At 45.8% G+C, this 72,089-nt stretch overlaps 1 long non-coding RNA gene across 1 annotated transcript; it reads right to left on the minus strand.

Moving 5' to 3' along the window:
* Nucleotides 1-7,129: 7,129 nt before the first annotated feature.
* On the minus strand, nucleotides 7,130-56,492 carry LOC143778534 (uncharacterized). Its single transcript, XR_013216489.1, has 3 exons — nucleotides 56,373-56,492; nucleotides 7,952-8,011; nucleotides 7,130-7,469 (listed from the first exon to the last, which is right to left on the minus strand). It is a non-coding gene; the product is annotated as an uncharacterized LOC143778534 (long non-coding RNA).
* Nucleotides 56,493-72,089: the final 15,597 nt, after the last annotated feature.

A 72,089-nucleotide genomic window follows, 5' to 3' on the forward strand; every position in this document is an offset into this window, starting at 1 on the left:
GAGGGGGGGTTAAAGGTTACCTTTAAAATTGGTTCAATTAGGCTTCGGCCTACACTCTGCTCCCCCTGCAGAGCCTGGGCTCTAACACCGCCAGTTGGGGCCCGGTACTGCTAGCTGCACAGAGAAAAACACCTCGCCAATGTGTCAGTGGGGTTCCGCACCGCCAGCTGTTCCCCTGCTGTGTAGCCGGCAACGTGTCCTGCAACAGCCACGCAGACACAAAGCTGCCGCCAGTGCAGGCTTCGGCCTACACTCTGCTCCCTCTCCTCCTGCTGACCCTGGGCTCTAACACCGCTAGTTGGGGCCCGGTACTGCTAGCTGCACAGAGAAAAACACCAGCCAATGTGTCAGTGGGGTTCAGCACCGCCAGCTGTTCCCCTGCTGTGTAGCCGGCAACTTGTCCTGCAACAGCCACGCAGACACAACAGACCCAAAGCTGCCGCCAGTGCAGGCTTCGGCCTACACTCTGCTCCCCCTGCTGACCCTTTGCTCCAACACCGCTAGTTGGGCTCTAGGAAGACAAGCCTTAATAGGTCCCCATCCTGGTTCCAGCACCGTCAGCTGGTTCCGGGCAGAGCCTTTGGCTTAGGTGCCTCCCTCTGGGTATCTGAGTTCCACCAACGTCAGGTGGTCCTTGGTAGTGCTTTCAGCACGGGTACCTCCTGCTTAGTAACCGGGTTCCAGTAACGTCAGCTGGTCCTCGGTAGTTCCATTGGCTCTTGGTCCTTCGGGTAGCCATCCGAGTTCCAGTTCCATCAGCTGTTTCTCGGCATTTTCTCAGCCTTCTTGTACCTTCTGCTACATTTCCAAGTTCAAGACCCTAAAGACGACGACCCGGAAGACCACCCCTAAGATGACGATGACACCAGAGACGACAACCACTGAGATGATGACGACCCTGGAGACGATGACCCTGAAGACCACCCCGATGACGACGACCCCGGAGACGACGACCCTGGAGACGACGACGACCTGGAAGACCGAGAAGCAGAAGAACAAGAGGCTGCAGAACAAAGAGCAGAAGAACATTAAGCATAAGACTACATATCAGAGCAAAAGATATTATCTAAATTATAAGCAGAAGAAGACTAAGCAGTGTATGGGGGTCAGTCCGTTCCTCCTCGTGGTGCCCCTGGATAAAGCCTGATGCTGCAGGCCAAACTGAACGCGGACAAATGTAACTGTTTTGTGACAGGCAGAACGGAAGGTGTAATCTTCAAACTTTTATAGATAACAACTACGGGAATGCCTGTCACAAATAAGAATATGATGAAGAAGTTGAATATGAAGAAGATAATAGTAAAATAAAAAGAATATGAACAATGTAACAAAAAAATAATAGGTAGAAGATGAAGAAGAAGATGAATAAGTGAAGAAGTTGATGTCAAAGAAGCTGATGATGAGGATAATGAAGAAGAAAGTGTGGGAAAAGTAAAAAAGAAGGTGAAGGGTGTGGAAGTAGTGAAACATCAATATCTGACAAAATAAAAAAAAAATTAACATAGTCAAAATCTTTCTAACGCCGAACGTCATAAAAAACAAAACAATATTCTGCTATTCTATTAGATTGGGCTAAACCTCTGTGCCTTTAATGTCTCCGCCACGTCCCCCATACATCCTACATTATTCATAGTTGTTTTCCTTCATGTAGAATGAACCAACAAGTTAAGAAAGGATTTATTTTAATTCCAATATTTTCGTCCCATTGACTTGCATTGGGATCGGGTATCGGTATCGGATTAGATCCGATACTTTGACGGTATCGGCCGATACTTTCCGATACCGATACTTTCCGATATCGGAAGGTATCGCTCAACACTAGCCAGGACCCTAACTATCCCTGTCCCAGAGGTACTCTTAAAGGTAGAGAGGTCCGACTTTTTGGCCTTACTATGCTCCTGTAAAAACCATGATCTGTCCCCTCCCCCACCACATGAGATATGGGACAGAAATGAAAGGTAAATGTAGCGCCCCCACTGCCGCAGGGCCGAGGGGTACCCGGTACCGGGCCTCTGAGTCTCTGCTCTCGGGTTGTCACGGTGGCTAGGCCTGGTCCGTGACCCTGCTGAGGGGCGTACAGTGATAGATGTAGATGGTGATGTTGCGGTGCAGTGTAGGTTGTAGTAAATAACGAGGACACCAGGTTGCAGTCTCTTTACCTCTTTACTGAAGATCTCTGGGTCCTCAGTCCGGAATCCGGATAACCAGGCTGCGCAAGTCCGGCCGGTCCAATGGCACCTCCAGAGTTCTCTTAGCAGGTGGAAATCTGTGCCTTCCTTCTAGCGCTAGGTGTTGCGGTCCTTCCCTCGGAAGCTCTTCCGGGACCCTAGAGTCGCCCCTCTCCACAAGTTGCCCCCCAAGACTGCATAGGTGATTTAGGTGAGACAGCCCGCCTTAGACTGACTGTCCTGCCGTTGGTTTAGAGTATTGCCTGAAGCTGAATATTGTAATACTCCCTCGGCGTTCCGACCGCCGGTTGTGCGCCTCAGTAGGATGTTGCCTCGGTCTCACAGCACGACTCCTACTGGTATTCTCCTTCTTGCTTTGATCTCGTTTCTCACTCAGCACAATCTATCTCGCTTCCAATCCCTCCTTGGGCACCGCCGCTATGCTGAGCAGGCACGGTCCCGTTACATTCACTCAAGTTGCCAGGCCTCTGTCAGGATCCCACCCCTGACAGGGACCCTACCGAATCTTCTCCCACAACACCCTCTGCCACAAGGTGTTGCCTGGTTCCAACCCAGTCAGCTTTCTGTTCTAACTTCCTGGCTGACCCCCAGTTTTACCAGTGTGTGAGGAGTGGCCTAATGAATAGAACCCTTAGCTCCCCCTGGAGGCCCGGCTGTGAAATGTATTGGTGTCTGTGATACCTGGTCAGATGAACTCCTTCAGTGCCATCAGACGTACCATAGCTCCCCTTAGTGGCGGAGCCACAGTACTGCAACGACCAGGACTCTGGGGCACTGCATAAACAAGGCATAAAGATAAAAAAGGTATAACAGAAAACCTCTATCATACAAAAGCACCAATCAACAGTAGGGAGTAGAATAGGGACAGGGAGGATTAATCTGAATGAGAAAAGGGACCAGGAGATAAATACACACGTACAACACCAAACTATACAACACCACAACTCCAACTCCAAACTTCAACTACTTAGCTTTAGCACAAAGCAGTGGAAGATGAATATCCAATAGCAACAGCAAGCTCCTATTCAGCACAAGAGCAAGGAAGCAGAGCTTTCACTGGAAGGGCAGAGAGGGTCTGGCCAGGTTTTATAGGAAGAGTTAACAACCAGATCAGAAGCAGTTGAAATGGAGCTGCATGTTTTTGACCAGCATAGAAAAGGTTATTAACCTCTTCAGCACCAAAAGAAACCAAATTAATTTAATATGGGATCCAAATATACTGGCTAAATCGAAGATCTGCTATTCACAATACTATCCATATATCCATCTATTTATCCATCTATCTACCCATCTATCTATCTTGTGTTCATTCATTCTTTCATTGATTTTTCTTGCACGTTTCCCTATACTCCGGAATTTTGCATGCAGTAAATCAGACAAACCTATTCATTTGTCTAAACACCATCTGCTGCTCTCACTCATAGTTTGGGTATATCTGGCTAACATTCTCCAAAAGCCTTTTAATGTAATATGTGGTAACTAGCTGCAAAGTAAAAGCTGGGAGAAAAATAAACAGACAACCATGACAAAATTTGGCCCTGCAGTAAGACTAAAAGTTCTTCCAGGGTGAAAAGAACTAACGCTAATTACTCACATAAGAGGGATAAACTGTTGAGCTGTAATTGAATTTTTATGGAAATAAACAGGCAGCTGATTTACTGTGGCAGAAGTGCTAGCAGGGGGTAAAGCTCCAGAGTCATATCAACTGTTTCATTTATACGATACAATTTCCTTCACAAAAAATTCAGGTACAGTACATTAATTCTACCAGTTGGATCCCAAATCAAAATAAAATTTGTGTACTAAAATGCAAAAAGTGAAAGGGCAGTGAGCCAGCCTCTTGTCGTCTGTCATGCTTATTAATTAACCTATATAGCATGAAAAAAATTAGGCCATGAAAAAAAATAAGACATGCAGGCAGAGAAAAGGAAAGGGGGAAGCAGCAGAGAGAGACATCATGCACCAGTGTTTTAATTAATAATCCTCTCCGCAGCACATGTTTTTCACACAGACATTACAGACAGTTCATGATAGCAAGAAAGATTAGAATGCATGAATGATTTTGCTTTGGACTGTGCTACCCCTAGTGGTCAAAGCTAAAACTGCAAATAATGACAGGATTTGACTGTTTACACAAGCTTAACAATGTTCATGAAGATAGCAGCAGCCTATCAATGCATGGTTTCATTGCATTCGTGAAAATACTGTGAATTAAAGCATAAAACCATACATTTGCAGCATCAGTAAGGGCGATTCCTTTAGACATTTCCAAACAGGAAATAAGTTCTCCATTAGGGACTATCACCTGTCCCTGTGGACTTCAATATGTTGGGGAGACGACTCAACTTGTTAAGAACAGAATAGGCCATCATAAATCTAACATTTGCACCAAGAACACCGACTTACTTATTCCACAACATTTTATTGTGAAAAGACAAAACATAAGTCAATTAAGATTATAGGTCATTAATCATGCACTCTGAGACGAGATTGGGATATGTGATGATTTTGAACAAAAAGGATATTATATGGATACATAGATCAAACAGAATGAGCCCTAATGACTATGATAATAACTTTAATGTTCTCCTTTTCATTTACTATTGTGCATGTTTATTTTTGATCTAGGACTAATTGACAATGAGGGCCTTTTATGGGAGCATACTACCTGGTGCTAGCTTTTCCTTAAGGCTATGTGCACATGTTGCAGAATTGCTGTGGAAATTTCCTCAGAAATTCTGCAACTCCCTGCCGATCTGTAGCATCGCTTGGAAAACTGATTGACAGGTTGGTCACCCTTGTCAAACATAGTGTTTGACAAGCGTGACCAACTTTTTTACTATTGATGCTGCCTATGATATTCTCACCTTCCGACAGCCCCCGCAGCCTTCCCGCTTCTCGCGATGCTCACGGCAGCTCCCGTTCCCAGTAATGCCTCATGGCAATGACCACAGATGATGCAGCATCACGCGAGACCGCTACGTATTTACAGGTCATTGTCGCAAGGCATTACTGGGAATGGGAGCATTGCGAGGAGCGGAAAGACTGCGGGGGTCGCCGGACGGTGAGAATATCACGATTTTTAATTTTAATTATTTTTTTTTACAGACATATGGTTCCGAGGGTGTGGAGGAGAGTCTCCTCTCCTCCACCCTGGGTACCAACCGCACATGAACCGCTTAATTCCCGCATGGTGGGCATAGCCCCGTGTGGGAAGGAAGCGGATCAATGCATTCCTATGTGTGTGGAATCTCCGTGATTCCATACAAAGAATGAACATGCTGCTTTTTTTTCTGGAATGCGATTCCGCCATGGAAAAAAGCACAGCATGTGCACAGAAAATGTGGAATGCGTCAAAATCATGGGATGCTTATGTAAGCTATTTTAGCGTTTTTTTCGGCAGTAAATGGCCAGAAAAATGCTAAAAGAACGCTAAAAATCCTGAATGTTTGCACATAGACTAAAGGTCCCCAAAAAATTATTTTCTTCTTTTTCTCTTCTCCTCTTCTTTTCTTTGCTTCTTCTCTATTCTTTTTTTATTCTTTTATTTTATTTTTCATTTCTCTTTTGTTATCTTTATTTGTTTTTCTCTTCCTCCCTCTTTTGAGGTCTGTTTTTTTACTTTTTCTTTTTCTTTATTTTTTTCTGCATTTTTTCACTTGCTATGAGCCCTAACTGCTGTACAGTGCTCACAGCAATCTGGCAATGACAACCACAGGGCTCTCCTGCAGACTCCGTGTCATGCCAACCCACTGGCGACTCGCAGTCATGTGACACGGGCGCCGATGGGTGGGATCAGTGACGCGCATACAGCCTGATCAAATTAAATACCGCTGTCAGAGATTTATAGTGACATTTAACAAGTTAACAGCTACAGGTGGATCGTGATTCCACCTGTCGCTGTTAGGGGCACATGTCAGCTGTTCAAAACAGCTGACATATGCCAGGAAAGATGTGGGCTCAGCGCCGAAGCCCCCATCAAAAGGAGGGACACAACATATCGTGAAGGGGTTAACATTGAAATCTTATGTAGATTATGTGGATGGTTTCTTTTCACACTAAACCTATTACTGCCTGCATTTTCTATCCTCTGGAAAATGGCAGTAGATGACGTCTAATTTTCCCTCACTGTGAATTGTCTAATTGGCAATGACCTAGTTGATAGGGCATTACCTTCATGTTCCGACTGCTTCATCAGTATTTGACTAGAGCACCGAGTTAATTCTATGGGAGGTACCTCCATGACATGTCGGTAATGGAACTGCTGAGTCTACACAATACATGTTAAACAAAAACTTGGCACTCAAATGGATGGAATTTCTTACATTTTAAAAGCAGTCTAAAATAAGTACAATATAGCAGATGTTTCAGTCTAATATGACCTTCATCAGTGTATTACAAAATAAAGAGAAAACAATCTTATCAACATCAGTGTGTACATTAAAAAATACATTTGTCAAAATATGGAAAAAACTAATTAAAAGTATGCAAAAACACACATTATATCTGATATTGAGAATATTAATCAAAAGACATAAAGCACATTCAAGGAAAAATTAATATTTTTGTATAAACCTACCCAACTGCTCAGCAAGAAAAGGAAGGGAGACAAAGTATTCAGTGGTGTGTACAATCTGTAAATACCAATGTGCAAGGAGTAAATAAGAAGTATTAAATGAAAAAATAAATTCTAGATGTATTGTCACTGGGACAAGATGTGAATGTCCATTAGAATGAACATACCCAAATTTAAAAATGGCACAACGTCGGGTGATGTCATGAACACGGTGTACACCGCTAGTTCCAATATGCGCTATGATCTAGTGTGTGGTCCGGATCTATATGTGTAGTGGGCAGGTTTACATCGAACAAATAGCCAATGAGAAAAAGAGTGTCAGTGGAATTCCAGGATGTCACGCCATCTGTTGCTATGAAGAAGCCAATAAATGGAAGAAGATAGAACATAGGCTCATCTAATATATAATCATATGCACGGCGTGCATGTCAAGAGGAGGAAGTATTTGTTCCACAAGTAGTTATGTAGAATGGTGCCCACTCAGTGTGGAGAGTTCCGAGGTGCCGATGAAGTGGGATGAGGATCCCCATAGATGTGTAGTGTATAAAATCACCACCCACTCTAGATGAATTCATAGCAGCAAATTCATTTCACATATAGTGAACGAGAAAGTAGCAATTTATGGTGAAGGTACAGGAAGTATTTACAGGTGGCAAGCGACAAGATAATGGTTCCACCCTGCCAGGGTCTTATTCATATAGTTGCTGCGAAGAGAGAAACAAAACATGAGATACAAATACCATAAAAAACACAGTACCTAATCAAAAAAGTGAAGGGAATATGGAAATAATATCTAGGGTAGATATAGATATAAACCAAAAAAATCAAAATAAAGGCTAATCAACAGTACAAAGCACAAGATGAACAATGAAATGACAATTAAGATCAAGGACATAATACATTTATTAAAAAAGACATAGCATCCGCATAATCAACAGTGCAGAGCACATGATAAACAATGGAACAATATTAAAGATCAAGGGCATAATATATTTGTTGAGAAGATCCACATATGGATATAGGCAATTGAATGTTAGCACGGTAAAACGGTAAAAGTGTCACAGTAAGCGGCCAAGGTTATGGAGAATGTAACATATAGAATAATGGCATCTCAATATGGAGCAAAACTGACCGCAGATGTGTACAGAGCACAGACCACATTATCCCTTGGAGGAATTGTTGTTACCTGTAGAGGGGTGATTAGGAGTTTGAATGGTGTACCATACGTATGAGGTACATGGGAAACCTGTACAATAAAAACATATAAAGAGCATAAGGGAAACGGTGATTTACAAGAAGTAAGAAAGGGGTTAGAGGTGATTGAGTATATGTCCTGTAATACAGACAGGCAGGCAGAGAAGAGGACCATGAAAAATGGAGGAGAAGGCAATGACAGCTGTAGAGTGCTCAAGCTTCTGGGGTGGCCATGGGGCTCCATTACCTTGTGGTGCATATGGAATTTAATGCTCCTGCGCCTGCACTCTGTGCTACAACATGCTGCTGGCCCGGAGAGCGAGGTTTAAGTAGTGAGAGTCGGGGACCGCCAGACAGGAAGTTCGTGTAAGCCACGCCCCCGATAGTGATGTCACATGGAGCTGACGCAGCCGGAGCTTGCACTAAGTGTAATGTGCACTCTCTGACTGCCTCTCTGTATTACATGACATCTTGTTTTGCTGGCGCCACAGTGCAGAGAAGCCGCTAGTGCGAGTGCTGCAAGTGAACTTGGCAGTTAGCTAGATAGGATCCTGTCCTGTGGGAAATCGATCATCCAGCATCTAACTAGATTGTGGAAAAACTGTGCTGCAGTCTCAGGAGGCCCCATTAGCTAATGCAAATCATTTGTGATAAAATTGTGTTTCAGTGAGAAATCAGAAGGCCAGATTTCTGCTTACAATTTCTAGGCCTAATATCGTGGTGCAGCCAGGAGGCCCAATTAGCTGATACAAATTGTTCGTGATAAAACTGTGTTTGAGTGAGAAATCAGAAGGACAGATTTCCACTTAAAAATCGTTAGGTGTATCAGTGTTGCTGATGCACACTATCTAAGAAAATAAGCAATGATTGTTCATTTAGTGACAGATGACCGACAGCTGTGGGTCTAAAGTTGGGAAACAGCAATTTACAAGAGGGGAAGGCTACAGAGAACTGAATTGTGAAGAGGGCAACACCAAAGTATAAGGAAAAGTTTAACATAAAGCACGCTTGTAAATAGCATAGGGCAAGAGAAAAAGGTGCATGCTATACAGAAAGAGATCACCAAAAATTAAACATGATTTTATAAGGAAACCAAAAACACATACAAAAAGAATCCCTCTGAAGAAGCCACACACACTTGTGGCGATACACGAGGGGTTTGTTTGTCCTCCTTCTTAACCTATTTGCTGACATGGCCCCATTCACATTGTCTTGACTTGATGTATGCAGGTTTGTTTCTGGTATCCTTTAATAGTCACTTATTTCTGCATCTCTTCTTCTGTATGCTGTCTGACCCTTCTTCTGTATACTGACCCATGCTCTGATTTTCCGGTTTAATGATGTGTATCTGATTTTGCACATCCTTGCATGCACTAGTGCACTTTACACTTATATACTCATAGGTCTCATGCAGTGATTGTTTGTTCTATCTTTATGTTCTCATATATATTTTTTGCGACCCTCTGCATGGTGCTGAAAATCCATTTTTCATAGGCAACATCAAGGAGACTAATCTAGTCTTTGATTATTAATATTTGTCCTAGTTGTTGGTTATATCTAGTGTGTCTAACGCATTTATTAGTTGTGTGCACCTACTTTTTTACCAGCTTTTTTCTACAACAGGGGCCATTAGACTATTATTAATAGAGTTTATAGGAGGTTAGATATTGTCATATTGCAGGCACTCGAGATAAGCGAACCTTTCAAGGACCACCGTTTGCCGAACATGTTTGCCAAGCGGTTCAACGAACGTACCTGAAGCCAATTAGATTCAATGGGAGGCAAAACCAAACACATAGACAACACCATAAGGGGTGACAAAAAGCTTCCCAAACAGCTGAAATTAGAGGCAGACACCAGGAAAAGTGGCATTAATTGACCCACTGTAAAAATAGAGTAGAAATTTGCAAATGCCAGAGCAGCAGTCAACCATGGTCACACAGCACTAAAGTGGTATGAATTTCCATTGAGTAGATACAGTATAATAGGCCTATGACACACCTTGTACTGCAGGCAACCCATCAGATGGAGACCCAACTTGGAATCTCCAAATTTCAAAAAATAATTGTCACACAGCAATAAAGTGGCATGAGTTTCCTGAGAATAGAAACAGTATAATTGGCCTATGACACATCTTCCAACACAGACAACCCACCCGATGGAGACCCGATTTGGAGTCTCCAAATTTCAAAAATTTTGTCTAACATCAACTTGCAGTAGCAAATGCAGGCACAGGAGACACCACAAAGAGAACACACCACAAAGATGGCACAGACTGCAGTAACGCAAGATCAATACATGAGACTAAAACGACACCATCGTCAAGTCTGTCCAATCTGCGACTGGAGTGTAAAAGTCATCTGAGATACATGACTTGTTTATTTTGATTAAAATTAAGTGATCTACACAAAGTGACAAAGTGTAATCATACATCAGGACACCACCAGCAGCACTGGTTTGGCCTTCCATTAAATTTAATGGGGTTCTGGCACGTTCATCGAACCATGCTGCTTACGTCTAAATGTTTGGCGAATCGAACAGAACCTTGAAAGGTTTGCTCATCTCTAGGAGACATCACCTATACATAACAATCAGCTATGTATACAAATCCTATGAATAACAGTGATGAACATCATCTATGCGCAATAATCAGCTATGTATAGAATGGCAGGCATTGTACAGTGTAAGAAGGGTGCCTGTTATGGTTCTCAATGGCAAGAGAACATAGCCCAGCATACATAGGAACTAGCTCTTGGAAGGATGGAAACTTAAACTGACCATGAACTAAACCTGCCGCACAACTAACAGTAGCCGGGTAGCGTAGCCTGCGTTTTATCCCTAGACGCCCAGCGCCGGCCGGAGGACTAACTAATCCTGGCAAAGGAAAATATAGTCCTGGCTCACCTCTAGAGAAATTTCCCCGAAAGGCAGACAGAGGCCCCCACATATATTGGCGGTGATTTAAGATGAAAATGACAAACGTAGTATGAAAATAGGTTTAGCAAAATCGAGGTCCGCTTACTAGATAGCAGGAAGACAGAAAGGGTACTTTCATGGTCAGCTGAAAACCCTATCAATACACCATCCTGAAATTACTTTAAGACTCTAGTATTAACTCATAACATCAGAGTGGCAATTTCAGATCACAAGAGCTTTCCAGACACAGAAACGAAACTGCAGCTGTGAACTGGAACAAAATGCAAAAAACAAACAAGGACAAAAGTCCGACTTAGCTGGAAGTTGTCTGGTAGCAGGAACTTGCACAGAAAGGCTTCTGATTACAATGTTGACCGGCATGGAAGTGACAGAGGAGCAAGGTTAAATAGCGACTCCCACATCCTGATGGGAACAGGTGAACAGAGGGGATGATGCACACAAGTTCAATTCCACCAGTGGCCACCGGGGGAGCCCAAAATCCAATTTCACAACAGTACCCCCCCCTCAAGGAGGGGGCACCGAACCCTCACCAGAACCACCAGGGCGATCAGGATGAGCCCTATGAAAGGCACGGACCAGATCGGAGGCATGAACATCAGAGGCAGTCACCCAAGAATTATCCTCCTGACCGTATCCCTTCCATTTGACCAGATACTGGAGTTTCCGTCTGGAAACACGGGAGTCCAAGATTTTTTCCACAACGTACTCCAACTCGCCCTCAACCAACACCGGAGCAGGAGGCTCAACGGAAGGCACAACCGGTACCTCATACCTGCGCAACAATGACCGATGAAAAACATTATGAATAGAAAAAGATGCAGGGAGGTCCAAACGGAAGGACACAGGGTTAAGAATCTCCAATATCTTGTACGGGCCGATGAACCGAGGCTTAAACTTAGGAGAAGAAACCCTCATAGGGACAAAACGAGAAGACAACCACACCAAGTCCCCGACACAAAGCCGAGGACCAACCCGACGCCGGCGGTTGGCAAAAAGCTGAGTCTTCTCCTGGGACAACTTCAAATTGTCCACCACCTGCCCCCAAATCTGATGCAACCTCTCCACCACAGCATCCACTCCAGGACAATCCGAAGATTCCACCTGACCGGAGGAAAATCGAGGATGAAACCCCGAATTACAGAAAAAAGGAGACACCAAGGTGGCAGAGCTGGCCCGATTATTGAGGGCAAACTCCGCTAAAGGCAAAAAAGCAACCCAATCATCCTGATCTGCAGACACAAAACACCTCAAATATGTCTCCAAAGTCTGATTCGTCCGCTCGGTCTGGCCATTAGTCTGAGGATGGAAAGCAGACGAGAAAGACAAATCTATGCCCATCCTAGCACAGAATGCCCGCCAAAATCTAGACACGAATTGGGTTCCTCTGTCAGAAACGATATTCTCCGGAATACCATGCAAACGAACCACATTTTGAAAAAACAGAGGAACCAACTCGGAAGAAGAAGGCAACTTAGGCAGGGGAACCAAATGGACCATCTTAGAGAAACGGTCACACACCACCCAGATGACAGACATCTTCTGAGAAACAGGAAGATCCGAAATAAAATCCATTGAGATGTGCGTCCAAGGCCTCTTCGGGATAGGCAAGGGCAACAACAATCCACTAGCCCGAGAACAACAAGGCTTGGCCCGAGCACAAACGTCACAAGACTGCACAAAGCCTCGTACATCTCGTGACAGGGAAGGCCACCAGAAGGACCTTGCCACCAAATCCCTGGTACCAAAGATTCCAGGATGACCTGCCAACGCAGAAGAATGAACCTCAGAAATGACTTTACTGGTCCAATCATCAGGAACAAACAGTCTACCAGGTGGGCAACGATCAGGTCTATCCGCCTGAAAATCCTGCAAGGCCCGCCGCAGGTCTGGAGAAACGGCAGACAATATCACTCCATCCTTAAGGATACCTATAGGTTCAGAATTACCAGGGGAGTCAGGCTCAAAACTCCTAGAAAGGGCATCCGCCTTAACATTCTTAGAACCCGGTAGGTATGACACCACAAAATTAAACCGAGAGAAAAACAACGACCAGCGCGCCTGTCTAGGATTCAGGCGTCTGGCGGACTCAAGATAAATCAAATTCTTGTGGTCGGTCAATACCACCACCTGATGTCTAGCCCCCTCAAGCCAATGACGCCACTCCTCAAAAGCCCACTTCATGGCCAAAAGCTCCCGATTCCCAATATCATAATTCCGCTCGGCGGGCGAAAATTTACGAGAAAAAAAAGCACAAGGTTTCATCACGGAGCAGTCGGAACTTCTTTGCGACAAAACCGCCCCAGCTCCGATTTCAGAAGCGTCGACCTCAACCTGAAAAGGAAGAGCAACATCAGGCTGACGCAACACAGGGGCGGAAGAAAAGCGGCGCTTAAGCTCCCGAAAGGCCTCCACAGCAGCAGGGGACCAATCAGCAACATCAGCACCCTTCTTAGTCAAATCAGTCAATGGTTTAACAACATCAGAAAAACCAGCAATAAATCGACGATAAAAGTTAGCAAAGCCCAAAAATTTCTGAAGACTCTTAAGAGAAGAGGGTTGCGTCCAATCACAAATAGCCCGAACCTTGACAGGATCCATCTCGATGGAAGAGGGGGAAAAAATGTATCCCAAGAAGGAAATCTTTTGAACCCCAAAAACGCACTTAGAACCCTTCACACACAAGGAATTAGACCGCAAAACCTGAAAAACCCTCCTGACCTGCTGGACATGAGAGTCCCAGTCATCCGAAAAAATCAGAATATCATCCAGATACACGATCATAAATTTATCCAAATAATCACGGAAAATGTCATGCATAAAGGACTGAAAGACTGAAGGGGCATTTGAAAGGCCAAAAGGCATCACCAAATACTCAAAGTGGCCCTCGGGCGTATTAAATGCGGTTTTCCACTCATCCCCCTGCTTAATTCGCACCAAATTATACGCCCCACGGAGATCTATCTTAGAGAACCACTTGGCCCCCTTTATGCGAGCAAACAAATCAGTCAGCAGTGGCAACGGATATTGATATTTAACCGTGATTTTATTCAAAAGCCGATAATCAATACACGGCCTCAAAGAGCCATCTTTCTTAGACACAAAGAAAAAACCGGCTCCTAAGGGAGATGACGAAGGACGAATATGTCCCTTTTCCAAGGACTCCTTTATATATTCTCGCATAGCAGCATGTTCAGGCACAGACAGATTAAATAAACGACCCTTAGGGTATTTACTACCCGGAATCAAATCTATGGCACAATCGCACTCCCGGTGCGGAGGTAATGAACCAAGCTTAGGTTCTTCAAAAACGTCACGATAGTCAGACAAGAATTCAGGAATCTCAGAGGGAATAGATGACGAAATGGAAACCAAAGGTACGTCCCCATGCATCCCCTTACATCCCCAGCTTAACACAGACATAGCGTTCCAGTCGAGGACTGGGTTATGAGATTGCAGCCATGGCAATCCAAGCACCAACACATCATGTAGATTATACAGCACAAGAAAGCGAATAATCTCCTGATGATCCGGATTAATTCGCATAGTTACTTGTGTCCAGTATTGTGGTTTATTACTAGCCAATGGGGTGGAGTCAATCCCCTTCAGAGGTATAGGAGTTTCAAGAGGCTCTAAATCATACCCACAGCGTTTGGCAAAGGACCAATCCATAAGACTCAAAGCGGCGCCAGAGTCGACATAGGCATCCGCGGTAATAGATGATAAAGAACAAATCAGGGTCACAGATAGAATAAACTTAGACTGAAAAGTGCCAATTGAAACTGACTTATCAAGCTTCTTAGTACGCTTAGAGCATGCTGATATAACATGAGTTGAATCACCACAATAAAAGCACAGCCCATTTTTTCGTCTAAAATTCTGCCGTTCGCTTCTGGACAGAATTCTATCACATTGCATATTCTCTGGCGTCTTCTCAGTAGACACCGCCAAATTGTGCACAGGTTTGCGCTCCCGCAGACGTCTATCGATCTGGATAGCCATTGTCATGGACTCATTCAGACCCGCAGGCACAGGGAACCCCACCATAACATCCTTAACGGCATCAGAGAGACCCTCTCTGAAATTCGCCGCCAGGGCGCACTCATTCCACTGAGTAAGCACAGACCATTTACAGAATTTTTGGCAGTATATTTCAACTTCATCTTGCCCCTGAGATAGGGACATCAAGGCTTTTTCCGCCTGAAGCTCTAAATGAGGTTCCTCATAAAGCAACCCCAAGGCCAGAAAAAACGCATCCACATTGAGCAACGCAGGATCCCCTGGAGCCAATGCAAAAGCCCAATCTTGAGGGTCGCCCCGGAGCAAGGAAATCACAATCCTGACCTGCTGAGCAGGATCTCCAGCAGAGCGAGATTTCAGGGACAAAAACAACTTGCAATTATTTTTGAAATTTTGAAAGCAAGATCTATTCCCCGAGAAAAATTCAGGCAAAGGAATTCTAGGTTCAGACATAGGAACATGAACAACAAAATCCTGCAAACCTTGAACCTTCGTGGCGAGATTATTCAAACCTGCAGCTAAACTCTGAATATCCATTTTAAACAGGTGAACACAGAGCCATTCCAGGATTAGAAGGAGAGAGAGAGAGGAAGGCTGCAATATAGGCAGACTTGCAAGTGATTCAATTGAAAGCACACTCAGAACTGAAGGAATAAAAAAAAAAAAAAATAAATTTTTTAGCAAACTTCTTTTTTCTCTCCTTTCTCTGCCAATTAATTTAACCCTTTGTGGGCCGGTCAAACTGTTATGGTTCTCAATGGCAAGAGAACATAGCCCAGCATACATAGGAACTAGCTCTTGGAAGGATGGAAACTTAAACTGACCATGAACTAAACCTGCCGCACAACTAACAGTAGCCGGGTAGCGTAGCCTGCGTTTTATCCCTAGACGCCCAGCGCCGGCCGGAGGACTAACTAATCCTGGCAAAGGAATATATAGTCCTGGCTCACCTCTAGAGAAATTTCCCCGAAAGGCAGACAGAGGCCCCCACATATATTGGCGGTGATTTAAGATGAAAATGACAAACGTAGTATGAAAATAGGTTTAGCAAAATCGAGGTCCGCTTACTAGATAGCAGGAAGACAGAAAGGGTACTTTCATGGTCAGCTGAAAACCCTATCAATACACCATCCTGAAATTACTTTAAGAGTCTAGTATTAACTCATAACATCAGAGTGGCAATTTCAGATCACAAGAGCTTTCCAGACACAGAAACGAAACTGCAGCTGTGAACTGGAACAAAATGCAAAAAACAAACAAGGACAAAAGTCCGACTTAGCTGGAAGTTGTCTGGTAGCAGGAACATGCACAGAAAGGCTTCTGATTACAATGTTGACCGGCATGGAAGTGACAGAGGAGCAAGGTTAAATAGCGACTCCCACATCCTGATGGGAACAGGTGAACAGAGGGGATGATGCAAACAAGTTCAATTCCACCAGTGGCCACCGGGGGAGCCCAAAATCCAATTTCACAACAGGTGCCTCTGACTGGGTGCCCCCTCCCCCTCATTCCCTTAAGGTTTCAGATCACGCTGTTTCGCTCCTGCCAACTAGCTAATGGGGTGAGGGGGTGGGGTTTAAATTTGTAGAGCCAATGAAAGGGGTGGAAAGTACATCACAGCCTCTTCAGGAGATATGTATAGTGGCTCACTGCTGCCCTGTAGAGTTGAGCGACTTTTACTTTTTGGGGATCGAGTCAGGTTTCGCGAAACCCGACTTTGTGAAAAGTCGGGTTGGGTGAAATCGGCCGATTATTGCGAAAAGTCAGGGGCCGACTGAAACAAGAAACCCAATGCAAGTCAATGGGGAATCAAAGTCGGCAGTGAGTGGAGGACAGGAAAACACCTACAGCGCCCATTTTAATGCCAAAAACATCAATTCTTATTACTGAAGCTTGTCAATCTTAATTTACTTTACAATAATACCTAGGCATTGAAAACTGGGGGTCATTTGGCTAAAGTTGTGTGGGGGGGTAGGGCTGGCTCAAGATTTTCATGTGCCCAGGAAACGTGGCGGTGGAGCAGGGAGAGGTAAGTATTTCAACGTTGAAAGTGCTGTGATCCTGAGCAAGCAGGGGGGCCACACGTTGGCATTGGCACTGGCACAGGGCCCCTCCTAGTACAGTGGTGTGTTTGATGGCGGGTGACACCTCCCACCGGCAGAGACACTTTTGCGTACTATGAGGGGCCCTGTGCCAGTGACTTTGCCAACAAGTATGCCCCCCACCTGATGAAGGAACCTGCACTTTCATCTGCACCTTCCTCTTTGTCCCCATGTAAGGTGGTATAGTATGCGGTGAGGGGAACCTGACTTTCAGCAGGGTCAGATTCTGGCTGTGTAGAGTGCAAGGGGAATGTAGTGGTCTGGGTGTTATGACCTGGTGGTTAGGAGCACCCGAAGTGACCTGATGGTTAAAACAGAAAACCTGGGACAAGCTCTGGGGAAGTGGTAACTCTACTGACCGCAATCCCTAATCCTATCACACACACTAGAAATAGCCGTGGAGCGTATCTAACTCTCCCTAGACCCCTCTTCACAGCCTAAGAGCTAACTACCCCTAAAGATACAAATAGTAGCCTACCTTGCCTCAGAGAAATTCCCCAAAGTAAAGGTAGCCCCCCACAAATATTAACTGTGAGTTAAGAGGGAAGTGACAAACACAGGAATGAAACAGATTTTAGCAAAGGAGGCCGAATCTTCTCTAGAAAGACAGAGGATAGGAAAGGGAACTATGCGGTCAGTACAAAAAACTACAAAAACCACGCAGAGTGTGCAAAAAGACCTCCACACCGACTCACGGTGTGGAGGTGCAGCTCTGCACCCCCAGAGCTTCCAGCTAGCAAGGAAATATCATAATAGCAAGCTGGACTGAAACATAGCATGTACTGAAAAATATATTAAAAAAACCAATGAACAGCAAATGACTAGCAAGGACTTAGCTTCTGCTGGAGTAGTCAGGTCATCTGAGAATTCCAAGAGAGATCTGAACCAGTACTGAGACATTGGCAGCTGGCATGGACTAACGACCTGGGCAGAGTTAAATATGGAAGCGAGCAGAAGCAATAAATGAGGGCAGCTGAGAAAGCCAACCTCAAAGATCAGCAGTTCCACTCGAAGCCACCAGAGGGTGTCCAAGGACAGAACTCACCAAGGTACCATTCACGACCACAGGAGGGAGCCCGAGAACGGAATTCACAACAGTACCCCCCCCTTGAGGAGGGGTCAGCGAACCCTCACCAGAGCCCCCAGGCCGATCAGGACGAGCCAAATGAAAGGCACGAACCAAATCGGCAGCAGGGACATCGGAGGCAACAACCCAGGAATTATCCTCCTGACCATAGCCCTTCCATTTAACCAGGTACTGCAGCTTCCGTCTCGAAATACGAGAATCCAAAATCTTCTCCACCACATACTCCAACTCCCCCTCAACCAACACCGGAGCAGGAGGATCAACCGAAGGAACCATAGGTGCCACATATCTCCGCAACAACGACCTATAGAACACATTATGGATGGCAAAAGAAGTTGGAAGGGCCAAACGAAACGACACAGGATTGATAATTTCAGAAATCTTATAAGGACCAATGAAACGAGGCTTGAACTTAGGAGAAGAAACCCTCATATGAACATAACGAGAAGACAACCAAACCAAATCCCCAACACGAAGTCGGGGACCAACACAGTGACGGCGGAAGGCAAAACGTTGCGCCTTCTCCTGAGACAACGTCAAATTGTCCACTACGTGAGTCCAAATTTGTTGCAACCTGTCCACCACAGAATCCACACCAGGACAGTCAGAAGACTCAACCTGCCCTGAAGAAAAACGAGGATGAAAATCAGAATTACAAAAAAAAGGCGAAACCAAAGTAGCAGAACTAGCCCGATTATTATGGGCGAACTCGGCCAATGGCAAGAGGGTCACCCAATCATACTGATCAGCAGAAACAAAGCATCTCAGATAGGTTTCCAAGGTCTGATTAGTTCGTTCGGTTTGGCCATTTGTCTGAGGATGGAACGTTGAAGAAAAAGACAAATCAATGCCCATCTTAGCACAAAAGGACCGCCAAAACCTAGAAACAAATTGGGAACCTCTGTCCAACACAATGTTCTCCGGAATGCCATGCAAACGAACCACATGCTGAAAAAACAATGGAACCAAATCAGAGGAGGAAGGCAATTTAGGCAAGGGTACCAAATGGACCATCTTAGAAAACCGATCACAAACCACCCAGATGACAGACATCCTTTGAGAGACAGGAAGATCAGAAATGAAATCCATGGAAATATGCGTCCAGGGCCTCTTCGTGACAGGCAAAGGCAAAAGCAACCAACTGGCACGAGAACAGCAAGGTTTGGCCCGAGCACAAGTCCCACAGGACTGCACAAAAGAACGCACATCCCGTGACAAGGAAGGCCACCAAAAGGACCTGGCAACCAAATCTCTGGTACCAAAAATCCCAGGATGACCAGCCAACACTGAACAATGAACCTCAGAAATAACCCTACTAGTCCATCTATCAGGGACAAACAGTTTCTCCACTGGGCAGCGGTCAGGTCTATCAGCCTGAAACTCCTGCAGCACCCGCCGCAAATCAGAGGAGTTGGCAGACAGAATCACCCCCTGTTTAAGAATACCAGCTGACTCAGGGACTCCCGGAGAATCAGGCAAAAAACTCCTAGAAAGGGCATCAGCCTTCACATTCTTAGATCCCGGAAGGTATGAGACCACAAAATCGAAACGGGAGAAAAACAGTGACCATCGAGCCTGTCTAGGGTTCAACCGCTTGGCGGACTCGAGGTAAGTCAGATTCTTGTGATCAGTCAGGACCACCATGCGATGTTTGGCTCCCTCAAGCCAATGTCGCCACTCCTCAAATGCCCACTTCATAGCCAACAACTCCCGATTGCCGACATCATAATTACGCTCGGCAGGCGAAAACTTTCTAGAAAAGAAAGCACACGGCTTCATCAAGGAGCCATCAGAACTTCAAAGAGACAAAACAGCCCCTGCCCCAATCTCAGAAGCATCAACCTCGACCTGAAAAGGGAGCAAAACATCTGGCTGACGCAACACAGGGGCCGAAGTGAAACGACGTTTAAGCTCCTGAAAGGCCTCAACGGCCGCAGGGGACCAATTCACCACATCAGCGCCTTTCTTCGTCAAATCAGTCAAAGGCTTAACCACACTAGAAAAATTAGCGATGAAGCGACGGTAAAAATTAGCAAAGCCCAGGAACTTCTGAAGACTCTTCACAGATGTAGGTTGAGTCCAATCATAAATGGCCTGAACTTTGACAGGATCCATCTCGATAGTAGAAGGGGAAAAAATGAAGCCCAAAAAGGAAACCTTCTGAACTCCAAAGAGGCATTTAGAGCCCTTCACAAACAACGCATTAGCACGAAGGACCTGGAACACCATCCTGACCTGTCTTACATGAGACTCCCAATCATCCGAAAAGACCAAAATATCATCCAAATATACGATCATGAACCTATCCAGATACTTCCGGAAGATGTCGTGCATAAAGGACTGAAACACAGATGGAGCATTAGAAAGCCCGAATGGCATCACCAGGTACTCAAAATGGCCCTCGGGCGTATTAAATGCTGTTTTCCATTCATCGCCCTGTTTAATACGCACAAGATTATACGCCCCTCGAAGGTCAATCTTGGTAAACCAACTAGCCCCCTTAATCCGAGCAAACAAATCAGACAACAGAGGCAAAGGGTACTGAAATTTGACCGAGATTTTATTGAGTAGGCGGTAATCTATACATGGTCTCAGAGAGCCATCCTTCTTGGCCACAAAAAAGAACCCTGCTCCCAACGGCGATGAAGACGGGCGAATATGCCCTTTCTCCAAGGACTCCTTTACATAACTCCGCATAGCGGCATGTTCTGGCACAGATAAATTGAACAGTCGGCCCTTAGGGAACTTACTACCAGGAATCATATTAATAGCGCAATCACAGTCCCTATGAGGAGGTAGGGCACTGGACTTGGGCTCATCAAATACATCCTGGTAATCCGACAAAAACTCAGGGACTTCAGAAGGAGGGGAAGAAGAAATTGACATCAAAGGAACATCACCATGTATCCCTTGACAACCCCAACTAGACACAGACATTGATTTCCAATCCAGTACTGGATTATGAACCTGTAACCATGGCAAACCCAACACGACAACATCATGCAAATTATGCAACACCAAAAAGCGGATATTTTCCTGATGTGCGGGAGCCATGTACATGGTCAGCTGAGTCCAGTACTGAGGTTTATTCTTGGCCAATGGCATAGCATCAATCCCCCTTAAGGGAATAGGACTCTGCAAAGGCTCCAAGGAAAAACCACAGCGCCTGGCAAACTCCAAGTCCATCAAGTTCAGGGCAGCGCCTGAATCCACAAATGCCATAACAGAGTAGGACGACAGTGAGCAAATCAGGGTAACAGATAAGAGAAATTTAGGCTGCAAAGTACTAATGGTGACAGACCTAGCGAACCTCTTAGTGCGCTTAGGACAATCAGAGATAGCATGAGAGGAGTCACCACAGTAAAAACACAGCCCATTCTGACGTCTGTGTTCTTGCCGTTCAGCTCTGGTCAAAGTCCTATCACATTGCATAGGCTCAGGCCAACGCTCAGAGGACACCGCCAAATGGTGCACAACTTTGCGCTCGCGCAAACGCCGATCAACCTGAATGGCCAAAGACATTGACTCATTCAGACCAGCAGGCGTGGGGAACCCCACCATAACATCCTTAAGGGCTTCCGAAAGACTCTTTCTGAAAATTGCTGCCAGGGCACACTCATTCCATTGAGTAAGCACAGACCACTTTCTAAACTTCTGGCAATATACTTCTGCCTCATCCTGACCCTGACATAGAGTCAGCAAGATCTTTTCTGCCTGATCCACAGAATTAGGTTCATCATAAAGCAATCCAAGCCCTAGAAAAAATGCATCCACATTAAGCAATGCAGGATTTCCTGGCTCAAGGGAGAATGCCCAGTCTTGCGGGTCACCACGCAACAAAGAAATAATAATCTTTACTTGCTGAATGGGATCACCAGAGGAGCGGGGTTTCAGAGCAAGAAACAGTCTGCAATTATTTTTGAAATTCAAAAATTTAGATCTATCCCCAGAAAACAAATCAGGAATTGGAATTCTAGGCTCTAACATCGGATTCTGAACTACATAATCTTGAATACTCTGTACCCTAGCAGTGAGTTGATCCACACAAGAGGACAAACCTTGAATATCCATATCTACACCTGAGTCCTGAACCACCCAGAGGTTAAGGGGAAAAGAAAGACAAAACAAGCTGCAAAGAAAAAAAAATTGACTCAGAACTAGGGTTGAGCGATATTGTCCGATACTTGAAAGTATCGGTATCGGAAAGTATCGGCCGATACCGGCAAAGTATCGGATCTAATCCGATACCGATACCCGATACCAATACAAGTCAATGGGACTCAAGTATCGGACGGTAAATCAGCCCTTTCTGTCCTTCTATATGGGGTTCTGGAGGGGGGGGAGAGTGTGGGCGGTGCGTGGGCGGAGACTGCGTGTCTCTGTGCGGGCGGGGTCTGTGCGGGCCTGCCAGGGATCTCATTCTATGCGGCCGGCGCTGTATGCCCAGGCTTGATGCGGCGTGCCGGGGCTTGATGCGGCGTGGGAGGGCTCTGCGGCGTGCTGGGGGGGTCTATGCAGCGTGAGGGGGTCTAAGCGGCGTGCTGGGGGGTCTATGCGGCGTGAGGGGCTCTCTGCGGCGTTCTGGGGTGTCTATGCGGCGTGCTGGGGGGTCTATGCGGCGTGCTGGGGGGTCTATGCGGCGTGCGGGGGTCTCAGCGGCGTGCGGGGGTCTCTGCGGTGTGCTGGGGGGTCTGTGCGGCGTGGGGGGGGGTCTCTGCGGCGTGGGGGGGTCTCTGCGGCGTGCGGGGGTCTCAGTGCGGGCATCGTCCGATGGGACTACAAGTCCCATCGGGCTATGCCTGCTACACTGACAGTGATTGACACATTAGCCAATGATGGGACAGTAGTAGTCCCATCATCCGGCTAATGTGTTGAATGAAAAAAAAAAAAATACTCCATACATACATTCTACATACATAAATACATATAGACATACAGTACATTCATACATTACATACATGACATACATTACATTAAACATAGATTACATACTCACCATTACTTGTCATTTTGATCCCCGAAGCCAGTGTCATCTATAAAAAATGTGAAAAAAACAAACAACCAATATACTCCCTGTCCGCAGAAATCCACGAGTGTCCCACGACGATCTCCCGTGGAGAGCAGCAGCATCAAATAATGCGACCGCTCTCTAGGGGCTCAGAAACACAATGACGGGAGGAAGGTATCCTTCCGCCACTGTATTCCTCCGCCGCTGTAAAAAAAAAAGTCCCTAGTCTCACTTTATGGCATTGCTGTATGAGACATTTTCCCATGCAGCAATTATATAAAGTGACACTTTGAACTCAGGTAACCTCAGTGATGCACTGCAGGAGCCATTGTCTCCTGTCAGTGTGTCACTGAGGGTCCTATAGAGCAGTGACATCACCCGATGTCACTGTTCTATAGGGGAGATCGTCGTGGGACACTCGTTATTAATTGGACTACGGCGGACAGGTAGTATGCGGTTTATTATTTTTCGTTTTTTGCAGGCGCTGAAGTATGGTAAGTATGGTGAAATGAAGAATATTAAAATACTTTTTCCTAATGTGTGCGTGTTTTATTAACCCTTTTCTTACTATTGGATTAATAACGGATAGGCGTCTTATTGACGCCTCTCCGTTATTAACCCGGCTTAATGTCACCTTACGATAGCAAGGTGACATTAACCCCTTATTACCCCATATCCCACCGCTACACGGGAGTGGGAAGAGAGGGGCTAAGTGCCGGAATTGGCGCATCTTACGGATGCGCCATTTTCGAGGCGGCTGCGGACTGGTATTTGTAGCCGGGGGGGGCCAATATCCATGGCCCCTCTCTAGGCTATGAATATCAGCCCGCAGCTGTCTGCGTAGCCTTTCTGGCTATAAAATATAGGGGGACCCCACGTCATTTTTTGGGGGGGTCCCCCTATTTTAATAGCCAGTAAAGGCTACGCAGACAGCTGCGGGCTGATATTCATAGCAGGCTACAAATATTGGCCCCCGGCCGTCGGCTTTCCCCCTCTGGCGCAGAAAATTGCGCGGGAGCCCACGCCGTTTTTTTCCATTTTTTATTTTTTTTTAAATTCAACGCTCATAAAGGCCTCTTTCACCCTTGCGTCAGTACGGGTCCGTCGCTATGCGTCGAGCCGACGTACCGACGCACGTTGTGAAATTTGTACACGACGTGGGCAGCGGATGCAGTTTTTCAACGCATCCACTGCCCATTCTGAAGTGCGGGGAGGAGGGGGCAGAGTTTCTGCTGCGCATGCGCAGTAGAAAATGGCAGACGCGACGGACAAAAAAACGTTCACTTGAACGTTTTTTCGTGCCGACGGTCCGCCAAAACTCGACGGATCCGTTGCAGAACGGACGCGACGTGTGGCCATTCGTCGCGATCCGTCGCTAATACAAGTCTATGGGGAAAAAAAATGCATCCTGCGAGCACATTTGCAGGATCCGTTTTTTTCCGCCAGATCCGTTTTTTCAGTCGGATCCGTTGTTTTCCGCCAGATCGGTTTTTTTCCACCGGATCCGTTTTTTTCCGCCAGATCCGGTTTTTTTACATTGGATCCGTTTTTTTCTGCCAGATCTGTTTTTTTCCACCGGATCCGTTTTTTTCCACCAGATCCGTTTTTTTTCCGCCAGATCCGTTTTTTCTCATAGAGTTGTAATAGCGCCGGATTGCGCCTGATGGCCACACATTTCATCCGTTTTTTGCAGGATTCGTTAAAAAAAACTGTTTCCGCCGGACGGAAAACTCATAGGAACGTTTTTTGTCCGTTATTTTTCATGCATAAAAACTGCATCAAAAACTGCATCAAAAACCGCACCAAAAAACTGCAGCAAAAAACTGTAGCAAAAAAGCACCAAAAACTGCATCAAAAACCGCATCAAAAAGCTACATCAATAACAGCACCAAAAACTGCACCAAAAACTGCATCAAAAACAGCACCAAAAAACTGCAGCAAAAAAAGCACCAAAAACTGCATCAAAAACCGCACCAAAAACTGCATCAAAAACTGAACCAAAAACTACATCAAAAACCGCACCAAAAACCTGCAGCAAAAAGCACCAAAAACTGCATCAAAAACCGCATCAAAAACCGCACCAAAAACTGCATCAAAAACCGCACCAAAAACCTGCATCAAAAAAAGCACCAAAAACTGTATCAAAAACCGAACCAAAAACTACATCAAAAACCGCACCAAAAACATGCAGCAAAAAAGCACCAAAAACTGCATCAAAAACCGCATGTTTTTGGTGCGGTTTTTGATGTAGTTTTTGGTTCAGTTTTTGATGCAGTTTTTGGTGCTTTTTTTGATGCAGGTTTTTGGTGCGGTTTTTGATGCAGTTTTTGGTGCAGTTTTTGATGCGGTTTTTGATGCAGTTTTTGGTGCTTTTTGCTGCAGGTTTTTGGTGCGGTTTTTGGTGCAGTTTTTGATGCAGTTTTTGGTGCTTTTTTTGCTGCATGTTTTTGGTGCGGTTTTTGATGTAGTTTTTGGTTCAGTTTTTGATGCAGTTTTTGGTGCTTTTTTTGCTGCAGGTTTTTGGTGCGGTTTTCGATGCTGTTTTTGATGCAGGTTTTTGGTGCGGTTTTTCATGCAGTTTAGTTTTGATGCAGGTTTTGATGAGGTTTTTGGAAAATAAATAAACGGAAAATGTGCATGATTTGAATGGAAACATGCATGAAAAATAACGGACAAAAAACGTTCGTATGAGTTTTCCGTCCGGCGGAAAGTTTTTTTTTACGAATCCTGCAAAAAACGGATGAAATGTGTGGCCATCAGGCGCAATCCGGCGCTATTACAACTCTATGAGAAAAAACGGATCTGGCGGAAAAAAATGGATCCAGCAGGAAAAAACGGATCCGGCGGAAAAAAAAACGGATCTAGCGGAAAAAAAACGGATCCGGTGGAAAAAAACTGATCTGGCGGAAAACAACGGATCCGACTGAAAAAACGGATCTGGCGGAAAAAAACGGATCCTGCAAATGTGCTCGCAGGATGCATTTTTTTCCCCATAGACTTGTATTAGCGACGGATCGCGACGAATGGCCACACGTCGCGTCCGTTCTGCAACGGATCCGTCGAGTTTTGGCGGACCGTCGGCACGAAAAAACGTTCAAGTGAACGTTTTTTTGTCCGTCGCGTCTGCCATTTTCTACTGCGCATGCGCAGCAGAAACTCTGCCCCCTCCTCCCCGCACTTCAGAATGGGCAGTGGATGCGTTGAAAAACTGCATCCGCTGCCCACGTCGTGTACAAATTTCACAACGTGCGTCGGTACGTCGGCTCGACGCATAGCGACGGACCCGTACTGACGCAAGGGTGAAAGAGGCCTTTATGAGCGTTGAATTTAAAAAAAAAAAAATGGAAAAAAACGGCGTGGGCTCCCGCGCAATTTTCTGCGCCAGAGGGGGAAAGCCGACGGCCGGGGGCCAATATTTGTAGCCTGCTATGAATATCAGCTCGCAGCTGTCTGCGTAGCCTTTACTGGCTATTAAAATAGGGGGACCCCCCCAAAAAATGACGTGGGGTCCCCCTATATTTTATAGCCAGAAAGGCTACGCAGACAGCTGCGGGCTGATATTCATAGCCTAGAGAGGGGCCATGGATATTGGCCCCCCCCCGGCTACAAATACCAGTCCGCAGCCGCCCCGAAAATGGCGCATCCGTAAGATGCGCCAATTCCGGCACTTAGCCCCTCTCTTCCCACTCCCGTGTAGCGGTGGGATATGGGGTAATAAGGGGTTAATGTCACCTTGCTATCGTAAGGTGACATTAAGCCGGGTTAATAATGGAGAGGCGTCAATAAGACGCCTATCCGTTATTAATCCAATAGTAAGAAAAGGGTTAATAAAACACGCACACATTAGGAAAAAGTATTTTAATATTCTTCATTTCACCATACTTACCATACTTCAGCGCCTGCAAAAAACGTAAAATAATAAACCGCATACTACCTGTCCGCCGTAGTCCAATTAATAACGAGTGTCCCACGACGATCTCCCCTATAGAACAGTGACATCGGGTGACGTCACTGCTCTATAGGACCCTCAGTGACACACTGACAGGAGACAATGGCTCCTGCAGTGCATCACTGAGGTTACCTGAGTTCAAAGTGTCACTTTATATAATTGCTGCATGGGAAAATGTCTCATACAGCAATGCCATAAAGTGAGACTAGGGACTTTTTTTTTTACAGCGGCGGAGGAATACAGTGGCGGAAGGATACCTTCCTCCCATCATTGTGTTTCTGAGCCCCTAGAGAGCGGTCGCATTATTTGATGCTGCTGCTCTCCACGGGAGATCGTCGTGGGACACTCGTGGATTTCTGCGGACAGGGAGTATATTGGTTGTTCGTTTTTTTCACATTTTTTATAGATGACACTGGCTTCGGGGATCAAAATGACAAGTAATGGTTGAGTATGTAATCTATGTTTAATGTAATGTATGTCATGTATGTAATGTATGAATGTACTGTATGTCTATATGTATGTATGTATGTATGTAGAATGTATGTATGGAGTATTTTTTTTTTTTTTTCATTCAACACATTAGCCGGATGATGGGACTACTACTGTCCCATCATTGGCTAATGTGTCAATCACTGTCAGTGTAGCAGGCATAGCCCGATGGGACTTGTAGTCCCATCGGACAATGCCCGCACTGAGACCCCCGCACGCCGCAGAGACCCCCCCCACGCCGCAGAGACCCCCCCCACGCCGCAGAGACCCCCCAGCACGCCGCAGAGACCCCCGCACGCCGCTGAGACCCCCGCACGCCGCATACACCCCCCAGCACGCCGCATAGACCCCCCAGCATGCCGCATAGACCCCCCAGCATGCCGCATAGACGCCCCAGAACGCCGCAGAGAGCCTCTCACGCCGCATAGATCCCCCAGCACGCCGCATAGACGCCCCAGAACGCCGCAGAGAGCCCCTCACGCCGCATAGACCCCCCCAGCATGCCGCATAGACCCCCCCAGCACGCCGCAGAGCCCTCCCACGCCGCATCAAGCCCCGGCACGCCGCATCAAGCCTGGGCATACAGCGCCGGCCGCATAGAATGAGATCCCTGGCAGGCCCGCACAGACCCCGCCCGCACAGAGACACGCAGTCTCCGCCCACGCACCGCCCACTTTACATTATAGTGATTTTAGCACTGTGGGGACTTCCGATTCCGATACCCGATACCACAAAAATATCGGATCTCAGTATCGGAATTCCGATACCGCAAGGATCGGCCGATACCCGATACTTGCGGTATCGGAATGCTCAACACTACTCAGAACTTCTCTTATCCCTCTTTTGAGATGCATTAACACTTTGTTGGCCAGCTGTACTGTTATGACCTGGTGGTTAGGAGCACCCGAAGTGACCTGATGGTTAAAACAGAAAACCTGGGACAAGCTCTGAGGAAGTGGTAACTCTACTGACCGCAATCCCTAATCCTATCACACACACTAGAAATAGCCGTGGAGCATACCTAACTCTCCCTAGAAGCCTCTTCACAGCCTAAGAGCTAACTACCCCTAAAGATAGAAATAGTAGCCTACCTTGCCTCAGAGAAATTCCCCAAAGTAAAGGTAGCTCCCCACAAATATTAACTGTGAGTTAAGAGGGAAGTGACAAACACAGGAATGAAACAGATTTTAGCAAAGGAGGCCGAATCTTCTCTAGAAAGACAGAGGATAGGAAAGGGAACTATGCGGTCAGTACAAAAAACTACAAAAACGACGTAGAGTGTGCAAAAAGACCTCCACACCGACTCACGGTGTGGAGGTGCAGCTCTGCACCCCCAGAGCTTCCAGCTAGCAAGGAAATATCATAATAGCAGGCTGGACTGAAACATAGCATGTACTGAAAAATATATTAAAAAAACCAATGAACAGCAAATGACTAGCAAGGACTTAGCTTCTGCTGGAGTAGTCAGGTCATCTGAGAATTCCAAGAGAGATCTGAACCAGTACTGAGACATTGGCAGCTGGCATGGACTAACGACCTGGGCAGAGTTAAATAGGGACGCGAGCAGAAGCAATAAACGAGGGCAGCTGAGAAAGCCAACCTCAAAGATCAGCAGTTCCACTCGAAGCCACCAGAGGGTGTCCAAGGACAGAACTCACCAAGGTACCATTCATGACCACAGGAGGGAGCCCGAGAACGGAATTCACAACACTTGGTCAATGTACCAGCAGACTCATCTAGCAGTGGCTGGGCAATGGGCAGGATGAGGAGGAAACACAGATATAGGCCCAAATAATAAAGTGGGCTAAATGCAGTTCAAAATTGGAACCAGGACTAAACAGGCGGCATTGCTTTGTTCAGTGGAGGACAACTGTAATGAGCGGCAGACAAAGTTAGTAGGCCCAAATAATAAAGTGGGCTAAATGCAGTTCAAAATTGGTAACAGGACTAAACAGGCGGCATTGCTTTGTTCAATGGAGGACAACTGTAATGAGCGGCAGACACAGTTAGTAGGCCCAAATAATAAAGTGGGCTAAATGCAGTTCAAAATTGGAACCAGGACTAAACAGGCAGCATTGCTTTGTTCAGTGAAGGACAACTGTAATGAGCGGCAGACACAGTTAGTAGGCCCACATAATAAAGTGGGCTAAATGCAGTTCAAAATTGGAACCAGGACTAAACAGGCGGCATTGCTTTGTTCAGTGGAGGACAACTGTAATGAGCGGCAGACACAGTTAGTAGGCCCAAATAATAAAGTGGGCAAAATGTCTGCCCAAAAATGTATCATAAATAAACAGGTGGCGTAGCTAGAAACAGGGGTGGGCTCCTCTGCTGAGTAGAAAACAGTGGTAGTAGGCGCAAAGTATTAACTGGTCTAAATGGAGGCCAGGGCCACTGTATATTTTAACTATCATCTATCATTTCAACAAATTTGTATTGGCAGTGCCATTGAAGGATTTAACAGCACAGACTACACAGTGGTGGAGCAGGGAGAGGTAAGTATTGCAAGTGGTAGAGCAATGTTCGAGCTGGGGGGGAAAACTCTCATGGGCGGCGGTACTGGCACAGGGCCTCTCATATTACTAGGGTGTTTCATGATGTTGGTTGTGCACCACCACCGTCAGAGACACTTCATTGTACTATGAGGGACCCTGTGCCAGTGCCATCACCCAAGAGTGGGCACACCCACCTGTCCAGGCAAATGGCACTCACACGGGTGCTTGCGCAAGGTGGTGATCACGGCCCTGTGGGGGGAGTCAGCCCATTTAGGGAGGTATATAAATGGCCTATGGTGGAAATTCAGCAGCTGCAAATGGAGGAATTGGAGAATTCAGTAAGAGGAGGCCAAAAGCAAGATATTTTTCAGGCAAGCTACGTGTCAGCAGGGGAAGGTGGGGCAAAATTTTTTGAAAACCATGATTGGTTCATTTTAATGAAGGTTAGATTCTCAACATTTTGGGTAGCCAGACGTGTCCTTTTTTTGGTCAGTATTGAACCAGCAGCACTGAAGACTCTTTCTGATAGAACACTAGCAGCAGAGCAAGCGAGCTCCTGTAATGCATATTCTGCCAATTCAGGCCAGGTGTCTATTTTAGATGCCCAGTAATCAAAGGGGAATGACCTGTGAGGGAGAACATCGATAAGGGAGGAAAAGTAGTTCTTAACCATACTGGACAAATGCTGTCTCCTGTCACTTTGAATCGATGCAGCAGTACCTGTTGTGTCAGTGGTCATTGCGAAATCACTCCACAACCTGGTCATAAAACCCCTCTGTCCAACACCACTTCGGATTTGTGCACCTCTAACACCTCTGCCATGTTGCCCCCTATGGCTCGTGTGAGAACCATCACCGCCGCTGTGTGCTGGGAATGCCTGAACCAAAAGGTCTACAAGAGTTGCTTGTTTGGTAGCCAATATTTGCTCAAGGTTCTCATGTGGCATGATATTATGTAATTTTCCTTTATATCGTGGATCCAGGAGGCAGGCCAACCAGTAATCGTCATCGGTCATCATTCTGATAATGCGGGGGTCCCTTTTTAGGATACGCAAGGCATACTCAGCCATGTGGGCCAATGTTCCAGGTGTCAATTCACTGCTTGTGCAGGGTAGAGGAGCACTTTCTTGCAAATCAACAACTCTTGTGTCCCGCAAAAACCCTGTACCTGACCTTGCAACATCACCAGTTTCTATTGCCCCCTGAGAAGCATCCTCCTCCCATAAATATTCATCCCCATCATCCTCCTCCTCCTCTTCATCCACCACCTAGTCCAGGAGATTTCCCTGAGCAGACAATGGCTGACTGTCATCAAGGCTTCCCTCCTCCTCGGCTGCAGATGCCTGCTCCTTAATGTGCATCAAACTTTGCATCAGCAGACGCATTAATGGGATGCTCATGCTTATGATGGCGTCGTCTGCACTTACCAGCCGTGTGCATTCCTCAATGCACTAAAGGACTTGACAGAGGTGTTGTAGCTTCAACCACTGCACACCAGACAACTCCATGCCTGCCATCCAAGTGCCTGCCCATGTATGTATATCCTCCCCCAAATTAATTACAGCATGCCTCTGTTCGCACAGCCTCTGAACCATGTGCAGTGTGGTGTTCCACCTTGTTGCAACGTCGATTATTAGGCGGTGCGGGGGAAGATTCAGCGATCGCTGATGGTTCAGCATACGGCGGAAGTGTACGGGAGACCGGCGGTTGTGCAAGCAAAGTCTTCACACCTTCAGGAGCAGGGCTCGTAACTCCAGATAAGTTTTGAGGAAGCACTGCACCACCAGGTTCAAGGTGTGAGCCAGGCAAGGTATGTGTTTCAGTTCTGAAAGGGCTATGGCAGCCGTAAAATTCCTTCCGTTATCACTGACTACCTTGCCTGCCTCAAGATGTACACTGCCCAGCCATGACTGCATTTGTTGCTGCAAGTACTCGGCCAGTACTTCCGCGGTGTGTCTGTTGTCACCCAAACACTTCATTTGTAACACAGCCTGCTGACGCTTACCACTAGCTGTTCGATAATGGGACACCTCGTGTGCAACACTGTCAGCTGTGGATGGAGTGGTCGTGCGACTGCACTCTGTGGAGGAGCTTTTGCTTCTGGAGGAAAAGGAGGAGGGGGGTGGCAAACGCCTACAGCCAACTGTTTCCTAGACAGTGGACTAGGCAGAACTGTCCCACTATGGCTGTCCCCTGTATACCCTGCATCCACCACATTAACTCAGTGCGCCGTGATGGACACGTAACGTCCCTGGCCATGCCTACTGGTCCATGCATCTGTTGTGAGGTGCAACTTTGCACTGACTGATTGCCTCAGTACATGGACAATGCGGTCTTTGACATGCTGGTGGTGGGCTGGGATGGCTTTTCTCGCAAAGAAGTGCCGACTGGGTAGGTCATAGCGTGGTACTGCGTAGGCCATTAGGTCTTTGAAAGCTTCGCTTTCAACCAACTGGTAGGGCATCATATCTAACGAGATTAGTCTAGCAATGTGGGTGTTCAAACCCTGTGTACGCGGATGAGAGGATGAGTACTTTCTTTTCCTAACGAGAGTCTCTTGTAGGGTGAGCTGGACTGGAAAGCTGCATATGGTGGAACTAGTGGTGGGGGTGGTGGACATGGCAGATTGATAGAGGGTTGGTGATGGTATTCTTGATGTTGGCCTACATACAGTGTTTCTTACCAAGAACCTTGGGATTCCCTGACTGCTTTGGCCTTGCGACGATACCTCAACATTTGTTGCTGGTGGTGTCCTAACCGGTGGGCTTACAGTGAGGGAAGCAATGTAGCGTTACATTCTGAGCAGGTGGACCAACGGTATGGGACGTTTGGTAGTTAGTCCAGGCTTGCAAGTGCATGCTGGTTAAATGTCTAAGCATGCACATTGTATTTAAATTTTGAAGATTCTTCCCTCTGCTAAAGGTCTTTGAGCATTTCTTACAGATAACTTTGCACTGATCATTCGGATCTTGGTTAAAATATAACACTCTTCCTATTATGGAATACCTTTTCAGGCATTGCACGCTGTGCTACTTTCACCGGATGGCCACGCTGTCCTAAAACTGTTTTTGTTTTTGACAAACGTTTTTGGCCTGATACAGGCCTGCCAGATGAAGCTGTTGAGATGTAGATGGCTGCTGCGGATCATCCTTCTTTGCTTCTGAGCTACTGTCAGCGGCACCCTCTTCCCCCAATGGCTGCCAATCTGGGTCAACAACTGGGTCATCTTTCACCTCCTCTTCAATGTCATATGCACCTTCCTCTGTGTCACCGTGTAAGGTGCTATAGCGTTCGGGACGGGGCACCATAGTCTCATAAGGGTCAGATTCCGGCTCAGTACACTGCGAGGGCAATGTAGTGATCTGAGTCAATGGAACAGCATAATAATCTAGCGGTGGCTGTGCATCAGTGCACTCCATGTCCGATTCATCTTGTAATGGGCAGTTAACAATTTCCCTTTCTATATCAGGCACTGTATGTGTAAAGAGCTCCATGGAGAAACCTGTAGTGTCACCTGACGCATCCTTCACATTTGGTTTGGGTGAAGGACACAAGGAAGCGTCTTGTTCCTGACCGGGAGCATCCACTGACGACTTGCTGCTTTTATATTTGGAACTTTCTGAAGAGGAGGCGAAAGAGCTAGAGGCTGAGTCAGCAAGGAAAGCCAAAACTTTTTCCTGCTGCTCCGGCTTTAAAAGCTGTCTTCCTACTCCCAGATAAGGGAGCCTTCGAGGCCTTGTGTAGCCAGACTATGACGCTGGCTCAACACCTCCAGCCTTAGGTGCTATTGTGCTTTTCCCACTACCACCAGATGCACCACCACCAACACCACCATCAGTGCCAGCTGGCAACCTACGCCCACGGCCTCTTCCACCAGACTTGCTCATTTTTTGGAAAATCTAACCAAAATAACAACCGTTATATGGTACTGTAAAACAAGGTAGAAGGTGTATATAAACTTGTTGAGAATTTGAATCTCCCTTTTTTTTAAAGACTGAACCACAGTTTATAAAACAATGCAATGTAAGTGGCAGAAAATGGCTGGCTGATATACAACAAACTAACAGGACTGAAATATATCCACTTTGTGAGAATTTCAATCTCCCTTTTTTGGGGGGGACTGAACCACAGTTTATAAAACAACGCAATGTAAGTGGCAGAAAGTGGCTGGCTGATATACGACAAACTAACAGGACAGAAATATATCCACTTTGTGAGAATTTCAATCTCCCTTTTTTTGGGGGGGGACTGAACCACAGTTTATAAAACAATGCAAAGTAAGTGGCAGAAAGCGGCTGGCTGATATACAACAAACTAACAGGACAGAAATATATCTACTTTGTGAGAATTTCAATCTCCCTTTTTTTGGGTGGGTACTGAACCACAATTTATAAAACAATGCAATGTAAGTGGCAGAAAGTGGCTGGCTGATATACGACAAACTAACAGGACTGAAATATATCCACTTTGTGAGAATTTCAATCTCCCTATTTTGGGGGGGGTACTGAACCACAGTTAATAAAACAACGCAATGTAAGTGACAGAAAGTGGCTGGCTGATATACGACAAACTAGCAGGACTGAAATATATCCACTTTGTGAGAATTTCAGTCTCCCTTTTTTGGGGGGGTTCTGAACCACAGTTAATAAAACAACGCAATGTAAGTGGCAGAAAGTGGCTGGCTGATATACGACAAACTAGCAGGACTGAAATATATCCACTTTGTGAGAATTTCAATCTCCCTTTTTTTGGGAGGGGGACTGAACCACAGTTTATAAAACAACGCAATGTAAGTGGCAGAAAGTGGCTGGCTGATATACGACAAACTAACATGACTGAAATATAATCACTTTGTGAGAATTTCAATCTCCCTTTTTTTGGGGGGGGGACTGAACCACAGTTTATAAAACAACGCAATGTAAGTGACAGAAAGTGGCTGGCTGATATACGACAAACTAACAGGACTGAAATATATCCACTTTGTGAGAATTTCAATCTCCCTTTTTTTGGGGGGGGGACTGAACCACAACTGAGGCCCAGTTTATAAAACAGCGCAATGTAAGTGGCAGAAAGTGGCTGGCTGATACACGACAAACTAACAGGACTGAAATATATCCACTTTGTGAGAATTTCAATTTCCCTATTTTTTTGGGGGGGACTGAACCACAGTTCATAAAACAACGCAATGTAAGTGGCAGAAAGTGGCTGGCTGATATACGACAAACTAGCAGGACTGAAATATATCCACTTTGTGAGAATTTCAATCTCCCTTTTTTTGGGAGGGGGACTGAACCACAGTTTATAAAACAACGCAATGTAAGTGTCAGAAAGTGGCTGGCTGATATACGACAAACTAGCAGGACTGAAATATATCCACTTTGTGAGAATTTCAATCTCCCTTTTTTTTTTGGGGGGGGACTGAACCACAACTGAGGCCCATTTTATAAAACAGCGCAATGTAAGTGGCAGAAAGTGGCTGGCTGATACACGACAAACTAACAGGACTGAAATATATCCACTTTGTGAGAATTTCAATCTCTCTTTTTTTTGGGGGGGGGACTGAACCACAACTGAGGCCCAGTTTATAAAACAGCGCAATGTAAGTGGCAGAAAGTGGCTGGCTGATACACGACAAACTAACAGGACTGAAATATATCCACTTTGTGAGAATTTCAATTTCCCTATTTTTTGGGGGGGGACTGAACCACAGTTTATAAAACAACGCAATGTAAGTGGCAGAAAGTGGCTGGCTGATATACGACAAACTAGCAGGACTGAAATATATCCATTTTGGGAGAATTTCAATCTCCCTTTTTGGGGGGGAGGACTGAACCACAGTTTATAAAACAATGCAATGTAAGTGGCAGAAAGTGGCTGGCTGATATACGACAAACTAACAGGACTGAAATATATCCACTTTGTGAGAATTTCAATCTCCCTTTTTTTGGGAGGGGGACTGAACCACAGTTTATAAAACAACACAATGTAAGTGGCAGAAAGTGGCTGGCTGATATACAACAAATTAACAGGACTGAAATATATCCACTTTGTGAGAATTTCAATCTCCCTTTTTTGGGGGGAGACAACCATAGTTTATAAAACAACGCAATGTAAGTGGCAGAAAGTGGCTAGCTGATATACGACAAACTAACAGGACTGAAATATATCCACTTTGTGAGAATTTCAATCTCCCTTTTTTGGGGGAGGACTGAACCACAGTTTATAAAACAACGCAATGTAATTGGCAGAAAGTGGCTGGCTGATATACGACAAACTAACAGGACTGAAATATATCCACTTTGTGAGAATTTCAATCTCCCTTTTTTGGGGGGAGACTGAACCAAAACTGAGGCCCAGTGTATAAAACAACACAATGTACGTGGCAGAAAGTGGCTCGAAGATATATGAAAAAATACAAGGACTGTAGTACAATTTAAATCTCCCTACAATGATCTCAGGACAAATATGGCAGCAATAAAAAGGACTGCTGCACACAAAAGTGTGGACAAATAAACAAGATAACTGTGCAGAAAGGAGCAACAGGATTTTTGCTTTTAAAAAAGCAGTTGGTTTGCACAGCAGCGGTGCAAACAGCAATGCAGCTATCAGGGAGCCTTATAAGGCAGCCTAATAAGCTACAGAGCTGATGCACAAAAATATAGCCTCCACTGTCCCTGCAAAAAAAGGTGGTGTTGGACAGTAGAAATCGCTACAGCACAAGCAGTTTCGGGGTTAATCTTCCATCCCTAACTATATCCCTTCTTCTGATGAAGCTGCAGCAACCTCTCCCTATGTTAACATCGGCAGAAGTAAGATGGTGGTCGGCGTGCACGCCCCTTTATAGCCCCTGTGACGCCGCAGAAAGAAAGCCAATCACTGTCATGCCATTCTCTAAGATGATGGGGACCGAGACCTATGTCATCACTCTGCCCACACTCTGCGTCCTCCTTCATTGGCTGAAAAATGGTGCTGAACGTGTCATATGAAACGCGACTTTGCCTCGCTAATCGCCGACCGCATGGCCGATCCCACACCAGGATCGGGTCGGGTTTCATGAAACCCGACTTTGCAGAAAGTCGGCGATTTTTGAATTTGTCCGATCCGTTTCGCTCAACCCTACTGCCCTGTCCTCATCTTCCTCCTCTGTTTTGGGTCCCGGAGATGCTTGTGGCACTGTCTGATGGAAGTATTATGGCAGACCCTCTGATGGAGGCCCTGCATGCCAGGACAGATCAGGAAGATGAGCAATGGCTGCAAGCCCTGTTAGCAGGGCTCAGAGCTCACCCCCCCAGCGCACCTCAGCAGTCCCGGCCTGATGACATTCACAGTGACCCACCGCTCAGGGATACCCATGTTTCCCAGGCACATACTAACCATCGCCAAGCGGCGGGGGTTTCACATGGAGGCAGGCGGTCCACGAGGTGCTCCGACCCTCCAGCGCACCGATAGAAAAAATTCCAAATGAGGTGAAATTGAAAAAAAAAATGCAATGCCACAGTTGTTTTTTTATTTTGATTTTTTACTATGTTCACTAAATGCTAAAACTGACCTTCAGTTATGATTCTCCAGGTCATTACAAGTTCACAGACACCAAACATGTCTAGGTTCTTTTTTGTCTATGTGGTGAAAAAAAAATCCAAACTTTGTTAAAAAAAAAATATTGTGCCGTTTTCCGATACCTGTAGTGTCTCTATTTTTTGTGATATTAAGTTGGGTAAGGGCATATTTTTTGCGAGCCAAACTGACATTTTTAATGATACCATTTTGGTGTTGATACGATCTTTTGATTGTCCAATATTGCATTATAATGCAATGTCGCAGTGACCATAAAAACATAATTCTGGCATTTTTACTTTTTTTTCTCGCTACGCTGTTTAGCGATCAGGTTAATCCCTTTTTTTATTGATAGATCGGGTGATTCTGAAAGCGGCGATACCAAATATGTGTATGTTTGATTTTTTCATTGTTTTATTTTGAATGGGGCGAAAGGGGGGTGATTTGAACTTTTATATTTTTTTATTTGTTTTAATATTTTTAAAACTTTTTTTACTTTTTGCATGGTTCAGTAGTCTCCATGGAAGACTAGAAGCTGCCATAACCTGATCAGCTCTGCTACATACAGGCAATGATCCCATTTTAACATTCTATGATTCTATCTATTGCAATGGATGGAAGGGGGCGGAATGCGTTAAGCAGCATGTGCAGTGCAACATCCTGTAGGTAGTGTTGAGCATTCCGATATTGCAAATATTGGGTATCAGCCGATATTCGCTGTATCGGAATTCCGATACCGAGTTCCGATATTTTTGTGATATCGGAAATCGGAATCGGAAGTTCCTATAAGTTCCCAGGCTTGTGCGGTGCGTATGGTTCCCAGGGTCTGGAGGAGAGGAGACTCTCCTTCAGGCCCTGGGATCCATATTCATGTAAAAAATAAAGAATAAAAATAAAAAATATGGATATACTCACCCCTCCAACAGACCCTGGACCTCAGCGGTGCAACCGGCAGCCTCCGTTCCTAAGAATGCAGTGAGTGTAGGACCTGCGATGACGTCGTGGCTTGTGATTGGTCGCTTGAGCGGTCACATGAGTGGTCAAGTGACCAATCACAAGCTGCAACTTCATCGAAGGTCCTTCACTCTGCATTCTTAGGAACGGAGGCTGCTGGTTGCAGCGGTGACAGCCAGGGCTCATCCGAGGGTAAGTATATCCATATTTTTTATTTTTATTCTTTATTTTTTACATGAATATGGATCCCAGGGCCTGAAGGAGAGTTTCCCCTCCTTTAGACCCTGGGGACCATCCAGGATCACTTCCGATATTTGTGTCCCATTGACTTGTATTGGTATTGGGTATCGGTATCGGCGATATCCGATATTTTTTGGATATCAGCCGATCCAATCCGATACCAATACTTTCAAATATCGGAAGGTATCGCTCAACACTATACCTGTAGGTATCGCTCAACACTAGACCTGTAGGTCTTTTTGCCTCACTGCCGTAAATAGGATATTATCTCCCCTGGTGTTCCTACATTGCTGTGGTTGAACCAGTGATTTTCGACAGTGCTCCCCGGCAAATTGATCAGCGTGAATAGAATGCTTTAGGTTGGGTTGCCCTTGGTGTATACCTATATTAACCCCTTAACGACCGCCGATACGCCTTTTAACGGCGGCAGTTAAGGGTACTTAAACCACAGCGCCGTTAATTAACGGCGCTGTGGAAAAAGTGAATAGCACCTTCCAGAGTCAGATTTTCTCTGGGGTCTTGGTTGCCGGGGGCAGCCGAGACCCCAGAGAACATGATTTGGGGGCTTTTTACCGACCCCTGAGTTGCGATCGCCGGTAATTAACCGTTTAACGGCGATCGCAAAAAAAACCAAAAACGTGATTTCCCTTTTAATTTCTCTGTCCTACGATGTGATCGCACATCAGAGGACAGAAAAATAGGGTCCCCGATAGCCCCCTGATACTCACCTGTCTCCCCAGTGCTCCTCCTGGCTCCCGATGGGCGCCGCCATCTGTTTCCAGCAAAAAAATGGCGGGCGCATGCGCAGTGCGCCCGCCGGCCGGCACCCGAAAGGATCTTTGGGGTCTCGGCTGCCGGGGGTAGCTGAGACCCCAAAGAACATGATCGGGGTTGGTTTTTACCGACCCCTGTTTTGCGATCGCCGGTAATTAACTGTTTACCGGCGGTCGCAAAAAAAAAAAGTGATCTCTCATTCTCTGTCCTCTGATGTGATTGCACATCAGAGGACAGAGAAATAGGGGGATTCAGGGACCCTATCATACTTACCGGTGTCCCTGGGTCCTCCTGCGTCCCCTCCTGTCTTCCGGCTTCTTCATCGGGGAAGAAAATGGCGGGCGCATGCGCAGTGCGCCCGCCATCTGCCGGCCGGCAGGAGTGAGGAGTTGGGGCTAAAATTAGGGTTAGCGTTAGGGTTGGGGCTAAATTTAGGGTTAGGGTTAGGGCTAGGGTTAGGGCTAGGGTTAGCCTTCTTTCACACTTGCATCGGTACGGGGCTGTCGCAATGCGTCGGCCCGACGTACCGACGCACGTTGTGAAAATTGTGCACAATGTGAGCAGTGGATGCAGTTTTTCAATGCATCCGCTGCCCAGTCTATGTCCTGGGGCGAAGGGGGAAGAGTTACAGCCACGCATGCATGGAAATGGCGGACGCGACATACCAAAAAAAAAGTTACATTGAACTTTTTTTGTGACGACTGTCCGCCAAAACACAATGGATCCAATGCACGATGGTTCGCGATGTGTGGCCATCTGTCGGCAATACAAGTCTATGGGCAAAAAAGGCATCCTGCGGGCACATTTGCAGGATCCGTTTTTTGTCCAAATCGATGGATTGCTACAGATGCCACACGACACAAGTGTGAAAGTAGCCTTAGGGCTAGGGTTAGGGTTGGGGCTAAAGTTAGGGCTAGGGTTAGGGTTAAATTTAGGGTTAGGGCTAGGGTTGGGGCTAAAATTAGGGTTAGGGCTAGGGTTAGGGTTGGGGCTAAAGTTAGGGTTAGGGCTAGGGTTAGGGTTAGGGCTAAAGTTAGGGCAAGGGTTAGGGCTAAAGTTAGGGCTAGGATTGCAGCTAAAGTTAGGGTTAGAATTGGGATTAGGGTTAGGGTTTGGATTAGGGTTGTTATTAGGGTTAGGGTTGGCATTAGGGTTACGTTTGGGATTAGGGTTAGGTTTGGGATTAGGGTTAAGGTTAGGGTTGGGATTAGGGTTAGGGGTGTATTGGGATTAGGGTTAGGTTTGAGGTTAGGGTTGAGATTAGGATTAGGGGTGTGTTGGATTTAGGGTTTTGATTAGGGTTATGGTTTGGGTTGAGATTAGGGTTATTTTGGGGTTAGGGTTGTGATTATCATTAGGGTTGTGATTAGGATTATGGATCGGGTTGGGATTAGGGTTAGGGGTGTGTTGGGGTTAGGGTTGGATTTAGAATTGGGGGTTTCCACTGTTTAGGTACATCGGGGGTCTCCAAACACGACAGCCAATTTTGCGCTCAAAAAGTCAAATGGTGCTCCCTCCCTTCTGAGCTCTGTCGTGCGCCCAAACAGTGGTTTACCCCCACATATGGGGCATCAGCGTACTTGGGATAAATTGGACAACAACTTCTGTGATCCAATTTCTCCTGTTATCCTTGTGAAAATAAAAAACTTGGGGGCTAAAAAATCATTTTTGTGGAAAAAAAATATTTTTTATTTTCACGACTCTGCATTATAAACTTCTGTGAAGCACTTGGGCATTCAAAGTTCTCACCACACATATAGATAAGTTCCATTGGGGGTCCAGTTTCCAAAATGGGGTTACTTGTGGGGGGTTTCTACTGTTTAGGGACATCAGGGGCTCTACGAAAGCAACATAATGCCCGCTGACCATTCTATCAAAGTCTGCATTCCAAAATGGCACTCCTTCCCTTCCGAGCTCTGCCGTGCGCCCAAACAGCAGTTTACCCCCACATATGGGGTACCAGCATACTCAGAACAAATTGGACAACAACTTTTGGGGTCCAATTTCTCTTGTTCCCCTTGTGAAAATAAAAACTTGGGGGCTAAAAATATTTTTTGTGGAAAAAAAATATATTTTTTATTTTCACGACTCTGCATTATAAACTTCTGTGAAGCACTTGGGCATTCAAAGTTCTCACCACACATCTAGATAAGTTCCATGGGGGGTCTAGTTTCCAAAATGGGGTCACTTGTGGGGGGTTTCTACTGCTTAGGCACATCAGGGGCTCTCCAAATGCGACATGGCATCTGATGTCAATTCCAGCCAATTCTACATTGAAAAAGTAAAGCGGCACTCCTTCTCTTCCAAGCTCTGCGGTGCACCCAAACAGTGGTTTACCCCCACATATGGGGTATCGGCGTATTCACGAGAAATTTCACAATAAAATTCATGGTTAAATTTCTGTTTTTACACTTGAGAAAATAAAAAAATATGGTTCTGAAGTAAAATGTTTGCAAAAATAAGTTAAATGTTCATTTTTTCCTTCCACATTGTTTCAGTTCCTGTGAAGCATGTAAAGGGTTAATAAACTTATTGAAGATGGTTTTGAGCACCTTGAGGGGTGCAGTTTTTAGAATGGTGTCACACTTGGTTATTTTATATCATATAGACCCCTCAAAATGACTTCAAATGTGATGTGGTCCCTAAAAAAAAATGGTGTTGTAAAAATGAGAAATTTTTGGTCAACTTTTAACCCTTATAATTCCCTAAAAAAAAAAAAATTGTTTCCAAAATTGTGCTGATGTAAAGTAGACATGTGGGAAATGTTATTTATTAACTACTTTTTGTGACATATCTCTCTGATTTAAGGGCATAAAAATACAAAATTTGAAAATTGCAAAATTTTAAATTTTTTTGCCATATTTCGATTTTTTTCATAAATAATCGCAAGTAATATCGAAGAAATGTTATGACTATCATGAAGTACAATATGTCATGAAATAACAGTCTCAGAATCAGTGGGATCCGTTAAAGTATTCCAGAGTTATAACCTCATAAAGTGACAGTGGTCAGAATTGTAAAAATTGGCTGGGTCATTAAGTACCAAATTGGCTCTGTCACTAAGGGGTTAGTGAATATGTGCTGGAACAAAAAATGTACTTATGCTTAATTATACATGTGGTGATGTAACATTGTCCCTATATCTCTTTCTATCTAGTAATGCATATTTATCAATAACTATTCCATTAGCGACACTTGATGTTACTTTTTATATCTGTTTTTTAATTCTAGTTTTATTTATGTAGTGTCTCTATGATAAGGAATGTTGGACTAGTAGGAGAAATTAAGGGGAGTGGTCTATGATTGACTTACTATAAATAGTTCCTGCAATGTGATATTTGATTATGTGCTTTTTTCTTTGCTTGATAAATGTCCTGCATGGCCAAAGTGTTGCTATTTTTCCTGTGTGTAAATTGGTTTCAATAAAACTTTTTTGGAAGGAGATTACCTGGAGCATGCAGTCTTCACAACCCTGTGTAGGAGCTGTACCAAGTTAAAACAGGTTTTGAAGTGGTGCATGGGATATATCTTTCACTCATGAAAATTGCATATGCGATGACTGCTGGGACTGGCAAGCAAAGCAGAATCCTGGCAGCAAGTATATTATTGCTGAAATTCATAACATATAGGGGATTATTCAAGTTTGTAATTAAAGTCTTCACTCTTCTGAGTCCTCACATCATAGGCAATGCATGCTGTCATATTCTCTGGTGCCACCAGCGAGAATGATTGGTCATGTGACCGCAAGTATGTGATTTGCATATTTCTGTCCACATTCTGACTAGACATGCTGAACCTCACTCAATACATGTGAATTGAACTGAGCAAGACAGTACATGTGGGTCTAGTCAGCACATGACCACATGTACGCAAATCACATACATGTGGTAACATGGCCTCCTGCTCTCACCACTAGCTCCAGAGTATCCAGAGAGCATGCAGTGCATGTGCTTTGAGGATTCAGAAGTGACTGCAGACTTTCATCTCAAACCTAGGCAACCCCTTCAATGCTCATAAAAGAAATACAGATGTAGTAACTCTTAACTTCTTAACTTATCAGATAACATAATACTTTGTTACCAAAGCCATGCATCATGTAATCTTAAAAGTTATGGATTGTTATGTGTGTACAGGATGGCAACCAATAACATCACAGGAATATATCACCAGAACCCTCATCAGTACAGAACATATCACCAGAACTACCAGCAGTACATGAATATATGACCAGAAACACAATCAGTACAGAAATACATGATCAGAATTAACATCAGCAAAACCACAATCAGTACATGAATTCATCACCAGACCCCCATCAGTACAGGAATATAATACAATACAATATCAAAACCATGAACAGTACAGAAATACAACACCAGAGCCATAACGAATACAGGAATACAGCATCATGCTTAGTACAGCAATCAGCATTAAGCATTTGTTACAGACTTGTTCAGTTCTTTAGAAATGCAGAAGGATAGTATGTATTCTTTAATATATGCATATTTCACGTCAACACCTTCAAGAAACTTCAGTGACAGTTACCCAATTCACAGAAAATCAAACAGGAAAAATGAAATAAAACGTGAATGTTGTTGCTTCTTAGGTTAAGTAATGTTTAGCTTAATGTTATCTATTTATTTCTTCATTATTAGCACAATCATAATAATCTACTGAAGCAAAATGGGGTCAACTCCACATGGATGATGCATATGTGCGAGTGAATCAATTCTAAATTAATTTTGGTCGAATTTCCCTAAAGTCATACATTTTAGCAAATGGTAATTCAATTAGCACAAATCCCTAAAAATTGTGTAGCGCCCCCACTGCCGCAGGGCCGAGGGGTACCCGGTAACGGGCCTGTGAGTCTCTGCTCTGGGGTTGTCACGGTGGCTAGGCCCAGTCCGTGACCCTGCCGGGGGGCGTACAGTGACTGATATGATGAATGATGGTAGTGGTGAGGCTGTAGTGGTGCGGTGCAGTAAATAACGAGGACACCAGGTTGCAGTCTCTTTACCTCTTTACTGAAGATCTCTGGGTCCTCAGTCCAGAATCTGGATAACCAGGCTGCGCAAGTCCGGCCGGTCCAATGGCACCTCCAGAGTTCTCTCAGCAGGTGGAAATCTGTGCCTTCCTTCTAGCGCTATGTGTTGCTGTCCTTCCCTGCTGTGCTTACAGAAAGTCCCCACAACTGTTGTGTCTGTTTCTTAAGTTCCCTCACAACTCGATTAGATGATGTTCTGCTAATCCTCCGTCCCTCCCTGATGTTCTGGTTGGGACGGCACCCGTTTGACGGGTAGGCCCGGAGCTCTTCCGGGACCCTAGAGTCGCCCCTCTCCACAAGTTGCCCCCCAAGACTGCATAGGTGATTTAAGTTAGACAGCCCGCCTTAGACTGACTGTCCTGCCGCTGTTTAGAGTATTGCTTGAAGCTGGATGTTGAAATACCCTCTCGGCGTTCCGGCCACCGGTAGTGCGCCTCAGTAGTGTGTTGCTTCGGTCTTACAGCACGACCCCTACTGGTATTCTCCTAATGCTTGATCTCGTTTCTCACTCAGCACAATCTATCTCGCTTCTCGTCCTTCCTTGGGCACCGCCGCTATCCTGAGCAGGCATGGTCCCGATACGTTCGTTCAAGTTGCCAAGCCTCTGTCAGGATCCCACCCCTGACAGAGACCCTACTGTATCTTCCCCCACAACACCCTCTGCCACAAGGTGTTGCCTGGTTCCAACCCAGTCAGCTTTCTGATCTCACTTCCTGCCTGACCCCCAGTTTACCCACTATGGTGGGGAGTGGCCTAGTGAATAGAACCCTTAGCTCCCCCCGGAGGCCCGGCTGTGAAATGTATTGGTGTCTGTGATACCTGATCCGATGAACTCCTTCAGTGCCATCAGACGCACCATAGCTCCCCTTAGTGGCGGAGCCACAGTACTGCAACGACCAGGACTCTGGGGCGCTGCACTCCCCCCTGGTTAAACACAGTACTCTGGGACTGGGAAGAAAACAACAATACAAGTTAGCAAAAAGACATACAGTTTTGTTGAGTGCAATAACAATAAGCATATTTAAACAGAGCTTCCCTTTATGGGAGGTGAGGACACTTGAACGTTACAAACATGGTTAAATGTCATAGCAACATGCTATAAATAACTTGCTTCTACCCAACCGGGTATTCTACTAAGTGCAAAATTGTTGAACAATAATTTAACATTGCCTTTAAGGACATACACTCTGAATCCACTAAAGACCTTCTTATAATCACATTATAAGGCAATTTAACTTTTTCATTCTCCTACTTTAAATCTGCAGGACCGCCTGTCCTAACGGCACCAGACCTTCTGCCTCTCCTTTCTGTTACAGGACCGCCCCGTTCAGCCCGGGCCTACTGCCTTTTCGACTACTATACACAGTATAGAGCATAACATTACTTTCAGTTTAAGAGTACTGAGCCATTTCTATATGGCTCCTAGGAGGACTCAGGGTTCACCTTCTATCCTCGTTGTCTATCAACATTATCAGCATTTCTTTACAATTAACTAGTTGGATACATATAACTTTCTCATGTAAACATTATCATCACTTTCTTTCGTCAAAACATTATTGCTACCTGTCTTAAAGCAATATCACCATTTAAGTGCAACAAATGAACATCCCCTTTAAGAGGGGACCAAGTCTCTATGAGGTAGCATATCTTCTCAAGCTACCAGTCCATACTCAGCAAAGGTTCCAGTGTGGTATCTTCACAAAGAGTCCTTTTTGAAGTAAAACCAGTAGGGAGCACCTTTAATAAGGTGCAAACTATTTACAAAAAGTTTGTATCATGCACTGTTCATGATTGCGGCAGTTCTGGAAACTTGTGCAAAACTTAGAAAAACAAACAAAAAAATAGGGATCCCGGGTCAACAAAAAAAATCCCTTTAAAAGTTAACCCTGGACGGGTTTTAGCAGCAACATAATAGAACAGTAACTATTTACATTTATAAAGCATTCATGCTTACTCATTTTTCGGTAGAGAAGGTGGTTTCCTTCCGGGCCTCACCAGACCAACGGGTCGTGCTGCCGATCCAGGAAGCGGTTCTGGTCCCAGCAATGACAGGATCCCTCGCCGCGATGCTCTTTTCACTGAGGATCTGGCACGCCCCCAAGGTACATGGTGGGTCTGGGTTCCCCGCTGCTCCGCAGGGTCAGGTTCCATTGCCTTTTCGGCGGGAGGTTCATCTTCGGATGTTGCAGCGGCGGCCTGGAGCGCGACGCACCGCTGGACGCCCCGCGCCATCCAGCCAGCTTCGCCTGTTTCCCTCCTCCACCTGGTGTAGGTTACAGCGTCACCTGGCTCCAGGTCGCGAGCGAACCTTCCTCCGCAGGGCTCTACCTCCTCCCGGTCTACGCGGACTTGTAGTGGCTCCCCGATCTCCTGTATAACCCCTCTTCCATGTCGGGGGCTAAAGGACACCACTACACCCCAGTGTGACGTCGGGATTTCTCCCACGCTGGTCAGGTCAATCTGGGCTGCAGGCTGGGGCCGGTTCCGCCACGCTGTCGTCAAGCGCCGCAGGTGTTCGGCCTCTGGCAGAAGTTTCATGCCCTGCGCCCGCAGCGTACCTCCAGCCACGGCCGGGTTGGGAGGAGCAGGGGACACCGGAGACAAACGGACCTCCGTGGGCTGGCCCAGCCGAGCGAGCACGCGGGCATCGGCCTCCAAGCGGCGTGCTTTCTGGCGGGCCTCGGCTGCAGCTACACACTCCTCAGATGGTGGCAAGGGGGGTCGGCCCATCGGTAGCTCCGTGAGGGTCAGTCCCCGCAACATTGGCGCGTCTGGGGCTGTGTCAGGTGGCGCAGCCTCAGGCTGGATCAGGTCGGTCCCACGCGGCGTTCCCGGCGTCGCCATCTTTTCTCCTTCTCCAGTGTCCTCTTCCTGCGGTCTCTTTCGTGGGCGGCCCCGTCTCCATGGTCTCCACCCTCCAAACAGGATCAGGAGGCGGACCTCAGCTGTTGACGGACACGTCCTCAGGACACAAAAATATTTAGACTGGGCGGCCATTGTTGTTCGCGCTCTCCAGCTTGCCTACGCCCACTCCACGCCCCTCTTCTTCTCCTGCGCTCTCCTCAGCGCTATAATGGTGGCGGATTTTGGCGGTAAATGGCTCAGCACAGTCTTTGTAATAAAGTACAGTCCAAGCACAGTAAATCACAGTTCCAAGGCACACATGACCTGATTCCTCAGGCTTAAGTAGATCCTGTTCGTGATGCCAAGTTGTAGCGCCCCCACTGCCGCAGGGCCGAGGGGTACCCGGTAACGGGCCTGTGAGTCTCTGCTCTGGGGTTGTCACGGTGGCTAGGCCCAGTCCGTGACCCTGCCGGGGGGCGTACAGTGACTGATATGATGAATGATGGTAGTGGTGAGGCTGTAGTGGTGCGGTGCAGTAAATAACGAGGACACCAGGTTGCAGTCTCTTTACCTCTTTACTGAAGATCTCTGGGTCCTCAGTCCAGAATCTGGATAACCAGGCTGCGCAAGTCCGGCCAGTCCAATGGCACCTCCAGAGTTCTCTCAGCAGGTGGAAATCTGTGCCTTCCTTCTAGCGCTATGTGTTGCGGTCCTTCCCTGCTGTGCTTACAGAAAGTCCCCACAACTGTTGTGTCTGTTTCTTAAGTTCCCTCACAACTCGATTAGATGATGTTCTGCTAATCCTCCGTCCCTCCCTGATGTTCTGGTTGGGACGGCACCCGTTTGACGGGTAGGCTCGGAGCTCTTCCGGGACCCTAGAGTCGCCCCTCTCCACAAGTTGCCCCCCAAGACTGCATAGGTGATTTAAGTTAGACAGCCCGCCTTAGACTGACTGTCCTGCCGCTGTTTAGAGTATTGCTTGAAGCTGGATGTTGAAATACCCTCTCGGCGTTCCGGCCACCGGTAGTGCGCCTCAGTAGGGTGTTGCTTCGGTCTTACAGCACGACCCCTACTGGTATTCTCCTAATGCTTGATCTCGTTTCTCACTCAGCACAATCTATCTCGCTTCTCGTCCTTCCTTGGGCACCGCCGCTATCCTATGCAGGCACGGTCCTGATACGTTCGTTCAAGTTGCCAAGCCTCTGTCAGGATCCCACCCCTGACAGAGACCCTACCGTATCTTCCCCCACAACACCCTCTGCCACAAGGTGTTGCCTGGTTCCAACCCAGTCAGCTTTCTGATCTCACTTCCTGCCTGACCCCCAGTTTACCCACTATGGTGGGGAGTGGCCTAGTGAATAGAACCCTTAGCTCCCCCCGGAGGCCCGGCTGTGAAATGTATTGGTGTCTGTGATACCTGATCCGATGAACTCCTTCAGTGCCATCAGACGCACCATAGCTCCCCTTAGTGGCGGAGCCACAGTACTGCAACGACCAGGACTCTGGGGCGCTGCAATTGTACCCAGCTGGCTTTTTGCTAGATTCGTAAGGGTCAGGAAGGAGTTACAACGAATCAAATATAATACCCACCGAGCCCCTCACCTGTCCTTGTCACCAACGCTATCTACTTGTCCTCTCTTGGCTTTCTGAGACAACAAGTCCACACTGGTTTGTTTACATTACAGTAGATCCAATTCTTAAAATGTCTAGCCACTCCTAGTCTACGTACTATGGCATCACTCATCCTATACAGTAATTGCCAGTTGGGACTTCCGGCCGCTCTCCCTGAATCCCATAAGTCACCGTGGCAGTGTCACTCAGGCCTGAGCCCAAAACCCTACACTGCAGTCCCCGCTCACCTCACAGCCTTCACCTCTGCCGCTAGCTCAGATACGGGGCCCACAACACCTCTCCATCAGCCTCCTAGTGAAGCCAACTCGGTCCAGCGGGTGGGAGGGGGATAGGCATCGGCTCTGCTGCCCTGGACCGGCAATCTCACCCCACCTCCCCCTCTCAGCTGCACTGCAAAGTCACCAGCCTCAAAATTGTGTTGGGCCCAGTCCAGAATGTCTTGCACTCCGCCAGCAGAATCAAGCACCTCTGACACCACAGGTCCCAGAACGTAATGGTCCCTCCTATAGATGCAGTTCTATCTATGACTCCTCTGCTTCCAGGCAGGAGAAGAAACCAAAATACTAGAAGGACGTAATATGATGGACGAGAGCCCAGCGAGATCCAGTGAGAGGATGTTGTGCTGACAAGACTGTCTCAGTGCTATGCTGCTGGAGATGCTGCAGACTTTGTGTGACTGAATGCTCCAACCTGCCCTGCTAATCATGTGTCAGTGAAAAGGGAAACACAGGCTGCCTCTAATCGCCAGTTGGGACTTCCAGCCGCTGTCCCCGAATCCCATAAGGCACAGTGGCAGTGTCACTTGCGCCTGCGCAAAAATACAAAAATGCAGAGGGATGATATAGAACAGATATGTTGGAAAGCGCAAACGGTGTGAGACATGGCCGCTGCTCCTGTCAGCACCACTAAGCATACACAGATGTTAATTTCACCGCACTCCCGATGCGATAGCATCGGGCCTATTTCTAGTCTCTATATAATCATTAGGTTCTGACAGCAGAATGTGATATCTATACAAATAGATAAGACAGAAAGTTACCATTGAGATGTATTAAGAGCAGATTATAAAAGACATCTCTAATGCATTTGATCTGCATTTTGTTCTACTGGTATAATCATTATTGCTATTAGGAATGCTAGATAACTATATAAATTTATTTCATATTATTTATTCCATTATAGCATAAATGCAGATATTAGACGTTTAAAGTTTTACATATTTCATTCTGAATTCTTTTGATGTTCTATATGTTAGAGACATATGAAAAGATCTGTCAATTAAGTTGATGTACAATATGTTACCAATCATGAAAGAGACACAAGGCTTACTGCCAGCATGAAAGTGTACAGTAACTTTTACATACAAATTCTTAATGATTCCACAACATTATCCTGAAAAATACACAAACACAAACTGTCAGATTTGTTCAGAGGCCCCTCACATCTGATGTATTTCACTTAAAACATCATCAATGCATTTATTGAATAATTAAAGAGCAATGTTGATTTCACAGTCCCATGCAATGCACCTTATAATTGATTTTATGCCTGCCATTGTGGTAGACACATGAGGCAGAGTATGTAGACCTAGTCTTTTCCTATAGTCTATTACAGGTGCAGCCCCAAATATCTGCACCATAAATCTTCAATGTGATATAAAATGTGCACCATGTATAGCAGCAGGCTGATCTTTTAGAAGAAAAGTTAATAATGATGATTGTGGGATGGCGTCATCTACAGGATCCCTGTGGCTGGCAATGGTCAAGTTGGACTTGTGTCATGAAATACATAAGTTCCCCTGCTAAGGGCGTGGATTGGATTCCCAACCCCTATCAAGGGGGTAGACTGATATTATAGAATAGTTTTTCAAGATGAAGGAGTGCCGAGCCGACTGTTCCAGTGTCTTCCTTGATTCATCTGTACCGTACAACTATTGGGTTACCAAGCTGGACACGTGGCATGAACTGAACTGTTCCTCTACACCTTGGATGTGCTGGCCTGCCCTGCCACTAGCATTTTGTCAGAGTGGGTTTCTAGAGCGGTCGGGGGCATAATAACTGAAAATTCTGACAAGCTGATTCTTATTAAAATGAACAAGGCCTGGATTGGCCTAGACTTCTCAACCCCATCAGATTACGGCAGAGGATCATAAATCCAATTTAAGTGCTATGTCACCAGCCGGCCGTCACGCAAAGTCTTTAGAGGGTCATCAGGTGGTCTTCTCTCAAAATCTTTAGAGGGTCCTCAGGCTGCTCTAACTCAAAATCTTTATAGGGTCATCAGCTGGCCCTCACTCAAAATCTGTATAGGGTCATCAGCTGGCCCTCACTCAAAATCTTTGTAAGGCCATCATATGGCCCTCACTTAAACTTTTCAGAGGGTCATCATATGACCCATAAGTATACCCCCAAAGGTAAATGTTTTTTCGCACTTAGGGAATAGGATGCATTGTCCGCATAGCAGGGGCTGGCTGGCAAATTTTAGCCTGGGGGCCAGCACAATGCAGTAGCCCACTGTGACGCGGGCCATGGCCCATCTTAAGGCTTGGGTCTCCTGTAGTAGCCCCCCGATGTAACCTGAAAGATAAGAAAAACAAATTAGATTATACTCACCCAGGGGCAGTCCCGGTTCGGTCCGGTCCTATGGGCGTCACGGTCCAGGTCCGGCGCCTCCCATTTTCATACGATGTCGTCCTCTTCTTTGCTTACTGTCGTGGCTCCTGCACAGGAGTACTGATTTGCCCTGCTGAGGGCAGAGCAAATTACTGCAGTGCGCAGGTGCCGGGCCTATCTGACCTTTCCCGACACCTGCTCACTGCAGTACTTTGCTCTGCTCTCAACAGGGCAGAGAATTACGCCTGCGCAGGAGCCGCAACAGAAGCAAGGAGGATGACAACATCGTATGAAGATGGGAGGCGCCGGACCCTGACCGCGACACCTATCCGACCGCCCCCGGGAGAGTATAGTATAGCTTGTTTTTCTTATCTTTCAGGTTACATCAGGGGCTTATTTACTCCATTACAGAATGCTGTAGATAAGCCCCTGATGTCGGTAAAAGTAGGTGACAGACTCCCTTTAAATCAATAAATATCAGAAACATGATTTAAGTGTTCTACCGAGCAAATACTCTAATAAGACGTGCGCAAACACTATCGTTGCATATATTCCTGTTAATACCATCTATTTCAGTTTGCTATTCAAAAAATGGCGTAATACAACCCAAAGGTATCTGTGTGCCTATATTATTACAGTCAAAGTGAGAAGGAAATATAACCAGAATACATGCAAAGAAAGATCCCCTATGTGATGTCCGCATGGAGTGTAATTAAATATCGCACTCCTGATCAGGGCAGGAGGCTGCAAAGTCCAGACAATGGCACTATAAGGCTATGTGCACACATTGCGGATTTGCCTGTGGAATTTTCTGTGCAGATTCTTCCTCTCTTGCCAGAATACACATGTAAAAATCTGCGTGGATTTGATGCGTATTTTGATGTGGCTTTCTCTGCATATTTGTATGCGTTTTGTAAGCTAAATAAAGATATATTATTTAACAAAAAATAAATAAAATAATTGTGATGTCAGTTCCTTGTCCAACCTCTTCTTTTACATACTCCATTGAAGACCATAATATCACATACCATGCACACACTGTTAGGGCTAGCGGAACGCACCTAAACAAAGTATATATTTTATTAGGATAGATGCGTTCGCAGCCCGGGGTCCACCGTGCAGGAGAACCTGCTGCTAGCAAATAGCGGAACTAATGGCAGTGTTAGCTAACTCTGTTACTTCACAGAGCAGCCGTGAATTCAAAGTGATGCCCCTGTTAGACTCCACAGAGGCACAGGTTAACTGTCTAAACAAGAGCAGTCAGTGGTCTTGCATGCACACGAAACTCCTCGCCGGAGGTGCCAGCATTCTAGGGGCTTATTTCAGCCGGGTCCCTGTACACACTCATACAAGACCACACTGGCGCAAAGTACATAAATGAAAGCAATACTAGCGCATGGCCGTGTGGCAATGCGAGCCTTATATAGCTGGAGCAAGTAAAAGACCTTCCTTGAAGGACCAATGAGAGGCTGCCATACTTGAGCATGTGACCCTAAATCTCCACTGAGAGATCTTGCCCTGGTCATGCTCAGTGTGTGCCAAGCAGGACTTAGTGCTAGCACCTACAGGACCTTCCTGAAAGGACCAATGGACTTAGCTGCAGTATCTGACCATGTGACCCTCGATCTCCACTGAAAGATCTTACTCAGGGCATGCTCAGAACGAGAAGAGCAGGACTTAGTCCCAGAAGCGTCTGCTCGCCGCTGCCCAGGACTGACTTCAATGGCAGAAGCAGGAAAAGGAGCACTAACTCTTTGTACAGAGTGGGACTGAGCTAGACACTGGGAACAACGTCTCCGCTGAGCAGGCTCCACTGCGGCAGGAGAAGAATGGGAAACCGCAGCGGAGATGGACCGAGATTCCCCCTGTGCAGAGGCGGGAACTCGACCCCTAACACACACAAAACAAATGTAAGTGAATATATTATATACAGTGCCTTGTGAAAGTATTCGGCCCCCTTGAACTTTTCAAAATTTTCCCACATATCATGCTTCAAACATAAATATACCAACTGTAAATTTTTGGTGGAGAATCAACAACAAGTGGAACACAATTGTGAAGTTGTACGAAATGTATTGGTTATTTAAAATTTTGGGGGAAATTCAAAAACTGAAAAGTGGGGCGTGCAATATTATTCGACCCCTTTACTTTCAGTGCAGCAAACTCACTCCAGTAGTTCATTGTGGATCTCTGAATGATCCAATGTTGTCCTAAATGCCTAATGATGATAAATATAATCCACCTGTGTGTAATCAAGTCTCTGTATAAATGCACCTGCTCTGTGATAGTCTCAGGGTTCTGTTTGAAGCACAGAAAGCATCATGAAGACCAAGGAACACAACAGGCAGGTCCGTGATACTGTTGTGGAGAAGTTTAAAGCCGGATTTGGATACAAAATGATTTCCAAAACTTTAAACATCCCAAGGAGCACTGTGCAAGCGATCATATTGAAATAGAAGGAGTATCATACCACTGCAAATCTACCAAGACACGGCTGTCCCTCTAAACCTTCGTCGCAAACAAGGAGAAGACTGATCAGAGACGCAGCCAAAAGGCCCGTGATCACTCTGGATGAACTGCAGAGATCTACAGCTGAGGTGGGACTGTCTGTCCATAGGACAACAACCAGTCTGCCCCTGCCGCATAGGCTTTGGGAGTGTCAGACTTCCTCCTTTAATAATTAAAAAGGATGTGTCTGACCATGTGACACACACCACATGCCCAGATAAGGTAGTAAAATGTTAATATTACATTTACCAGTATCTACCAGTGGGTGTAGTTTTATTTCCCCCTCTACTATGCCATCTACTATAATCATAGGCGACGAGGAAATACAGTGAGAAATGTCCTGGCTATTAAGTGATTAGGGAGGTTTTTTTTTCTTTTTTTTCCCTTTTTTTCTTTTGACTTAAATACAAGTCATTATACAGCCCTCCAGTTACGGTCTCACGGAAAAATGCTTGTGTTTCCCATTGACTTCTATTATACTCGTTACTCAAGTCAAGCCCTCACGAGCATCCAACCTGCTTGATTCTAGTACCGTGCATGCAAGCATTTTAGTGCTCAATCTTCACTACTAAATAAAGCGATATACTGTATCACCAAGCAAAAAGAGTAAGTAAGGGTTAATACATGTTCCATAAAAATATTGAAATTATTTGCTTTATTGCAATGGATAATTGCAAAAGTGACAAAAGGATGGGCATTTTTAACATATTTGTTAATGCTGGCCCCATCTGTTTTTTCTTCCATAGCCCAGCCCTGCTTTATTGCTACACAGTAGCTACAAAGATCAGTGAGGAGATCAGGGCGTGTTCTTTTCTTCCCTGTATAATGCTTACTTCTTAGAATTGGTCATGCACGAGAAGAACTACACGCTTCGGCTACTTTCACACTAGCGTCGGGCTCGGTCCGTCGCAGTGCGTCGGGCCGAGGTCACCGACGCTAGCGTTGTCTCCGCCGCACAACAGGGGCAGCGGATGCATTTTTCCAGCGCATCCGCTGCCCCATTGTGAGGTGCGGGGAAGTGTGGGGAGGTGAGGGCAGAGTTCCGGCCGCACATGCGCGGTCGGAAAAAGCGGACCGTCGTGAGCAAAAAACATTACATGTAACGTTTTTTGCTCCCGACGGTCCGCCACAACACGGCGCAACCGTCGCACGACGGTTGTGACATGTGTCAATGCGTCGCAAATGCGTCGCTAATGTTAGTCAATGCAGAAAAAACGCATCCTGCAAGCACTTTTGCAGGATGCGTTTTTTCGGCAAAACAACGCATTGCGACGTATTGCAGTTAACGCTAGTGTGAAAGTAGCCTTCAAGGGAAAAATCTTTAGCAATGCCCAAGTGATCTATAATATAAATGATAATCTAAAATTTGAAGGCTAATATCTCAGCAATTTAGATACTAAAAGGTTGGGGTTCATACTGGACAGTTAGTGTCCGATACTAAATGCCAAACACAGACTTTTTCCTGATGTTCATTGCAATATTTGCAGTTCCGAGCGAAGACCGGAGAGAGAGAGCGAGAATTTCCAGCTCAAAAGTTCAAGCCCCCATTGTTTTTAATGGGGTTTGGGTTCTGGTTCAAGTTCAGGTACAGTTCTTGTACCCGTACCGAACTTTGGAATAAAGTCCCAGAACCCAAACTTCCATGGGTCGGCTCCTTTCTACTCAGCAACAAAAAGGAGGAACTAAAAAATAAAAACATCTTATTTAGCTCTGGAGCCATTACTCCATAATGCCGTAGTTTCACTTGCTTAAACTGGTGAAACGTCCTCCTTAAAGTTTCTAAAAATTGTAAAGTACGAGGCATATAATGCATAACGTTCTACTGTAAATTCATCATACAGATTTTTTTCAAACCTTGGTATTATTATTGTCCCAAATGTATTGCATTAGTCATCTTAAAATGCTGATTTAGATCTGTGTCTACCTGTAATATTGTTGTATCAGCATTTGGATGTTTAATTAAGTTAATACTTTATTAAATGCTGACAATGAGAAAAGTACAACAAAAATAGTTTTCTAATAAATAATCACAATTAAGTAGATAATTAAATTCATGAAGCACATTTTATGCTGCCTTCTGTTGTAGACAACATTTGGTGTGCTGACAAATTTCATATGTTATGCTAAAAGCAATTAGGATAAATAATTAATTCACATGCATAACATACCTTTATATACTGTATGTCACTGACATAAATATTAGTAATTTTCCATGTTATTGGAGGAATCTTTTCCAGGGCAAGTAACAGTATCAGTCAAGGAAATCTCTGAATATCAGTGGCTCAATTTCTGCCCTGTATAATAGAAATATTAGTTTCTTTCAAAGGAAATCTGGTCATTAAGTTTATGATAGCCAAACTGTCTAAATCCTATAGTAGTGACCCTGATTCTAGTTATGCAGCTTGCATTACTTAGGGTACTGTCACACAGTGCCATTTTGATCGCTACGACGGCACGATCCGTGACGTCGCAGCGATCGTATGATTATCGCTCCAGCGTCGTAGACTGTGGTCACACGTTGCAATCACGGCGCTGGAGCGATGCCGAAGTCCCCGGGTAACCAGGGTAAACATCGGGTTACTAAGCGCAGGGCCGCGCTTAGTAACCCGATGTTTACCCTGGTTACCAGCGTAAAAAAAACAAACAGTACATACTCACATTCCGGTGTCTGTCCCCCGGCGTCTCAGCTTCTCTGCACTGTGTAAGCACAGCGGCCGGAAAGCGAGCACAGCGGTGACGTCAGACGTCACCGCTGTGCTCGCTTTCTGGCTGGCCGGCGCTCACAGTGCAGAGAAGCTGAGACGCCGGGGGACAGACACCGGAATGTGAGTATGTACTGTTTGTTTTTTTTACGTTTACGCTGGTAACCAGGGTAAACATCGGGTTACTAAGCGCGGCCCTGCGCTTAGTTACCCAATGTTTACCCTGGTTACAAGCGAACACATCGCTGGATCGCTGTCACACACAACGATCCAGCGATGTCAGCGGGAGATCAAGCGACGAAAGAAAGTTCCAAACGATCTGCTACGACGTACGATTCTCAGCAGGGTCCCTGATCGCTGCTGCGTGTCAGACACTGCGATATCGTAACGATATCGCTAGAACGTCACGAATCGTACCGTCGTAGCGATCAAAATTGCACTGTGTGACAGTACCCTTACATTGTTTTTTCTATTGTTCCCAAAATCTCTAGCTTTTTCAGCACTGTGTCCTCCTATCAAAGGCTGCGACACTGTAGCCAAACCATAGATTGTCAATCTGCGGCAGTCCCTCAGCTTATGAATATGAAGGACTGAGGAATGCTTGCAAATAAAGTAGAACATTTTTTTTATTGCTACAGAAGATATCTAGAAGTTGTCATCGCCGCATAATGTGGGACATTCTGAGACATTGTACCAGTACAAATTAAATTGTAAAATCCAATTACAAACAGGAGAGAGTCACGCAGACATACACACTTTTGTATCTAACAGAACTCTGTTTATCATATCATCAGTCAGTTCTTGTATAGGTTTTTACTGGACATACATTGTAGGAATATAATTGGCTCAGTTTATCACTAGATATGTGCTGGGACCCCAAAAGTGTATATGTACACATGAGGTTCGAAAGAAGTAGGAATACTGATGTCACGCTTGTGTCTCTGATTTTCCATTCCATATTCATGAAGCTTTTGAAGTCACTATCTGGAATTTAACAATACCACATGTACCCTTCCATTCCACTGGCAGTACTGGATAAAAGTCAACATTTCCACACATCCACCATAAGTTAGCCCTAGCTACTGTTTGATTCACCAAGTTTCGTAATTCGTACCAAGATAGTGGTGGTGGGACTGCAATATGAGGAACTTAAGTGCTTTAGGTCAATGTTACCTGTTAAATTATGGAAGCATGTATAACTCCCAGGATAAGGGCTAACTCTATTAGCCTTTCCATGTTTAGCTGATTTAGGCAGGATAAAGCAATAGAGTTGTCTGGTTGCTTATAGAGAAGGGCACCTTGTCTAGAGGAGGTCTTTTCATGGCTAGTGCAGAGTATCTTAGCCATTCTAATCAATAATTGGTCTCAAAGTATTCTGTTTCCACAGATAAGGGCACTAGGAATGTGTCTTTTTATGTACTGGCTTGTGGGGTATATTTTTTTTTTTAGAATAGGTCAGTCCCTGACATAAAAGTGTCCTAATCAATCAGTGTCCCATGTGATATTTATGCCCATCACATATAATCCAGCATCCATAACAGAGGAGTTCTCTATCATCAAGTATAGGGCAAGACAGTTGGCAGAGTTACAAGTAAGACAAAGACCCTACTGTACAGCATTTAGACACATATTTTGGTTGTAGCAGAGTCATTCTAATAAGGAGGCTTCTACCCTTGCTGTCTGTCTTCTCATGAGCTACAGAAGGTTTGTAGGTCAAGTAATCCCAAGTGTTCCACCCCACCCAACTCCACGACTCACAATCAGACTCATAGTCAGTGTCGGCAGTGGTGCCACATATATACTTTTGTGTGAGCATATAGGTGTACCCACTCTGCCACTCCACCAAAGGGTAGGAGACCATGCTGCACAGGTCAAATTTAAAACTGACTACAGGGTCTGAGGAATTAAACCATAAAGTGGTACCTAGCTGAGCAACCATTTATTAAGGCAAAAAGGATAAGGCACGGGGTGTGCATTCACATCATTAGGTGGCTTTATTAGGCTCAGCTGTCTTCTTACAGTGTGAGGCATGGATCCAGTTGAGATTTCCCACAAGCTTTACAGCCATCTCAGTTGTCAGCAGAACTTGGAAGTGCCTATCAAATCAAGGCTCAAGGGCTCCTTTTGACCGCCACAAGGTCTACGGGCTGCAGGGGGTGACTCCCTTCCACAGAATGAGGATCTGGAAGAGAAGAGAAAACTTAAGAGGATATGTCAGACAAACATTTTTTAAGTGCAATAACATAAGCCTATCATGTTGCATCTGGAGCTGCTGTGGAAATTACAACCATAGACTAAGGGCTGACCCAAAATAACGCCTCAGGGCTGAGGCCTGTCTTTTTGTGGGAGTATACCTGACTGAAAGGGTGAAAAGGGCAAGCATTCTGTCCATGGTCTGCCATGGTTTTCTGGATTTTCAGTTTCAGGGTCAAATGGTATCAATTTGGCCTGTAGTATATTTGCAGGTTTCTAGGGCATGGAGTTCATCTTCCTGGGGGGACATGTGCTGGGGAAGCGGTTGTGCTTTTATGGTTTCATGGAGGGAAACAACAGTATATCCAGTGTAGAACCGGCCATCTACACCACACTGGAATCCATCCACAAAGAGCTCATGGTCTTGGTTATCAAGCAGAACATCAATAACATGACTTATACCCCTTGTTTCCTGGGACACTAGTTGTACACAGTCATATTTCTCTTCTTGCTCAACTAGCAGGTAATCCAGGTAACCACTACCACCTCACTCCCCCTCCAGAGGCAACAAAGTAGCTGGATTCAGAGTAGTGTAACGGTGAATGGTGATGTTATTAGGCATAAGGAGGGCACATTGAAGCCTAAAATAGCAAGCAGTACCTAGGTGTTTTGGTAATACTTGAAAAAGAATGGCACTAACATCATGAGGGTCATAAAGAGTGAGGGAGAAAGTCGGAACTTATCTAAGAGATGCTGCACAGCATTTATGGTTTACAAACAAGAAGGAGCACCTCTTGCTATGGGATCTGGACAGGTCCCGTAGTAGTATAAATATAAATAAGTAAACTGACTGAACAATATATATAATAATTTATGCTAGTGCATAGCCAAAAGAGACACATACAAAATAGATTATGGCTGCACTAATCTGTGCTAAAGTAAGGAAATGTGAAATATAAGGAATATGAATAGCATAATGGCTTATGAACTTTATGAAAAAACACATGAGATATTTAGCACAAGATTTGGCCAAACGTTGTGAGCCTATTCACCAAACGTCAAGGTAATCTCAGATCGAATGGGTAACTACACTGATTGCCTGGTGTGAACACTTACCTATGGTATCTGAGCTGACTGCCCAATGTGAACACTTACTTGTGGCTAATGACATGATAAAGCCTACTTATATAGGAGGCTCAGAACCAACTGTGTTGAGATGTAATTAAAATACCAGCATGGTGAAGGGCGGGACGTTCAAGTCAGGTCCCGTAGTAGGCCACTGGTAACTGTTGACTGCCATGGGTTTGGGTGAGTACACCAGAAGCATGGCCTGACTGTTCATGACAGTACAGCCTGAAAGTATTTTGGTCTGGGAGGCCTAAGGGCAGAGCAAAGGCAATGGTCAGTTTGAGGGTATAGAAGATTTCTAGGGCTTCAGATGCTAATTGGAAAGACTGGGAGGATAGGCAATCATACATAGGCTGCATAAGGGCCAAGGGATTTTGAAACAATGGGTGGCAATATGAGACAAGGCCATGAAAAGTCCTCAGGGCTGCAGGGTTTGGAGGCAGGGTGAGTATCTTAATAGCCTTCTTTCTGTCTGCAGTGAGATGCTTCACCCAAGCAGAAATATAGTGACCCAAAAGCGTGATGGTTGTACAGCAAAACTGGATTTTCCTTTTAGATGCTTTGCAGCCACTTTGTGCAAGTAACTGTAGGAGCGATGAGTGTTTTCGATACAGTCGTCTTTACTTGGGCAGTAAAAGAGTAAGTCATCGACATACTGGAGAATGACTACCTGGTCGAATGGTCTGTGCCCATCCTCTAGGACTGAAGACATTACATCCATGTATTGGCTGGTGAATTTTGTGCACCCAAGTGAACTATTTGCTCTTGTTTGTGAAGGCAAACAAATATCAAGAATTGGGATGAGTGGTACTAAGAAAAAAGCATTGGCCAGATCAATGGCTGGGAAATGGGTGTCCATGTGAGGGATCTGTGCCAATTGGATATGCGGGTTAGGAACCAAGTACTTATTGAAGACAGTAATTCAAGAAAAGCACATCCAGCCCATGAATGGCAGCGCTTCCCAGGACTCGCATCCAAAGATGATATTTTATATATTTTTATTTCATAACTTCTATTTTAAGTTATGAAATAAAAAAATATAAAATATCATCTTTGGATGCGAGTCCTGGGAAGCGCTGCCATTCATGGGCTGGATGTGCTTTTCTTGAATTACTCATCCTGTGTGAGCCCTACTCTGGCTCTTTCACTTGGATCCACCCGAGGCAAGCTGCAAGCCCTGTATATTGAAAAGTATCTCAGAGGGAATTTTGAGGATACATAATCTAAAGCCATTTCAGTCTTTTATCAGGTGAGTGCATAAAATTGTGCACCCTTTAAAGACTATAATATTGTGTTTACGCACTTAGGGCGCCGCGATTTGTCTGTTCTTCTCTCCCAAACAGGGTTTTTTTTGTGTATTATTGAAGACAGTGGCCTCATTAACAGCATGCAAGTCAAGGACAATGCGATACTGTACAGGCGGGCTTTTCTCTACCTTTATTTTGACAGGGAACAGTGGGATATTGCATGGTGATGTCATTTTGACAATAGCCCCTTTTTCTAAAAGCTCCTTCATTGTCTTGGATGTTGCATCTGCCTGGGTCATGCTGAATAGATACTGTGGCTTCCTTGGACACTCCAGGCTTTAGATCAATTCTAACTGGTAGCACAGACAGGCATCGTAAATCTGCTGGCTCATTGGACCTGGGATATTCTGGTATAGCAGACAGAAACTGCAGTCTTCTTTTCGGGGGATACTGTGACAAACATGGACCAAGGGCTATATTCGCAGGCAGCCAGTAGGCAAACATCCTCATTGTTTTGGGTACCGGAAAGGCACAAAGTACCATCCTCCTGATACTGTATGTTGGCATGTATCTTCTGCAGCAGATCAGCACCAAGGAGATTCACAGGGGTGGTGTTGCTGACTAGGATTCTGCTGAGGGTTGACTGATTGGTTTGGAATGAAACTGTAATTGGGCATGTCAGTGAGGTGTGTATGGTTTATCCTTCTACCCCAACAGAAAGAAGAGCCAACAGAGAAAAGGGACAAAATTACTGAGGGACATTATTCACGCAGGAACTTACTCTGGTTTGCCATTTTCCTAGTGGGACCCTGACTCCCCCCTGGAGAAGGAGGAGGAGAGAAGTTATCATGATCTCCTGTATGTCTAGGAGGAAATCTGCAATTTCTTTTTAAGTGTCCCAGCTTTCCACAATTATAGCATGTAAAATTTATTCATCCTTCCCTGGCCTCGTCATACATAAGAGTGGCTGAGGACCGGGTTTTTGCCTTGTTATTCAGAACATTGGTTGCTTCCACACTCTTGGCTACTTGGAGTATCATGACATGGCCCCATACTCTTGGTGGGACACTATTAGTGGCTTTATAAACAAGGGCTTTAACCCCTTTACCCCCAAGGGTGGTTTGCACGTTAATGACCGGGCCAATTTTTACAATTCTGACCACTGTCCCTTTATGAGGTTATAACTCTGGAACGCTTCAACAGATCCCGGTGATTCTGACATGTTTTCTCATGACATATTGTACTTCATGATAGTGGTAAAATTTATTCGATATAACTTGTGTTTATTTGTGGAAAAAAACAGAAATTTGGCGAAAATTTTGAAAATTTTGCAATTTTCCAACTTTGAATTTTTATGCCCTTAAATCACAGAGATATGTCACGCAAAATACTTGATAAGTAACATTTCCCACATGTCTACTTTACATCAGCACAATTTTGGAACCAAATTTTTTTTTGTTAGGGAGTTATAAGGGTTAAAAGTTGACCAGAAATTTCTCATTTTTACAACACCATTTTTTTTTAGGGACCACATCTCATTTGAAGTCATTTTGAGGGGTCTATATGATAGAAAATACCCAAGTGTGACACCACTCTAAAAACTGCACCCCTCAAGGTGCTCAAAACCACATTCAAGAAGTTTATTAATCCTTCAGGTGCTTCACAGGAATTTTTGGAATGTTTAAATAAAAATTAACATTTAAATTTTTTTCACATAAAATTTATTTCAGCTCCAATTTGTTTTATTTTACCAAGGGTAACAGGAGAAAATGGACCCCAAAAGTTGTTGTACAATTTGTCCTGAGTACGCTGATACCTGATATGTGGGGGTAAACCACTGTTTGGGCGCATGGCAGAGCTCGGAAGGGAAGGAGTGCCATTTGACTTTTCAATGCAAAATTGACTGGAATTGAGATGGGAAGGAATTTTTTTCCCCATGGTGGAGTTACTCTTTGCCACATGGGGTTTTTTTGCCTTCCCCTGGATCAACATGTTAGGGCATGTTAGGTTAGGCTATGGGTTGAACTAGATGGACTTAGTCTTCCTTAATCCTTAATAACTATGTAACTATGTAATATTGCGTTTGGAGAGCCCCTGATTTGCCTAAACATTGAAACCCCCCACAAGTGACACCATTTTGGAAAGTAGACCCCTTAAGGAACTTATCTAGATGTGTGGTGAGCACTTTGACCCAACAAGTGCTTCACAGAAGTTTATAATGCAGAGCCGTAAAAATAAAAAATCATATTTTTTCACAAAAATGATCTTTTCGCCCCCAATTTTTTTATTTTCCCAAGGGTAAGAGAAGAAATCAGACCACAAAAGTTGTTGTGCAATTTGTTCTGAGTACGACGATACCCCACATATGGGGGTAAACCACTGTTTGGGCGCATGGTAGAGCTCGGAAGGGAAGGAGTGCCATTTTACTTTTCAATGCAAAATTGACTGGAATTAAGATGGGACGCCATTTTGCATTTGGAGAGCCCCTGATGTGCCTAAACATTGAAACCCCCCACAAGTGACACCATTTTGGAAAGTAGACCCCTTAAGGAACTTATCTAAATGTGTGGTGAGCACTTTGACCCAACAAGTGCTTCACAGAAGTTTATAATACAGAGCCGTAAAAATAAAAAAATCATATTTTTTCACAAAAATGATATTTTTGCTCCCAATTTTTTATTTCCCCAAGGGTAAGAGAAGAAATTGGACCCCAAAAGTTGTTGTACAATTTGTCCTGAGTACGCTGATACCCCATATGTGGGGGTAAACCACTGTTTGGGCACTTGGGAGAGCTCGGAAGGGATGGAGCGCCATTTGGAATGCAGACTTAGATGGAATGGTCTGCAGGCGTCACATTGCGTTTGCAGAGCCCCTAATGTACCTAAACAGTAGAAACCCCCCACAAGTGACCCAATATTGGAAACTAGACCCCCCAAGGAACTTATCTAGTTGTGTTGTGAGAACTTTGAACCCCCAAGTGTTTCACTACAGTTTATAACGCAGAGCCGTGAAAATAAAAATAAAAAAATTTCCCCAAAAAATTATTTTTTAGCCCCCAGTTTTGCATTTTCCCAAGGGTAACAGGAGAAATTGGACCCCAAAAATTGTTGTCCAATTTGTCTTGAGTACGCTGATATCCCATATGTGGGAGGGAACCACCGTTTGGGCGCATGGGAGGGCTCAGAAGGGAAGGAGCGCCATTTGGAATGCAGACTTAGATGGAATGGTCTGCAGGCATCACATTGCGTTTGCAGAGCCCCTAATGTACCTAAACAGTAGAAACCCCCCACAAGTGACACCATTTTGGAAAGTAGACCCCCTAAGGAACTCATCTAGATGTGTTGTGAGAGCTTTGAACCCCCAAGTGTTTCACTACAGTTTATAACGCAGAGCCATGCAAATTAAAAAATATTTTCTTTTTCCACAAAAATTATTTTTTAGCCCCTAGTTTTGTATTTTCCCAAGGGTAACAGGAGAAATTGGACCCCAAAAGTTATTCTCCCATATGTTGGGGTAAACCCCTGTTTGGGCACACGGGAGAGCTCGGAAGGGAAGGAGCACTGTTTTACTTTTTCAACGCAGAATTGGCTGGAATTGAGATCGGACGCCATGTCGCGTTTGGAGAGCCCCTGATGTGCCAAAACAGTGGAAACCCCCCAATTATAACTGAAACCCTAATCCAAACACACCCCTAACCCTAATCCCAACGGTAACCCTAACCACACCTCTAACCCAGACACACTCCTAACCCTAATCCCAACCCTATTCCCAACCGTAAATGTAATCCAAACGCTAACCCTAACTTTAGCCCCAACCCTAACCCAAACTTTAGCCCCAACCCTAACCCTAACTTTAGCCCCAACCCTAAATGTACCCTTAACCCTAGCCCCAACCCTAGCCCCAACACTAACCCTAGCCCTAACCCTAGCCCTAACCCTAGCCCTATCCCTAGACCTAACCCTAGCCCTAACCCTAGCCCTAACCCTAACCCTAGCCCTAACCCTAGCCCTAACCCTAGCCCTAACCCTAACCCTAACCCTAGCCCTAGCCCTAACCCTAACCCAAACCCTAGCCCTAACTCTAGCCCTAACCCTAACCCTAATGGGAAAATGGAAATAAATACATATTTTTTATTTTTTTTATTTTTCCCTAACTAAGCGGGTGATGAAGGGGGGTTTGATTTACTTTTATAGCAGGTTTTTTAGCAGATTTTTGTGATTGGCAGCCGTCACACACTGAAAGACGCTTTTTATTGCAAAAAATATTTTTTGCGTTACCACTAGTGTTGAGCATTCCGATGCTGCAAGTATCGGGTATCGGCCGATACTTGCTGTATCGGAATTTCCGATACCGAGATCCGATATTTTTGTAATATCGGATATCGGTATCGAAACAACATTAATGTAAAAAGGTGTAAAAGAAAGAATTAAAATAAAAAAAATCGCTATACTCACCTGTCCGACGCAGCCGGGACCTCGGCGATTGTAAGCGGCAGCGTTGTTTCTTTAAAATTCGCGCTTTTACTTGCTTACGTGAATTCCCGGCTTCTGATTGGTCAGGGCGGCCATGTTGCCGGGACTCGGACCAATCACAGCAAGCCGTGACGAAATTACGTCACGGCTTGCTGTGATTGGTCCGCGTCCCGGCAACATGGCCGCCATTAACCAATCACAAGCCGTGACGTCACGGGAGGCTGGACACGCGCTTATTTTGAAAAGCGCGCGTGTCCAGCCTCCCGTGACGTCACGGCTTGTGATTGGTCACGGCGCCATATTGCCGGGATGCGGACCAATCACAGCAAGCCGTGACGAAATTACGTCACGGCTTGCTGTGATTGGTCCGCGTCCCAGGAACATGGCCGCCATTAACCAATCACAAGCCGTGACGTCACGGGAGGCTGGACACGCGCTTATTTTGAAAAGCGCGCGTGTCCAGCCTCCCGTGACGTCACGGCTTGTGATTGGTCACGGCGCCATATTGCCGGGATGCGGACCAATCACAGCAAGCCGTGACGAAATTACGTCACGGCTTGCTGTGATTGGTCCGCGTCCCAGGAACATGGCCGCCATTAACCAATCACAAGCCGTGACGTCACGGGAGGCTGGACACGCGCTTATTTTGAAAAGCGCGCGTGTCCAGCCTCCCGTGACGTCACGGCTTGTGATTGGTCACGGCGCCATATTGCCGGGACGCGGACCAATCACAGCAAGCCGTGACGTAATTTCGTCACGGCTTGCTGTGATTGGTCCGAGTCCCGGCAACATGGCCGCCCTGACCAATCAGAAGCCGGGAATTCACGTAAGCAAGTAAAAGCGCGAATTTTAAAGAAACAACGCTGCCGCTTACAATCGCCGAGGTCCCGGCTGCGTCGGACAGGTGAGTATAGCGATTTTTTTTATTTTAATTCTTTATTTTACACATTTATATGGTTCCCAGGGCCTGAAGGAGAGTTTCCTCTCCTTCAGACCCTGGGAACCATCAGGAATACCGTCCGATACCTGAGTCCCATTGACTTGTATTGGTATCGGGTATCGGGTATCGGTATCGGATTGGATCCGATATTTTGCCGGTATCGGCCGATACTTTCCGATACCGATACTTTCAAGTATCGGACGGTATCGCTCAACACTAGTTACCACATTTTGAGAGCTATAATTTTTCCATAGTCCACAGAGTCATGTGAGGTCTTTTTTTTTGTGGGACGAGTTGACGTTTTTATTGGTAACATGTTTGGCCATGGGAGATTTTTTGATCGCTTTTTATTCTGATTTTTGTGAGGCAGAATGACCAAAAACCAGCTATTTATGAATTTCTTTTGGGGGAGGCGTTTATACCATTCCGCGTTTGGTAAAATTGATAAAGCAGTTTTATTCTTCGGGTCAGTACGATTACAGCGATACCTCATTTATCATTTTTTTATGTTTTGGCGCTTTTATACGATAAAAACTATTTTATAGAAAAAATAATTATTTTGGCATCGCTTTATTCTGAGGACTAGAACTTTTTTACTTTTTTGCTGATGATGCTGTATGGCAGCTCGTTTTTTGCGGGACAAGATGACGTTTTCAGTGGTACCATGGTTATTTACATCCGTCTTTTTGATCGCGTGCTATTCTTCTTTTTGTTTGGCGGTATGAGAATAAAGCGTTGTTTTTTGCCTCGTTTTTTTTTTTTTTTTTACGGTGTTCACTGAAGGGGTTAACTAGTGATACAGTTTTATAGGTGGGGTCGATACGGACGCGGCAATACTAAATATGTGTACTTTCATTGCTTGATTTTTTTTATTTAGATAAAGAAATATATTTATGGGAATAATTTTTTTTTTTTTTAATTATTTATGAATTTTTTTTTTTTTTTTTTTTACACATGTGGAATTTTTTTTTTTACTTTTTCACTTTGTCCCAGGGGGGACATCACAGATTGCTGATCTGACAGTTTGCACAGCACTCTGTCAGATCACCGATCTGAGTTACAGCGCAGCAGGCTTACCAGAGCCTGGTCTACACCCGGAAGTAATCCCTGCAGGACCCGGATGCAGCCCCGCGGCCATTTTGGATCTGGGGCCTGCAGGGATAGGAGGTAAGAGACCCTCGCAGCAACGCAATCACATCGCGTTGCTCTGGGGGTCTCAGGGAAGCCCGCAGGGAGCCCCCTCCCTGCGCGATGCTTCCCTGTACCGCCGGCACACCATGATCATATTTGATCGCGGTGTGCCGGGGGTTAATGTGCCGGGGGCGGTCCGTGACCGCTCCTGGCACATAGTGCCGGATGTCAGCTGCGATAGGCAGCTGACACCCGGCCGCGATCGGCCGCGCTCCCCCCGTGAGAGCGGCCGATCGCGCTGGACGTACTATTCCGTCCTTGGGAAGTAGGGCCCACCCCACATGGACGGAATAGTACGTCCAATGGCAGAAATGGGTTAAACCTTCAACAAAGGCACAGGACAGTAAATGTGTGTGGACTTTGGACATGTTCTCACATCCTAAGTCCAGCTGTCTTTGCCAGTGCCGGGTATGCCTGCCCCTACTGGGTGAGTTTTCTCACATACTGCTTCCCGAATTTAGTAATGTATCATCTGTAGGTGGGGCCCCTATTGGGGTTAGAAGGTATCCTCTGCCTTTGTTGACACCAGATCCTCTAAATCCCGCCGACAACCGGTGAAAGCCTTTCTTGCTGGGTTGGCAGAACGCACCGAATATATTTATTAGATGGGATTGGTGCGTTCGCAACCCGGGATCCACCATGCAGGAAAGAACCTGCTGCTAAGTAATTGGCGGCACTATATGGCGGTATGAACCAGCTCTGTTAGCTTCACAGAGCGGCCGAGAAAGCAAAGCTCTGTGCCCTGTTAGACTTTCACAGAGGCACAGGCTAATTGCCCAAATGAGAGCAGTCAGTGGTCATGCATGCACACAAAACTCCTCGCCGGAGGTGCCAGCATTCCAGGGGCTTATTTCAGCCCGGTCCCTTGACCCTTGATCTCCACTGAGAGATCTTACCCTGGGCATGCTCAGTGTGTGCAAAGCAGGGCTTAGTCCCAGAAAAGCCTGCTCACCGCAGATCAGTGCAGGGTACAATAGCAGAGCCTAAAGAGGCAGCAGTAACCCTTTGCACAGTATCAGTCTTAGTGAGATGCTGGGACCGACGTCTCCGCTGAGCAGGCTCCACTGCGGCCGATGCAGAATGGGAGACCGCAGCAGACATGGATCAAGATTCCCCCTGTGCAGCAGGGGAAACTCGACTCCTAACATTACCCCCCTCCTGGGCCCCCCCCTCATTGAGCCTCGCTACGCTCAAAAGCTGCAATGAGCAGCGGAGCCCGAATGTGCTCCACAGGCTCACAGGTTCTATCCTCTGGACCGTGACCCTTCCAGTCCACCAGATAAAATTTCTTGCCAAGTACCACCTTGCACCCACGATAGCATTCACCTCAAACTCATCCGTGGATGAACCCGATGTCCCGGCAGATGACTCAGAAAACCGGGACAAATGAACGGGCTTTAAGAGGGAAACGTGAAAAGTATCGGTGATACCAAGGCGTGGAGGAATAGCCAAACGGTAGACCACAAGGACCATCTAGCCTGGCGAGAGTTCAGCCGCTGGGCCGTCTGTATATATACCAAGTTCTTGTGGTCAGTGAACACTTGGAAGGGAAAGCGAGCTGCCTCCAAGAGGTGTCTCCACTCTGAAAAAGCCAACTTCATGGCTAGCAACTCCCTGTCCCTGATGGAATAATTCCTCTCCGCTGGTGTGAAGGTCTTGGAGAAGAAGAAGCAAGGATGCTTCCGACCTTGAGCATCCTTTTGGAAAAGGACTGCTCCAGCACCAATGGATGAGGCATCCACCTCCATGATAAATGGCTTATCTACATCGGGGCGATGTAGGATGGGAGTACTAGCGAAGTGTGACTTAATCGAGAGAAAGGCCCTGGAGACCTCCTCTGACCACAACTTGGGATTTGCTCCCTTCTTGGTGAGGGCAACCAAGGGAGCTACCAAAGTTGAGAAGTGTGGAATGAACTGGCGATAGTAATTAATGAACCCCATAAAGCACTGCACTGCTTTAAGAGAATGGGGTTCCTGCCAGTCAATCACAGCCTGTAGCTTGGCAGGATCCATAGCCAAACCCTGGGCAGAGATGATATAACCAAGGAAAGGCAAGGACTCCTGCTCAAACACACACTTCTCCAACTTGGCGTAGAGGGAGTTTGCCTGTAAGAGGTCGAAGACTTTGTGAACATCTCTCCGATGGGAGTCAATATCTGGAGAGTAGATGAGAATATCATCCAGATAGACTATGACTGAGGTGGTGAGCATATCCCGGAAAATGTCGTTCACAAAGTCTTGGAAAACAGCTGGAGCATTACAGAGCCCAAAGGGCATCACTAGATATTCATAGTGCCCATCCCTGGTGTTAAAAGCCGTCTTCCGTTCGTCCCCCTCACAGATGCGAATCAGGTTATAGTCACCCCACAGATCTAATTTTGTAAATACCCTTGCTCCCCGTAGCCTATCAAAAAGCTCAGATATCAGGGGTAATGGGTACTTGTTCTTAACGGTGATGGCGTTAAGACCCCTGTAGTCTTTGCATGGACGTAAGTCTCCAGTCTTCTTTTGTACGAAGAAGAACCCAGCGCATGGAGGTGACACTGACTTCCTAATGAATCCTCTTGCCAGATTCTCTTGGATGTACTGAGACATTGCCTCTGTCTCCGGGAGAGATAACAGATAGACTCAACCCCGGGGAGGCTCAGCACCAGGCAAGAGGTCAATAGGACAGTCATAGGGGCGGTGAGGCGGAAGGGTCTCCGCAGCCCTTTTGGAGAACACGTCTGCATAGGGCCAATATTGCTTGGGGAGAGAGGAAAGATCTGCGGGTACCTGTGTTGTAGCAACCAGAACGCACTCCCTTTGACATCTACCCTCGCAGGATTTACTCCATCCCCAAATTCTCCCTGAGGACCACTCTATATGAGGAGAATGATAGCGTAGCCATGGTATCCCCAACAGGACCTCATCAATTCCCTCAGGAATGACTAATAGGGAGATAATCTCCTGATGTGATGGAGACACAGAAAGCGTGATAGGAATGGTTTGGTGGGTAATCTGTGAGGGTAGTGTCGACCCATTTACCACTCGAACGGTTACTGGTTTGGCGAGCATAACCAGGGGTATTGCGTGACGCTGGGTGAAAGCGGATGACATAAAATTACCCTCCGCCCCAGAGTCCATGCATAGCTCTACCATAAGAGTGGATGGGCCTAAGGTAATTGTCTCCTTGAAGGACAACTTTGAGGCAAACGTCGCCGAGTCTAGTGTACCTCCTCCAAATGCCACTAGACGCTGATTTTTCCCTGACCGCTGAGGACACTTGGAGGCAAGATGTCCTGACTGCCGGCAAACATGACAGACCTTATGTGCACGAGTGGACTGGGACTTGGATCCAGCTCGTGTCACCTCTATGGCCTCATGTGACTCGGATGCCTGGACTGGATATTCCAGAGATCTGGCGAAGGTGGGAGCCAGCCGAAACCTCTGCCTACACTGGGCTCGCTCCAACCTTTGCTCGTGAAAACGAAGGTCTATGCAAGTTGATACAGCTATGAGCTCCTCCAGTGTGGCGGGAATCTCCCTAGTAGCCAAAGCGTCCTTCACATGGTCAGCCAGCCCCCTCCAAAATACGGTAATGAGGGTTTTATCTGGCCATTCCAACTCAGACGCTAATGTCCGGAAGAGAACCGCAAAATGGCTGACCATGGTTGAACCCTGAGTCAAAGCCAGCAGTTGGAGAGCTGTATCATGGGTGACTTGAGGTCATACAAAGACCTGTTTCAGAGTGTCCAGAAACTGAGGAACACTCCGCACCACATGATCGTTGCGCTCCCACAGCGGCGTAGCCCACTCCAACGCCCTGTCCGACAAGAGAGAGATTATGAATCCCACCTTTGCCCGCTCTGTGGGAAAACATGCAGCCAGGAGCTCTCGGTGTGTACCACACTGGCTCACGAAACCCCTACAGGACTTACTGTCCCCAGAGTATCTCTCAGGCAATGGGAGGTGAGATAAGGTCGGAACAGAGGTGGCAGTGGGTAAAGCTGCTGCAGCCACGCTAGCAG

This window comes from Ranitomeya variabilis, chromosome 1 (assembly GCF_051348905.1).
Source record: "Ranitomeya variabilis isolate aRanVar5 chromosome 1, aRanVar5.hap1, whole genome shotgun sequence".
Lineage (NCBI taxonomy): Eukaryota > Metazoa > Chordata > Amphibia > Anura > Dendrobatidae > Ranitomeya > Ranitomeya variabilis.